The following is a 68,561-nucleotide window of genomic DNA, read 5'->3' as shown; positions in this document are numbered from 1 at the left end:
ACCACGGTTAGACCGACACTGATCAGTCGGTCAGACCGGCTAGCGGTTAGACCGCAGTTGAACCGGCGGTTAGACCGGTTGCCAGGCCCGGTCAGAGCGCAGGCACAACGGCGGTCAGACCGGCCTCGGGGTGATTTTGCACGAAATTCAAATCGGACTTTTGTGAAGCAAAAAGGTAAGTTTTCTGGTAAGTCTGATTCTGATTTTGTAAGTGCATATGTACCTACTGGTTCTAGTGGTCGTGTGACTCAGTGTTGGATTCCAAAATTTCTTATTTCTAACCCCAACACGGAGGCCTCGACATCTTCTCATTCGTAGGTATTTTGGCGGCATACTCCCCATGAGTGTTCAATTTTGAGATGACGATTGCGTTGCAAGGTAACATCACTTTATTTTTGGATTGACATAATTTTGATCTACTCTCTTGTTTATTAGCTTTTTCATGCTAGTATTTGAGGTTGTAGTTTTGGTTAATACTATTGGATGTATGTCAATTCTTGAGAATTTTGGTGATATCGTTGGTAATTGGATGTTTTTTTCAAAATCTTTGATTTCTTCTTGATTTTTTCGGGGAGAATTGGAGGTTATTTTGAGTTAGTGCTTTTTATGAATTCCTTTTGGCATGATTTGAGGGGGAGTTTGTACCTCATGGTTTTATCAAGCAACGATGTGACAATGAAAAAATTAATAAAAGAGAGCTTTGTTTATACATATGATATTTTCTTATGCATGCTAGCAATACTTTGAAGGTTTATTTGTCTTTTCATGAGATTTAGATTTTGCTTTTAAAGGAGATGATGCATGATACTTAAATTCTATACTTGAATTAAGTAAATATGCAATGTTGATGCTAGCATATGGTTTGATTTATAAATGCTCTATATATATGCTTTATTGAATTGTTATTCCTCAAATAGCTTTAATTGCTCATTGTGAAAAGAGAATAAAAATATGAAAAAAATGAATACCGAATCCTTGGAAACAGTCTTGACGACAAGGACGTATTCGATGTGAGCAAAATAATGGGTGCCGAATCCCTAGAAACCGTCTTGACGACAAGGACGTACCCGGAATAAAAGAGAAAAATATAAGTAAAAAGTCTCGAGAAAAAAAAAGGTTAAAAAATTCTCTTGTTTTGTGCTAAAGCTAATTTGAGAAAGAGTGATAAATGCAATAGGTATATGTGTTTAGTGTTTATTTTTCAACCTATGTGCTTGTTAAGATGTTGCATTATAAATCATATGAAATCATGAATTTTGATTGTTGATTCAAGCTTAATTGTAAAATCTTTGGTTCATGGTTATACTTTAATGCATGCTTGTTATATTATAGATGGATTCATCTTCTTTTTATTGCAACACATGACATGATATGCTATATGTATGTTAAGCTCTTATACTTTAATAAACATAATTCCTATGCTTGATGAAATCATTGTCAAAAGGGGGAGAAGAGATGAGTTTTGGAGGAAAGAGATGAGTTTTGGGGGAGAACATATGAGTTTTGGGAGAAGAGAAGAGTTTTTAAGACGAGCATGTTTTTGGTTCAATTGGAAATTTCTTTCTTTTAAAAAGGGGGAGAAGTTTTCTTTTGGATTTTTGAACTTTTTTTTATTTTTCCAAAAACCAAAACATTTTTAATGGGTTTGCCAATGTGTTCATCAAGGGGGAGATTGTAAGATCAACGTGTGTTTTGATTCTTATTATGTGATGAACAATTGACATTTGTGATTATTGGTTTTGATATTTAGAGATTATCGTCGAAGTGGTTTTGGAGATAATCAATTTTCAGGAGATGAACAGGGTTTGCTGTTTTGTCGGGACCGGTTAGACCGGGCGGTGGTTGCCGGTCAGACCGGCTCATGTGTAGCGGTCAGACCGGCTGGCCTATGGTCTGACCGGCCGACGCTGTGTCGATTTCAGTTTCGGGTTGTTTGTTTAGATATCCGTGATTGTTTCATGGTTATGGCTTCTAGATGGATATTATACGTATGTAATACTGTTGTTTGCTAACAATGAGTCAAGTTGGAGATAGCTTGGTCTCGGAATATGATTTCTTTGATTGTTTCATGTGTAGGTGACTCGATGCCCCGGGAGAGTATTTGCGATGGGCCGGGAGTCGGCTTGGTGGTAAGACGATGTCCGTGGTGGTCAGATATCATGCGGGATACTAAGGCTAGAGTTGATGCACATGGTTGATGGAGATTCCATATGGCATACGATGGAAGTATTGTGTGCGTATGAGATGCGTAGTCGAATTTAGAAGGAGTCCAAATTTGGTACGATTGGTTATGTAAAGTTTTTTTTTTGTACTAGAGGGTTTCCTAAGGTGTTTAGGACTCTTAGTATGAGTTTGGTTCGTGGCTTTAAGCTGCCTACCTCATGTATAAATAGAGGGGGAGCGTGAGGATTCCCGGTATCGCTTTTGTATTGCTTTGAGAGCAATTGAGTTGCTAGTTTAGCTAGGGTTTCAAGTTTAGTCGAGATTTTTATAAGAAGTGCTGTTGGTGCACTTTGTAAAGACAAAAAGAAGCAATAAAGTTGTCATATACTTTGAGAGTTCTTCAATTTGTGTTTCACCGGTTTCGGCGGTCTAACCGGCATCTCACCGGCGGTCAGACTGGCGGCATCGCGGCGGTCCGACCGGCGGTATTAGGGCGGTCAGACCGGCGGCGGCGACAGGAGCTGGTGATTGATCTCGGCGGTTCGACCGGTGTTACAACCTCGGTCAGACCGACGATATCCAGGCGGTCAGACTGGCGCTACTACTTCGGTCAGACCGCGATCCATGGATTTCGAGGGTAACTTTTATTTCCGCTAAAAGATTTTGGTTTTTGGGTATACCAAGCGTTCACCCCTCTCTAGTTGGCTTAGTTTCTGTGATTCGATCTTACATTTTAATGCACAGAACAGTACCGTTACAGTGATGATTTACTGTATATACAGGGATGAAAGTACTGTGTGCCACTGTATTGGTTTTACTGTAGCGAACGATCTGATTCGTCCGTCCTTAATCGGACGGCCCACAATACTCCTAATGCCTGGTACTGTAGCAACCTCTGAATTTTCTCCTCCACAGCAGAGGATCGGAATTCCTTAATTTAGGTATTCAGAGGAGCATTTATAAAAGTATATGCAATGCCAACTGGGCATGCCATTTTGCCCTGCCTCGGTCAGTGCAAATTTTAAAACATGCTTCGAGTTGGTTAAACAAAAAGAAACTATACCAAACTAGATAATGATCTGTCGAGAATGCTGGAAGAGATTGAATCACATGAACGTAAATGAATGTATTGGCAGAAAATGGCGTTCGTAAACACGGCAATTTCTATGTGATAATCTCATGTTCTTAAAATATCCCAAGTCCCCCTAAATCATAGCAATCTATATTTGAGAGCTCAGGTTGATGTGTTGGCTAGAAAATATATATAGCCGGACACTAACAAATAAACGCTATAATATATTTGAAAAATATTTCTATTTATTTATATGACCACATCTGGAGGAAAATAAAGAAAATTCAATGTTTCCTTGCTACAAATGCTAATATTACTTAAAAACATTTATACAAAAAAAAAACAGCCTAAAATGCACTACACGCACCAAAAAAAAATTCAGAGTGAAAACTAACAAAGCAATATACAACATCAAATATAATGTAAAGAACTAATATTAGTAGAAAATATAAATTACATAAGCATTTAAATTTCTATATTGTTTCTAAAATACAATCCTCAGTGGTGTAAACTTTTAATTCAAAAAAAAGTTTATAATATGTAAATTTATAAAAATACAAATTATATAACTGAATTTTGCTATAAAGGTGTTGAAATAATTTCATAGGAATATTTTAAGTGAAATCCCTTAAAGGTGTATTCTGGAATAAAGGGTTGCATAAAAGTTTCATAAAAGCGAGATTTTGTTTGCTTTGATAAAGCCAAGTAAGTGGAGGATACTATTTGGTTGTAATTTTGGATACTTCTCTTTTAGATATCTTTGCATTCCCATTCATTATTAGAAAGTCCAGAATGTTGATTGGGGGTTGAAGATAGATTTGAGAAGAAACTGCATACATGGAAGGGCAAAAACATGTCATATGGTGGGAGACTAGTCCTTCTAAACTCGGTTCTTTCAAGCATTCCCCTGTTTATGTTATCCTTCATTGAAATTCCACGAGGTATGCTTGAAAGATTGGATTATTTTAGGTCACTTTTTTTTATATAATGATGACCGAAAAAGAAAATATAGACTAACTAAGTGCAAAGACATATGCCGATCAAAATATCAAGGTGGACTAAGTGTCCATAACTTTGATATCAAAAATAGATGCCCGTTAAGAAAATGCCTCTTTCGGTTGGTTAATGGTGAAGGTGCATAGCAAGACCTTTTGCGAAATAAATAGGGTGAATAGCCAGTTCAGTCCTTCAACTTTTGCTCAGGGGTCGAATTAGTCCTTGATGTTTTATAATGTCCAAACAAGACCCTAAAGATTATCATGCGGCTTAATATAGTCCTTAGACCTACTTAAAACGCCATGTGGACATGCCAAGTCATTCGTGCATGTAAGATAACATTTAAATGTCCATTTTAACCTTCATTTTTTATCAAATAAAGAAAAGAAAAACAAGAAGAAGAAATCATAAAACAAAGGAAAATGCCAATTTTTTTAGCTATCAATGCTACATATTTTTGCCAATGGCCAAAACCTTTTTTTTTGTTTTTTCTCAATAGTTTTTCTTTATTTACTATAAAAACGTAAGGGTGGAATGGACATTTAAATATTGAATTTGCATGCATAGATGATGTGGCATGTACACATGGCATATGTTTAGAGGGTCCAAGGACTATATTGAATCACACAATAAACTTAAGGTACTTGTTTGGACAATACGAAATGTCAGGGACTAAATTGATCCTTAAGCGAAAGTTCAAGGATCATGTCGGGTATTCACCCAAATAAATACTTAAAGGGTAAATCTCTATGGTATGTCCAACAAGACATGTATTTCTCAGTTCTAGGCAGGTGTAATGAAGGTGAAAGACCATTTTCTTAGGTTTGGGTATTTTAGATATGGCAATAGGACTGACATAAAATTTTGGGAAGACACATGGTTTGGATCGTGTGCTCTCAAATATCAATACCCTACTTATACCTATGTGGCTTGAAAGAAGCTATCTACCGTAGCAGAGGATATGAGCACAAAGCCATTGAATATTCCTTTCAGAAGAGCCATTGTTAGCCAAAATCTAATCGAGTGGAAAAATTTGATCATCAGGTTAGCTAATATAACTCTGTCAAATGAAAAGGACTGTTTTGTATGGTCACTTCATAAGAATGGCTAACTTTCGGTCAACTCTATGTATAACATGATCATGAACTCCAATATTAGGATCCAAAATAGGATTATATGAGACTTAAAGGTTCCACGAAAGATCTAGGTTTTATGTGGTTTCTTCACAAGAAAGTAATTCTAACGAAGGATAACCTGGTTAAAAGAAAATGAGGGATACAAACATTGTTCTTTCTACTACGCACAGGAGAAAATCCAACATCTTTTCTTTGAGTTTCATGTTGCTCGATTTGTTTGGAGATGTGTGTGTGTGTGTGTGTGTGTGTTTTCTTTTAATTAATATCCTTCCACCCCATAATGCTAAAATATTTTTGGGATTTGGCTTAGAGGGGTATCTAGGTCCATAAAAAATGATTTTAATTGGAGCTAATGGTCAATTTGGCGTTGCCATAATGATAGTTTTTCATGGTAAATAATTATCTAACCCTATCCATGTTATCTTCATGTCTTCGTATTGGCTGCACTTTTGATCTACGATGCTATCACAGGGAGAGTAGGATACTATGCGCAATGGTGTTACACTCTTGGAATCAGTAGCCAAGGGTCTCTTATTTCACTATGGGTGGCGTAGTTCCATTAGAATTGCTAGCTAAAAAGACTATGTGGTTTAACGCTAGTCAATATTAAAGGGGAGTTGAGGATATATTTATCTCATCACCTTATGTCTTATTTTTATTTTTTTATCTTTACCTTTTTTTAACAAACTTATGGTTATATGTCTTATGACAGAAGTCAGAGATGCAATCCATTTTCATTATCTTAGAAAAATTAGCAAGATTTCATGTCCAGATGTAAAAAGAATAAGACCATACTATATGTCTACACCCCTCAAACTATTGCCTAAAAACACCCTCAACTAGTTTACACCCCTCAGCTATCAGTACTGGTTAATATACCCCTTGCTGACAATATAACCCAATTTTAATTGATCCCCCCTTATTTTTAACATCCAAATATATGTTCTTGTACTTGTTGACATTTATCAGTAACTTGGTGTCATACAAGTAAAAAAAAATGCTATTTTTATATTAAAATCATAAAAATCATAATTTATATGCTGTTTTTAAGCCTGTTTTGACAGTTGAGGTGTGCAATAATCTAGACTTATTCCTATTAAAAAATTGTTTTACAGAAATATAAAATAATGTTAAATATTCTAAGTAATTTACATGACTTGGAATCTTCTTTGCTCAGGTCTTCTTATATTTTTCTTTATTAAGCTACAAGGACCTCATGGTAGTAATTTACAAGTTAAGTCCTTCCTATAATATAGCCTTGACATGTTTGACCAAACCTTTTCCCAAGAGGTGGCAACTGCAAACACATCGGGTAAAGAAAAAAAATGAAGAAAGAAGCAACTGCAAACAGATAGGGTGAAATTAAGAGTACATTAATCTGCACTGATCTGACACGTAGTATAGTAAAGACATATGAAATAAAAAAATTATACAGTGTAGAAGTTTGCTATCTCATTCTCATTTCAAGTGCTTCTATTTATAAAGTCTCAAGCTTTCCTGCCTACCTCATTCCATCCTCCTGCGCTCTCAAGCTTTCCTTCCTAGATTCTGCATTCCGATTTCCATTTCACACATTCAACGTCAAGGTATTATAGCTAGTTACTTTAGCCTTTCTTAAGAAGAACAACTCACAAGTAAGTGCCATTCATCACACCGTCGTACACTATGTTTGGTTTTGTTTGAAGGGCATTTTGCTCCTCATGGTCTTCAAACTTAAGTGCCAACACTTCTGATATTACCTTAGAAGAATATAGAAAAATCAGCTTGTCTATTAGGTGTTCTCCAAGAGACCCAAAAAAAGGATCTCCTCTTGCATGTTACACCTTTTACCTTTGTTTTACCTTGAAATTCATACATTTTCAATTGCAATAGCCCAAAAGATGTTCTTTTAAGCCAATTAAAAGAAAGAAAAAACTGCCACACTTCAGTGTTTCCAGAGTTTCTCTTGGGATAGGTGGATTACTCTCTCTCTTTTCAAAAAGGAGCTGTACTTTCAGTTTTGCACAATTTTCTCTTCGAAAAAGACCCTGCTTCAATAGTTTTGGGGCGTTATTTTACCAATTTGCAGCCTGAGGTTCAATGATAATTTCAGAACAAGTTTTGCAGATAAAAGAAGATAGATTATTACTAGTCCTCTTCATTTGAAAAACAGAGAAAGGAGAACTTTTTGCCATAAATGGCTCAGGAGTACCAGACAATGCCTTCTTCTGCTCACGACAAGAGGTACTCAGGACTGTCGAATGGTGGTGACAAAGAACAATTGCCATCTCAAGGTATTTCAGTTCCCCTTATGGATCTAACTAGTGTTTTGTTTGTTCAGGTGTTTGTGTCACTCTTTCATGTTTAACGGTTGGAAGTGAGTTATTATACTTGTTTTCCAATGTACTTCCTTTGTTTGACTTGTATAGAATCAGAAGTTCCTTTGACTACTAGATTTGATGGGAATGCAATGCAAGTAGATGGACTCCTAAAAAATGTTTCTCCCACAACTAAGATTGTGGTGAAACCAAATGAGGAGTTGAAGTCACCGTTCTTGGTAAAGCGCCACCTATTTCTTAAGAGGCCTGATCCTATTATACTAGACGAATTGTACAGCTTGACTACAAAAGTAACCGATGAAGAGTCCAGACAGTAAGTGTAATTTGCGTCCTTTAAACATCTACTACATCTGTTTCAAATTACTTGTCGTTTTAGCTTTGTCATAAGTCAATCAGTTTTGTTACTGCAGTCATGACCAGCCTTATTATTGATTGAATTGCAGGTCTGTTTGGGTATCAGGCAACCTGCCGATCAATTTAAAGCTTGTAGATATCCAGGAAACAATAAAACCTGAAGGAGTCATGGGTATAAATTGCATGGACTTGGCTGTTAGAATTATGTCAAGACAGGATGCTGAAATTTTTAAAAACACAAAATGTCTAGGTTGGAGGCATTATGTTGATTCAAATTGGAAGGTAAGTTTGCGTGAGTGCGCCTTGGGATGTTGTTGGCGGCATATAATTCCTAGTTCTACTCTTCTCCTAGTGTCATAATAACAACTATTTTTGTTCCTTGTTCCACAGCAATATATCAATGATCCCAACAATCTGAGGAACGAGTATTCCCGTTTGTCTACTATGTATGATCCTTCAGGTTCACATCTGGTATGATCCTTTTCTATTTCTATCCAAATTGGGTAGAACTGAAAAAACTCTCGCTAATCTCTTGTCATCCAATTGGTCTGTCGATCAAATTTAAGTTACAAAATGCAACCAGGAAATTACCAAATTGAATCTGAACATTGTTTTTTTTTGCTGAAATGTGTGTATATATATATAGGTATTAATCCCTGTATCATCTGATGGCCACTGGACTCTATATGCTTTCAACATGCATGATAAGAAGCTCTGCATTCTGGATTCTCGACGAGATACCAGTGAAGGCGGTGATCAGGATCCAGTGAAGCGTCATGAGAAAATCCGAAAAGAAGTCTGCCATGCTCTTAACGAAACCATGGATGTTGATTTCAATTTTCTCTCTTGGAAGCATGAGTTTCCCAAAGTGCCTAGGCAACAGAACAGGTGTGACTCTTAACACCCAGCTTTGCTTAATCTTCTTCCCGTCTTTATTATGGGTATATGTTTTACTGCATGATAAGTGATCAACTCATTTTTCCCTATGATTTATTTCTAGTTGTGACTGTGGATTCTTTGTATTCAATTTTATGCGATTATGGGATGGTCATCGACTGATTCGGTGGTTTTCAACTGTAAGAAATAATTCCTGGAGAGTTAATTTTGATTGGAATACATATTCAATATATTATCGTCATTAATTTTGTATATGCATCATCTTGTTAGGAAACAAAGGAGTTGCGGAAGAACTTTCTAGCATACATACTCTCCAGTTTGGATGATCATTCAGTCCTGCCTACTAATGTCTCTGAGTTGATCAAAAAGCTCCCTGGTTAGACACATCAGAGTTTGCATTTTCTTTTGTGTTTTGTTATAGGACACATGAACTTTTAAATACATAGTTTTCCGACTATATATGCCAATAAGACCTTGTTTGGGATATGATTGGCCCAGCTCTAATGATATAGTTTTCGTCTTGCCTAAACAGAAACTTAATTATCTGATTGATCTTGTTGGTGTTTCTTTGTTTAGGGGAAACAATGATGAATGTTGAGCTATTAGAAGCTGCACGGGCAGGCAACGCAAATGCATTTTGTGAACTTGTTATAGATCCTGCAAGAAGTATTAATCATGAGCCCTTCAGATCTGCCTCCTGTTCTTGTCTTCTTTTTCGGAGCACATCATCTGGCAGCTATTGTCTCTGTTTTGAGTGCACATCCTCACGCAATTCCGATCAAGAAAAGAGTCCAAACAAGCATAATGCATTAACACGATCAGATGCACCATCAACATTTACGAGAGATACAAGGGACATGCTACATGCTATTCAGGGTGTAACGGTTGAAGGTGACGGGGTGCTCCACATCGCTGCAAGCTTTGGTGTTTTGGAACCTGTGAAAACCGTCTTGGAAGCGCAGAATGGAGCTTTCGCAACGGCGCTTCTGCAAGCAGAGAACAACAAAGGAGACAGGCCCCTGCACTGCGCAGCCACCACAGGTAGACTGTAACTATATTGTTTCCGCAAACTAATAATAATAATAATAGTAATGACTTTTACCGTTTTGGTTTCTAAAATTTAGTTTTTCTAAATTTTATTAGCATCGCATTAAAGTTAACACTAAATAGTTAAATTCATAAATATGAAAATTTTCTGACAGATTATAATTGTTTCCGTAAAAATAATGATAACTTTTCCAACCATCTCCGACCGTTTTCATCCAGGGAGTATAGTTACTGTCAAACTCATCGTTGATGAAGCTGAGAAAATTATGCGGGCCCAATCCGATACCTTTGCCTGGTTTCTGCGTGCGAAAAATCTCGATGGCCAGACGTGCTTGCACGAGGCTGTGCGCCACGGTCACGAAGATGTTGTGAAATATTTGGTTTCGAAAGATGCAGATTTGGGGGATGTCCCGTTGCCGCTGGTGCAGATAGTGGACAACGAGGGCACTTCTCCGCTCTACTTGGCGACCACATTACGCAGAGACAGCATTGTTAAGGTGCTCACAGAAGCAGCGCCATCAGGCATGCCTAGAGCCGCGTCCTATTCTGGGCCTGCAGGGAAAACAGCTTTACATGCTGCTGTTCTCTTCAGTGAAGGTACAAACTCAGTCTTATGTTCGTTGCCAAGTTCTGCAAGGTTTATTACATGACATCTCTCCACGTTTAGTAGGCTAATATATCTTACATTTTCTGCAAATCATGCACAATTTGCTCCTACGGAGTTTCCTCCTTCATGAACAATTTATCCCTTAGTTTTTAAATATATGACATTATTAACTTTACATTGGACCATTTATCTCATTCAAAAAATAAGTACAGATATAAAAAAATATAAGTCATATTTAAAGTATCTTCAATGATGAAACAAATCATAACAAAACAAATGATACTTACATAGTTTTTCTAATAATACAAATGGTCAAATGCAATTAATTGCACTAGTATCGAAGACAAGACTTAATTAATTGTACTAGTATGAAAGAAAAAAACCTTTACTAAAATAGACTAAATAAACATGCGATTTGGTAATGTATAAATGCTACTGGCCATTCAAGAGCGCATCATTTCTTCGGAATCTATGATTCTTCTATAGAATGAAATGAGTGCCCAGCTTTGTATGCCTTCTTTTTTCTTTCCCAACTGCCCTTGTTTAATCTCTTTTTATTTCTTGTTATGACTTTTACAGTTTTTTTCACTTCTAGTACAATCATGCATTTGACATAGCAAGAGACATATGCAACGGAAAGACAGTTAACTAATATTGCAAATCTCAATTGCAGAACTGAGTAGAACACTGGTGAATTGGAACCATAGTCTCATTAAGATCCGGGATGAATCTGGGAGCACCCCGCTTCACTATTTGGCAGACGGGAAGTATACTACTGAACCCAGTTGCATTTCTGTTACTGAACTTCTCCTTAAGAAGGATCCATCGTCAGGCTACTGTGAAGATTCAGAGGGCTCATTGCCCATTCACATTGCTGCTGCAAATGGCACGCTTGGCATCATTGATCAGCTGATAAAATTGTGTCCTGGCTGTGAGTCATCATGCAATGCTTCTGGCCAGACAATCCTCCACATCGCTGTCCAAACGGAAAGCCATGATGTGGTGCGATTTGTTTGTTCGAATGAAATGTTCAAAATGGTTCTGAATATGAAGGATTACGATGGGAATACAGCACTCCATTTGGCTGTACAGAAGGGACATAACAAGACCTTTGGCATTTTGATGGGATGCAAGAATGTCTCTTTAAGTATCAGAAACAGAAATGGGTATACGCCTCTTGATCATGCCGTACTGAACAAAACAAGCGGACTGACGTATGCCACATATTGGCCAGTATGTCCTATTAGCACCCTCCCTTTCTCTTATTTTGCATTTTTACTCGTATTCTTTTTCTGAAATGAGATTTGTTTTTAAACATATTCCATTTCTGCAAAGTTCACTACAAATTATGTACCTTGGGCAACTAGAACAACGAAAAATTGTTGTAGAATTTCCCTAATTTGGTTGGTGTTTCACATATTCTCTACAAAGTAATTCAAAGGTACTTCCTCTTGGCATTAATATTTGATGTATAGAATAAAATTCAGTCAATCTTTAAACTCTTAAACCATGATCAATTGCTCAAATGCTTAGTTTACAAAAGTAGCATCTGTAAATTTACCTCTCAAAGTACACTATGTTGTAAACTTATTAGATTTTATAAACATATTCTACTAATGTAAGAATGTATGGTTAAAGTTTCAAAAGTATGATTGAATCTTGTCATGAATGTCAAATATGTAAGACCAGAAGTAATCTTAGGTGTGATGACATGGATATGTATGTTAACAACTAATTACACCATATGGTAGGAATTACTATTATTTTTCCCGTAATTATATCGAAGATGCACACGCATCACACCGCTATGCATGTACATCATATCGTCTATGAATTATGAAATATATCTAGAAGCAGGGTAATGTGAAAAATATAGATTAATTCATTAATAGGGGGGAACATGGATTTTCATGTCTTATGAAGTTACTTTCCATGACATTTCTGAAGGGTCACCAGCGATGGGTATGCAATAGTTTGCTCGCTGCTGGAGCTGATTTTGGTACTTTCCGTGCGGACCATTTGTCCAGCAAGATCCCAGAACAAGCCAAGGCTGACAGGGAAGCATTCTCCGACACACTGAGCAAATCTGCCGCGGTCATGGCCACATGCGCGGCTCTGCTTTTCAATGCGGCGCTTAACATCTTTCTGAATGTGCAAGCCATCTACCACAACAATAACACCAGCACCAACAACAACAATGCAACTCAAGGAAGCGATCAGCTCAAGCAAATTCAGAAAGTTAAGAAACTCAGTGGAGACTCACTGAGCATCTCTGCATGTGCCATCCTTTTATTTGCGATTGCTGGATTTCCCATCTTGCCCGGTGTCATAGGACGCACCTTTGCTCTTATCTTGGGACTAGGGGTGCTCATTGGGTCGTCCATGATTAGCCTGCAGGCGTTAGCAGCACGGCTTGATCTAGCCAAGGTTTATGGCACAGGAATCGGTGCCTTCTGCGTTATATTTTCGCTGTTGTGCGTAACGCTGTGCACCAACCTTTTGCGGAAGATAGTGCAGCACGCGCGTCCGCTGTGGGATAGGTGTGGTGCCCGTGGATTCTTCCGTAGCATTCTGAATGTGCGCAGAGCTCAAAACTACTCTGCCATCCCGTTGTTGCAGGTTTGTGCCTTCATCGAGGTCTTACTGCTGACGTGTCTTGTTATGAGCTCCAGTATTGAAATTGTAACAAAAAATTTTCCAATATCGCTACAACTAGTTAGGAGGTGACATGGACAGTAAAACATAGCTTGGAAGTGTCACATTGTGTTTTCCTACTAGAGGCGTGTGTTGGCGGTATGTGCATGTACATGTGATATGTCAAAACTATATATGTACTCGTATAATATGAAATAAATGTGACATGTTCTAATTCCATTTGTGTTCTTGTGTCCTTGTCAATTAACAAATAACAGCATATACTAGCATTCAATGAGAATTATATAGCCTTCAATCCGTTGCACTGCCTTTGCATGTTACTAGCCCCGCCATAGGCATGGCCTCGATCTGATATCTCGCACGTTCACTCACTATCTACTAGGACAACACAATAGTCTTTCAAAGTCATTGCAGCAGTGCCTTTAACATAGAAAGAATTTAAAAATGCTCGAAGATTTTAATGTGCAATCTTGTTGAACTCATTTCACCTTTTAGTTCAGAGATAAAATCAACAAAAAAATTCTGAAAAGAAATTGATGATATATCAAGGAACTCGTCATCTATGATGACTCATAACCCACATCCGTAGTGGGTTTAGCCTCATCACAGATCATTGGCCAGTAATGAGAATACCTCATTTGTGATGGGTTAAAACCCGCTAGTGATGACAGACATCTATGACGAGTGGTTCTGTAAAATGCCCCTAAAACTTTCAGGGCCAAAAAAGGTAACTAATGATAGTTTCTAGCTATTTCTGTTAAGATCTCTAGTGTGGCCTATTATTTGGCAAAACAATAACATATATTGAATAATAATCCACGGTTTTGCACTTTTAACTTCAGTATTAAAAGTACGAGGTGTCATAGGTACCACCCATCATAAGTAAGTGTAGCATCCGTAAGAGATAGTCATATGTGACTGGTTGTCACTACCAACTGTACTTCTGTTGGAGTCTTAATTAGTATTTACAATTGGGAAAATCCAGAACAAACAAGTACCAAGAGAACGGTAAACCTGTGATGCACATTTTTATTATTGATATGCCGTAGAGACAATCATAAAGATGATTGTATCACGTACTATGTTTATGACTTTATAAAGTGTTTCTTGAAATGGATAACTTATTATTAATCAATGAGTATGTGACTTATTTATGGAACTCTTTATGTAAAACAAATATGGCTATTAGATCAACACATGTATTGATTGATGACCATGTCTCATAAATCATGATATAGAGATACCTAATCAATAATCTGAATACGTGTTAGGGAACATGTTGTTAAATAGATCCAACTGAGACACTGCAAGTATTATAATGTGCCATCAGTTGGTCTTAAGTAGTGCTGGTATAGAATTCTTTTACCTAAGATTATCATGATTCCCAACTGAAAGTTCAAGTGCCATTAATTTAGTTTTGGTAATTAATGACAAATCTAATTATGTGAGACTAATGCTTTTATAAGCATTTCTTTGCCTAGTCTCATATGGATATGAAAGTGGAGTGTGTGAGAGGTGATTCCTGGACTTCATATGAGTTGAGATAGAAACGTTCATTGAAGATGGATCTAGAATCACTAGGATGAAATGCATAGAGATCAAGCTATATGTATCACTCTTTCTTTCCGTGCAGATATTGATATATTCATATATAATATTTTCATGTGATTACATAAGCATGTGAGACTAATGTTTTGTTTGAGCGATATCTTGTTTAGTCTTTTTACATTGAGAACATGGAGATGATGAATGTATGCTTTTATTTTAATGTCTATATTGATAAATGCCTTCTATTCTTGTATAGGATAAGCTCTCAATTTTTCATATTTTGTTATGTATACTCTTGCTTCACACAAATTTTTCGTATGCATACATTTAGGGGGAGCAAATCCTATATATTAGTTATGCATGTATTTGATCCAAGTTATTCACTTTCATTTAACTAGAAAGGTAGCCCGCGCATTCGCGTGGGCTTATATCGTATGTTCCGTTTGAGACACTTGCAGGAGAGGAATATTAACCGGATAACATGTGCCATACTTCAGAAGTATGATTGCTTCAAAAATATTCTTGTTGGCGTTGCTAAGATAAGTTTTCTAACCTATTAGTGTTGTTCTAATTATCCAAGGCAATTGTTTTGCATTGGTCAATGCAATAGTTATTTCAAAGTCTATAGCACTTCACAAATGGTGAAAGATCATTTTCCTTGCTCGGATTATTTGAGCACATTACTTTTAAAAAGCTCATGAAGCAATCAGATTGTTTTATCTATCTGGTATTTTATGTAGCAGCTTGGACTATTCAAATAAGTCAGCTCTTTTTGTTTATATAGTGTATATCTAATTTAGTTATTGATGTTTGCAAAACAATGTATAATGTTGTGATTGGTGTTCTCAAACTATTTCATATTTTTTATAGCAATTCAGACAACATGTAACGTGGCAGTGTTGTTTCTCCCTCTAAATATTATTATGTAGTGGCTTGGACTATTCTTATTCGAGGTATTTATTTCTTAGGTACTATACATCCAATTTAGTTATTCACATTTGAGAAATAATATATGATGGTGCAACAGGTGTAGTTGAAATATTTTGTAGCTTTTTATGGCAATTTGGACAACATGTAAAATGGCAGGTGTTGTCCATAGATAAAAATAGGGTATTCTTTCATACTTGATTTTATAGTTTTCGTTTCGACACCATTAATTTTGCTTTAGCTTTGTATATTTATGAAATAATATATAGAATGGCGTAATATATATTGATAGTTTTTATCGTATTACTTTGCTATTTGGATGACATGTAAAATGCATGGATTGACTATTTCCGAGTGATATATTTCTAATATAGAAAAGTATAGGCATATGGACCTTAAATTATACATTTAATTATAAATAGAAAAACAGTTATAATAGAAAATAGACATGTACCCTAAAATTTATTGTCATTTTAAAATGTACAACTGTTGATTGTTTCTCTTCTAGTTTGATAGCTAAATAATTGAAAGGGGGAGAGGAAATAGATCCGTCGATAATGGTTGAAAAAATAGATGTAATTTACATGGAAACTGATGGTATGTTGTTTCACTTTTTCTTTTCTTTGAATCTTTTCTAATTTTGAGAACATGGCATGCCATGATTTAACAGTGTTTTATGGGACATTTAACATATCTTTATTATTATGTACAATGATTTAAGATGATATAATACATATTGTTTTTTCTTAATATTTGATTGTAATTTGGTTATAATGCTGATAGTGGGTCTATGTTGTATTTTAATTTTGACATGTGGTGATTTAGAGTGCTTTTGAGGATATTTAATGAACAATTAATGGATTTTTATTACGTAGAATAATTTAATATGATATAATACATATTGTCAATTTTTTTAATATTTTATTCAGATGTAGTTACTATGCAAAGGGTAGGATGGCGGTATCTATGACGTATTTCAATTTTTACAAAGTAACATATATGTAATATAGATCTTGACTTATTTATTTAATTATAAATATAGTAACAATTGAAATAAATAGAAAAATAGATATAACTGATCATTTAGTTATGTAACTATTATTTTTTTTAATATATTAGGTTGTTAATTTGAAAACAGTAGAGGAGATAACTGAATGGGAGTTGAGAGGAGGGAAGGGAAATGGCAGTACACGCATATGGCGGGATGAGGTAGTGCATCAGTTTGTTTTTTTTTCAAATGTATTATTGGGTCCACTGGCAGAGGAAGTGGGGGGAAATATTTGTAAATGAATAGGGTGTTTTTTGCGAGTTATTCAAACCTAATAAAGGGAGTAATTGTTAGCACTATTTGACCGAGAAAGGCATAAAAAACTATAGGCATTCTTTGTTTAGGCTTAGGCTTATTGCTTTAGACTTTTAAGTCAGTTTATTGGCTTATATGATTTATAAGCCTGTGGATTGAATGTCCTAAGTTTAGTGATGGAGTCATACATCTACCTTATATAAGAAAAAAAGTCTCCAACTTAGCTATTAAATTTTGGTTTATTAGTGTTAAAGTGGCTTATGGCTTAAAAAAACCAAACAAAAAGCTAATTGTTTGTTTAGGCTCAGAAATGTTTTGTTTATAAGCCTAAACAAAGAGAGCCATAATATGGTTGATGTTATAATTTTTAAACTAAAATATAAATGTGATGTAATATTTTTTTTTAATAAATAAAATAGATGTGTCATGTTTTATACAGTCATATATAGAGATCGAACTGAAAGATATAAAAGACTGTAATATGAGTTTATATGATAATTTTTAAATTAAAATATAATTAATATGTTAATATTAGAGATAAGATGGATATGCCACATTTTAAATAGTCATCTATAAGGATAAGGATAAGGATAAGGATAAGGATAGATAGTTTGCTTTTCTATATCGTATTCGTATGTACCTATGTACATACCTATATTTTCTGTCAAATAGTGTATGTGTTTTTTTTCCTTTTTCTGGGGTACGTACGCATATATGCATTTTTTTTCTTTTTTCTTGCAGCCTTTTTTTTTCCTTAATGGAGAAGTGGAAGGAAAGCGTATGTACACAAATGGTCTGATGGGTGGGGAGCAGTGGGGATCTAGTAGGTTGATGGGCTTTCTAGGCCCGTAATTTTTTTTAATTTTAATTATTATATGGGGATAAAAAGAAGGTGGAAAAAAAAGAAACGGTGGTCAGATGTACGTACGCTGCTGTGGAGGGATCATGCCTACCTTGGATGGTGGGAGATTTTGTTTCCCCTGTAAAGATATATCTAACGATTAAAATTAATAGGTTCACCAAATTTAATAAAAATTGACGGTCAGATTTCTCTATTTTATTAGAGTGACATGTGGCGACTCGAGAGCGTTTATAGGATGACACATGGAAGCTTAGGAGCGTTTGTAGAAAGTTTAATGGACTTTTAGTATATAATAATAGATAGATAGATTGGGATCTCTACATTTGAGTATATATTCGAGTATATGGCACTTGTGGTGTTGGTTATACTCATCATTTATTCATATCCTTTTATATACGCGATCGTTTGTTCAACATGTAGAGGTTGACAATTGGATCATTGGGACTAATAATTGTATTGAGTTGAATGATTGAAATAGGTCCTAAGGATTGCAAAGGTATTGATGCTCAAGTGATATCACTACACCTAAAGATACCAAGGATGACAAAGTGAAGAAATTGAAGATGTGGGATACGAAGTGGCTATTATGAGAAGACGGTGAAGGGCAAGCGATGCTCGGTCATGATGGACCATACGGCGGTGAAGGGCAAGCAAGGGGCTTGGCACCGAAGAATCAAATCCGGTGGTGAAGGGCGAGTGACGGCTTTGCCATGATGAACTGTGCGAGACCATTTGAAGCTACAAGTAACCGCATCAATCATTTGAAGAATATATGGTGAAACGGTTTCGACATGGGCGTCCCTTAAGAAAATAAAAGAAAGATGGAAATAAGACATTCCTATTAGTATAATTCTCTTCCTATTTATATTTGAGTTTAGGAATGCCGTACTATTAAGAGGGATCAACGCCGAGGTGTTTGTGTAAGTCTTGGTGCTCAAAGTGACCTATCATAGTGCTACCTTGAGAGAAACCCAAACTTTAACCAATCCTTTGATTGGTTTAGACCTTGTTTTTGGTTGAATTGGGTAGTCCTCTGAGTGAGCTTTCCATAGAGTCCAAGATCATAAAAATGGGACTCCCGAGCGAAAAGTTGTGATCGTTTTACTATGTGCTTTTTGGAAATTCCGAAAAAATATCGGAAACTCCGAAAAGATTTTGGAAACTCCAAAAATGGCTGCGAAACTGAGATTTGCTTCTGTAAATTTTCGGACTTGTCTGAAAATACATTTTGGAAATTCTGAAAATTACAGTGTTGGCCTCTATCGGCTAGCACGACTTGATCTAGCCAAGGTTTATGGCACAGGAATTGGTGCCTTCTGCGTTATATTTTCACTGTTGTGCGTAACGTTGTGCACCAACCTATTGCGGAAGATAGTGCAGCACGCGCGTCCACTGTGGGCTAGGTGTGGTGCCCATGGATTCTTCTGTAGCATTCTGAATGTGCGCAGAGCTCAGAACTACTCTGCCATCCCGTTGTTGCAGGTTTGTGCCTTGATGGAAGTCTTACTGCTGACGTGTCTTGTTATGAGCTCCAGTATTGAAATTGTAACAAAAATTTTTTTCCTATATCACTACAACTAGTCAGGAGGTGACATGGACAGTAAACACACAACTTGGAAGTGTGATGTTGTGTTTTCCTGTAAGAGGCGTGTGTTGGCGGTATGTGCATAAACATGTGATATGTCAAAACTAAACTATATATGCACTCATATAATGAAATAAATTCGAACTGTTCTAATTCCATTTGTGAAATCATTGTCATGATTAATATTTGTGATGAACAATTGGCTATGCAAATGATATAATCAAAGAATTGGTTTGAGAGTATCTGTGAATGTTGGTGTGAGTGCGTGTGACTAATGTGGGTCAGGTTGTGATATCTGTGCCCAGAAACGGTTGTTTTGTCTTATTGTGTGCAGATGGCTTGAGGTCAGCCTTGGTTAATGGTGAGGACCGGGACTATGCTCAGAGAGGAGTAGAGGTCTAGTGCGGTCGGGATACCATGTGAGAAGGTGATTAGAGTCAGGATTCTTGGAGGTCAACTTCGGTTAACGGTGGGGATCGGGACTAAACTCAGGGAGGAGTTGAGGTCCAGACTGTCAAGGATACCGGGTGACGAAGTTGGATACGAGATGGCATACTGTGGATAGACATCGTATGGGAGAGATCTTCGTAACGGGCTTCACGAGGTGTGCGTGCAAGCGTCGGTGTTCACGAAGGAATTGGAGAAGAGTATATGGTGCTATAGTACGGCATGGTACTGTAGCATGCATATGTTGGTATATTGATTGATGCATGCAAGTGTACTGTAGTGGTTGGCAGTACATGTAAGCATGCATGCATATACGGAGTACATGTGTGTTGGCTCGGTGAGTCCAAGGCAGGAGTGGCGCCATGGCAGGAGACCGAGGCCGACCGGGACTTCGTATGAGACGGACATGTGTCCATGTCGGGTTGGCTAGGACACGGATTGGCTGTAGCCGGCTGTGAGGCAGCAGGCTTTAGGAGATTGTAATTTGGATAGAGTCCTAGTGTGACTAGGAGTGGTACTTCTACTTTGAGTAGGAGGATTTTTATGTATAAATAGAGAGGAAGCATGAAGCCTCCTCCCTATATCGGTTCTAGAGTAAGCTAAGTTTGAGAGAATAGATAGGGTTTCGGAAGAAACTTGTAAAGGGTGCTGTGGCTGCACCATGTGAACAATATACTTGAGCAATAAAGATCATATTCAATCATCAAGACATTGACGATCTATTCTGATTTCATAAGTTTTATGTTTATATTTGGTTTTGGCATTAACTTGTGATAGTTCGTTTTGATGTGATTTTGTTCAAGTTAATCCATCCAAAACCTTTCTAATACTTCATAGATCAGATCTAGAAAGTTTCGTTGATTGGTTCTTGCTAGTTTCGAATTTTCTTAAGTTTTAGGTTTTGTTCGGATTTGCTGAAATTCTGAGACAGCTGAATTGTGAGGGTGTTTTCTCTTAAACCGTTTATTAGTTTTAAAATCCCTTCGGTGGAGTTGTTTCTTGGTTTGTCTAGTTTATTCTGCAACTCGAGCCAACGGTTGGCTTAAGAGAAATCGTGTTTTTACCGAAGCGCTGTCATGCTATTTTCAAGCTGACGGTCAGACCGCGAGAGGACCTGCGGTCAGACTGGTTAGAGTTCGGTCAGACCGATCCTAGTAGGTCGGATAGACCACCAAACATGTGTTCCATTGGCTTTTGAGGTTGGGGTGTGTTTTGATATAGTAAGATTCGATTATTTGACTTCCGCTGACGTAATCTACCATTCACCCCCCTCTGGTAGGCTTGGTTAATTATGTTCGATCCTACACCATTTGTATTATTGAGTCACAAGAACAAATAACTCCATCAATTAACAAAGAGAAAATCCAAGAAATACCATTGACAAGCGCCCAATTCCAAGAAATGCTATTGAGAAGTGTGAGTTTCATGAAATGCCATCGCATAAGCGACTTTGTCCGCAAAAATGCTATCACGGTTAGGGTTCTGTTAGCAACCCTCCATTATGTGCTATAGGATGAACATTATATTTAATAGCGCAGGATGGAAAGAACCCTAACGGCGATGGCATTTTTGGGATAAAATCGCTTGTACGATGGTATTTCATGGAACTCGCACTTATCGATGACATTTCTTGAGATTGGGTGCTTGTTAATGGCATTTCTTGGATTTTCTCTATCCCTTTTTATTTCTTGAAATGTATTAACTTTTCCATATCTATAATTAACTCAAGAATTAAAACGAGTATTGACATGATCAACTAGAGTAGAGTTTATGACTTACATGTTAAAATGACTTACATACTTTTTATTGATTTATTCCTTGCATACACCTGCTGCTTGTGAATCATATTTATAGGACCATTGTTATCTAAGTTATTGATTAATAAGAGATGACCCGATGATATGAATCTTACTCTTGATGATGAACCCTTGGGAATTTTACAAAAAAAGAAGAAAATAAATAGTTTTACATTCTCCTCATTGATGTTCCCTTCCTACCAATGCCATATGTTGATCTTAATGATAAAATTTTATACATATACTGCTTGTTATCATTTTGAGTTTTGTCAAATATTTGTTACTAGTGTCGAAAGACAACTGCGTCATGTCGAAGGACGTGGTTCACTCGATGAGTTGATGGAATAGTAAAAGCAATGTATTAATTGGTAAGAAAATTTTTGGGATCTCCCCATTGCATGGCCCTAGGGATTAGTTACTACAGGGGAATTTATAGGGATACCCTTATGATAGAGACATTAGTGTGGGTACTGGGTACACAGTGTCTTTTGTATTTATGTACCATCTGGTGATTTCCTTGGACCGGCCCATTAATGCAGAAAGGCCCCCATGGGCCGCAGGGCCTCCCAAGCCCTTAGTCAAAGGCACCTCCTACTCAGGAGAAGGCCTCCTGCTCCACTTCATGGCCTTCGCCCATAGTGATTGTTAGTATTTCTTACGACCACAGATAAATCCACAAGCGCACAGAATACCGCTATAGCACTTCACCTTCGGGTGACCCTAAAAGGATATTGAACTTAGAGAACGTGTGTAATCAACCTAAGGCTAAGGCGATCCAAGGACAACAACTATAGGTAGGCTGGCTAGGCTAGAGTGGACTTTTATGTGTTTTAGTTATCTGTGCTAAGCAAAGGGAATTTCCTATCTATTGCTTTGGGCACCGACCCCTGCTGGTCTGCCAGCGTGGTTTCGGCTATAGCTCTATGATGTATCCGAACGTGGAGGATTACTAGGACGGAATTCAGGGCTGTCACCACCTGCCATCTATCTCTGACAAATCCCTGGGATACACAACAAACAAAGGTAATCTCTAACCTAGACACGACGTCTAAGTTGTTAATTACTACTCTAATACTTGCGCAGAAACATCCTTCTTTATCCAGAGTACTAGTAGAGCACTTAGTATGAATACTAAACAGTGAACCCGCAAACAAGGAAATATATCTTACTCATACTAAGTAATTAAATAACAAAAGAAAGGATCTCGAGTGCTTACTTTATAAAAGAAGTTTCTCCGAACCTAGAGCAGAGTTTACCGACAGCTCCGGTACTCCTCCAGAATTCCTCCTAGAAAGCTACACTCGTCGAGGTAGAAGTCGGATGAGCGCCAAACTTCTGGGCACTCCTCCAGAGCTTCCCCTCACTCTCTACCTATTTATAATGTACAAAAGATACAATAAAGCCTCTTGTAATTTAGCTCAAAGTTGTGTGTCGTGAAGTGTAAAGGAGACCTCCTTTTATAGGCTCCAAATGACGGTTACAAGTATGGGAAATGACCATTGTGCCCTCCAACCGTCATTTGGACGAAACCAGGAGCGTACACGTGGAAGATGGCGATGAACGGACACCAAACCGGTTCAGCCGAACTGGTGGTTCGGCTGAACCAGAAAAAACGTCCTCCCGGCCTCTCCTCTGGCCGGTAAGTAGCTTAATGGGCCCCCAACATCATGTACTATACCAAAGCCCAATTCTAAGTAGTTTTTATTGACTTATGGGGCCTCCAATCCGTGTAAACGCGTCCTGATCGTGCGTAAGTGCCTTTTGTCGCGTGACGAATGTATTTTCTCCTTAAAATACCTGCATACACATATTTCATCAATACTAGTGGAAATGATTAGTAATAAACCCTACCACTAAGTTGGATACCATATTTATTTCATTATATGCAGGTATTGATGGTTAGATATTATGATTTAAGGACCGTCAACAGTGATGACTTGGCCGGATAGTGAGCTTGGTGGTGAACCCTTCGGTCTTCATTGTTCAGCTTCGCTCAGGAGGTTCGCCCTATGGCTTCGCCCCAGGCGCACCCCTAGGACTCAGTGGCCTTCGCCCATAGTGATGACGTGGTCGGATAGTGAGCTTGGTGGCAAACCCGTCGGGCTCCATCATTCGGCTTCACCCTAGGTGCACCCCTAGGACTCAGTCAATGCCTATTGGAAACTGTTAAGTGCTCATTTTATACCGCCAACATCTGCATAAAACCCAGATAATAAAACATCCAACATAGTGATAGGTGTTAATTCTAACATATTCCACAAGTGTTGGTGTTTAATTGATGCAGGTTATAAGCCACCAAAGTTGGGAGGAAAATCAGACTAAGCGAAGAAGGAACATATCCATACCAGAAAGGGGCTTTAGACTTCATTAAAATATCAGAGAACCTGCTCAAAACTTGAAGAAATGGATAAGGTAGGACAGGAGGAGTCCATAGGCCAAAATTGAGGGCTAGATGGGCCAGCCAAGGTTCGGCCGAACCCTGATCTCCAAGGGTTTGGCGGGACGCTCCAGATGCTCTCCTGATGATGGTTGCGGGGCAATTCAGATAATTCGCATCATTCCAACCATCATACCTGCCCTATAAAAGGAACTTTACTCCTTCACTTCTTCACACACTTCCAAGTTTGAGCTGAATTATAAGAGGCTCTATTGTACTATTTTGTATATTAGAATTAGGAAGAGAGTAGAGTAGAAGAAGTCGGAGGACTTCCAGAGTTGTCGGTAATTCTTTCCTGTTTCTTTTATTCTGTTAATTACTTTGTTTTCAATTGAAATATTATTCTGCGTAATTTAGATTTTACTTGTGAGAATGACCTCTTGATTAGTTTCTAATCAGCGTACGGGATTATTGTTCACTATAACCAACTAAAAGATGGTGATTACTTTAGTGAGTTATAAACATTAAAGTAGATATTAATTGCTTAGACGTGGTGTTTAGGTAATTATTATCCAGTTATTGTTACATATCCCACAGTATGTTTAAGGTGGATGTAGAGGTGGTGACAGCCCTCAAAAGCACTTAAGTCCTCCCTGTCCGGGTATGTAGTAGAGCGACATCTGGGAACAACGGGTTGCCAGTGACTGAAGTATCTTAGGATTAAAATTAAGATTTCCCTAGACGCTGTTTCTCACCAGGAAATCTTCTCTGTCCTTTGCCCACCTTAGCTTAGTGTCCTTGAGTGAACCTGACAAGGAAGCAATTATCCGTTCCCTGTGGAAATCGATACCTAAGAATACTTCCGGGTGAAGTGCTACATTAGTATTTTCCGTGTGCTTGCAGATTCTATCTGTGACGTTAAGAAATACTAACAAGCATTTCTGGCGCCGTTGCCGGGGAACGGTTGCTGATTATTTCCGAATCTTGTTCATCCTCGTATTCTTTTTACCTTTTTCTATTCTACCTCTACCCCTGCTATCCCAGAGAAGTATTCCTATTCAATTCTTCTCGACCATGGAGCAACCTCTCTTCGAGCTCTCTGCCCCTAGGTGCGAATTCTATGAGTCACCTCCTTCATCGGAGCCGATTTTTACAGCTTGCTATGAAATTCGCCCCGAACTAATCAGTATGATTAGGGAAAAACCTTTTTCTGGTCTCGATCTGGAAAATTCCTACCATCATCAGCGGAACTTCGAGTAAATTTGCTCATGGCATGAAGCAAGAAACTATACGGTGGAAGTTGTTTCTATTCTCTCTTCAAGAGAGAGCGAAGCAATGGTACACATCTATCGTAGGATGCGTAAACGATAGTTGGGAAAAGTTGCAAGACAGGTTTTGTCTCGCCTTCTTCCCAGTTACTCGTATTACCACCCTTCGAGTAGAAATACTTAGTTTCCAGCAGATCAATAACGAATCAATCGGTTCAGCTTGGTCCAGATTCACTAATGTAGTGTGGTCTGAACCAAGCTTGTCTATACCCGAGTATGTGCCGAAGGATCATTCATGCACAAAACTCCGTCAGAAGAAAAAGTAATTCTAGATCGACTTCTAGAAAATACTTCCTTCATGACACAATGCGATAAAACCCCTCCAGAGGCATTGGCGTCTAAGATAGAGGAACCATCAATAGTTGAATCGCAACCTGAACCTTCCACTTCGACTGATTTGACTGATGAAGCAGTTCCTGAGCCATCATCCGTTGAGAATGAAGAAATTCAGACTCTGGATAATGCTCCAGTTCTATTCAGGGATGGCTTTGATGAAGATTACGACAACACCCTGAGTTATTTTAGCAAAAAGAAACCACTTGTTCCTTTGCCACCTCCCGATCCTATGGAACTTGGATTCCTAAGGGAAACTGTTTGGGAGCTGACATATATAATGATTGACGAATGGTTAAGGGAGGCAGAGCTTTCATCCGAAGTAATTCGGATAAATACCGCCCCCCGAGTCATTCCATGTCATTTAGAAGGAGACAATGTCGGTATTCTTTACAGTCCAACTGTCAGGGCTAATCTCAAAGGGCAATGAATTTGGAAGAAAAAGTTCAAATAAGCAAGGGTAGAAGTGATATTTTAAGCTTTTGTTAACACCGTTAAATGTCCTGAACATAAGAGGGTTAGAGTGTAGCTTCGTTTTTTAAAGGGATGGTCAAATGAGCAAAGTGACGAGAACAGGGTGTAGTTAGACCTCTAAATAGGGTCAAATGTGCAATTGCCCCAAAAATATTAGATCGCATCTTCTTTCTTCTTCTCCCATCAGTTCGTTCTTGATCTAAGGTTTGAACTGGTTAACCAAAAAGAAACAGAGGGAGAAGCACCCGCATGGTTGAGGGTTGAAAATGAGACGAGATCGGCTGTTAACCACTAGGAGAAGCTGTCGCGACCGGGAAAATTTCATTTTCCCAAACGCTAGTGTATTAATCCCCGTCCCAGGAAAAGCCGGGGTACACCATACAACCATGATATAAAAGACACATCTTTATTATATATTACAAAGGCACTTAAGGCCTGACAATCAAAAATAAACAGCAGCGGACTAGCGGGCCTACGGCTCCATCTTCACAGGCGCTCAACTGGGGTATAAGCCAAGACTCCACCTAAGACTTCTTCTCCAAAGCTTCTCTTACTGAAGGGGGAGAAAGATAGAGCAAGAATGAGTACAACCACAGTACTCAGCAAGCCACACCGGAGATGCGTAATTAATGCAAGGGAGTACAAGGGGATAATAATATAGGGGTTAAGTTTTGCAGTAAACAGCATTTAAAAGTCACTTAGTTGCCCAAAGCCATTTTATAAAGACGATCCTAGAGCTACACAGTATTATTAATCAAGGCCGTGAACCCTCACGAACCTGCCTTAACCCAAGGCCTACGATGATTCAGACCGAACTGGCAACCCGACCCTGGGTCCCAGCTCGTCCCAAGCCAACCCAGGCCAACCATTCCACATTTTAGTTGTTAAGCAGGTTTTAAGAATTAAAACACTAACTTGGGTACATTGCTCGGCTTGCCCATAACCGAGGGCGCGGCTATTCGAATAGATTATACTCTGATCAGAGGTGTACATCTTTACCCACAAGACACATCTTCCTCACGTGTAACCACGTGCCACATACCACCACGGTATACGGACGGAAGACGTGACATAGTTCCCAACCCATCCTAGCCATAAACAAGAGTACCGACCCAACCCCACCTACGGCCGGAACCCCCGGGACAGGTAGGCAGGACTGAGCCCCCAGCAGCAGGACACCGGCCCTGTGCCATGACATCTCGACAACCGGGCCGCAGCTCGTGTAGCCTTCATTTGTCCTAGAGATGTCCATCGACCCCCGACTTCGTCCATCTCCATCCGTGTACTTTTGTTTATAACCAGACTGAGCCACAAACTAAGCCTTACCCACTAGACATGTGGAAGTACGGTAGTGCTTTGCAACAGAGGCCCGAGCTTAAACCTTATAGTACCCGAGGTACGACTAACCAAACCCAACCACGCACCTCGAGCCCAGCCTAAAACCATTTTGGGGGTTTTGAATAGAGGGGGAGATGTGGGTCCAATTCCAACATAAGCCAACCATTCCATACTGTCCAGATGATATGAGAATTCCCAAAGTCTAAAGTTATAAAACCACCTAATATTGCCTAATTAATCAGCGAAGCATCTACCTAAATTCATACTAGTGGAACCATGAATAGAGTACCCACTAGTTGGGGTTTTGTTTAACCTAGGGTGAACAAGGTAATAATAACAATAGCAATAATAATAAGGTCATAACAAAGGTAAATAGGCATGGCTAAATAAAACATTGATAACGCGGGAATTTAAATAGAGCGATAACGCAATAATTTAAATCAGAATAATTTTATAAACTGGGATTCAATATGTTCAAGGATGATGTGACTTGCCTTGCTCAGAGAGAACGGACTTCCGAACCTTCGGCGACGACCACGAACCACGCTTCGGGAACCTCCAGAACGACGAAGACTACGCGAAGCACACAAGCAAAGCTACAAGCCTATAAAGAAGCAATAACAATACATAAAAAGAAAGCACAGGGTTCTTTAGGTTATAACAAACATTAAGAGACTTGAACGGGTCGATTCGGAGCTCGTATGACCAAGACATGGTCATCCGAAGTTTAATGCTGTCATATGGAGATTTGCGGATTATTATAATTAAGCTTTGCAACTATAAAACATGTGTAAGCGCTAGCCTGGAAAAGACAGGAAGGCTGCGCCGTTGACATGCGGACCCCACATGTCAACAAAAAGGACCGCGGTAGACCGAGTACACAGAGACGGTCCACGGGTCGATGGAAGCGGATCCCGGGTGTCAACCGAGGCGAGTGGCCGACAAACAGAGTCCACTAGACACCACACGGGCTGCACACGTGGAAACCACGCGGCTACCGAGCGGGCACACTAACACGGTCACCACGCGCACAAGCGAACGACTACCGACACCGGTACACGGGTACCGGGGTCGACAACCGCACAACGAGCACGGGCGACAACGAAAGGACGAGGACGGGGCAGCAAGAGGGGAGACCTTACCACCACGCGACGAGGCGTGGGAACGACAACGACGAACGGGCGCGGCGGAGACAGACGGCGAGGGAACGACTTCGGCGGCGATCCTTGGACGAAGGTGAGACGCGGCCGGCACGAGGCTTGACGACGCGGAGGCGAGGACGAAGACGACGATGGGGCTGCAGCGGCACACTTGACGGACGCGGACGACGGACAAGAACGGCTTGACGGAGGGACGAACGCCACAACGAGCGAAACCGGGAACGACGAGAGGACGACGACGACGACGACCGGAGCCGGCGAGGAGGCGACGAGGGCAGCCGGCAGCGGCTGCACGGAGACGAGGACGGCGTGTTCCACGCCGCTGCAATGCCGACGACGGAGGCGGCGCCGCGAGATGACGAGCCGGCGAGGAGGAACGATGACGACGATGACGAACACCGGCGGGGTTCGATCGAAGGGGAGGCGAGGCCGAGGGCGGCGTCGCGGCTGTGATGCCGAAGGTGGTGGAGGTGCGGCCGACCGGTGCACGGGTGAGGAGGGACGGGCGGCCGAACAACTCCGGCGAGGCGGATGGAGAGGTTCGCGGCGATGTGCGGCAGCTTCCGGGCGAAACCGAGGGGTGGACGAGGTGGAGGGCTACGTCACCGTGCCGAGGGAGGGGACGGCAGCGCCGGCTGACGCACGGGCATGGCGAAAGGGGTTGCCGGAGGAGACGTCGACGAGGAGGAAGGTGAGGCCGGCGCGGGCGACGGTGTTCCGGCGAAATTCGGGCGAGGAGGAGGTGATGCCGGGGATGAGAGCGGCGTCGCGGAGCCGAGGGAGGTGGTGGCGACGTCGACCGGTGCTCAGGCAGGGAGACAGAGGCGGCTGGAGGCGGCCGGCGCGGAGGAAAGGGAAGGGCGACGGCGGGAACGCAGCTCCGGGGGTCTCCGCGGGAAACGGAGGGCAAGCCGGGGAAGGGGAGGCCACTGCGATGCTGGAGGAGGCGACGGCGCGACCGGACGGCGCTCCGGCGAGGAGGGAGAGGCGGCTGGAGGCGGCCGGCGGCACGGGAGAGAGAGGAGGACGGCGGGGAGAGGGCTAGGGACCACGGGAGATCGCGGGAGGGGGCTAAAACGATAGAACGGAGCGAGGGGGTTGCATTTTATAGCGGAGGGAAGCGAGCCGAGCACTGGAGAGGGCGGAACGGCGACGGGAATGGCGGCCGGCGGCCATGGAAAGCGGCCGGAGAAAACGCGGGCGTTCCCGGCGATTGGGGGCACGATCCAAGGGGGAAATTGGGGGGAATTGAAGAGGAATCAATGGGATTTAAAACCCCCCAATTAATTTTGGAATCCATGGTTTGATTTGCGCGGATTTGGAGGAGGAACGGCTCTAGGTTTTCCCGGAGAGGGAGAGGAGGCTGAGCGGGAGGAGGAAGAAGACGACGGCCGGCCTGGCGCGTGGGCCCCACGCGGGCGCGCGGCGTCAGCGCGCGTGCGGCGCGCGTGCGCACGCGGCTGGCTCAGGCAGGGGGGGCGCCGCTCGGGTTGGGCCCGGAGGTGGCCCAGGTGGGAGGGGGCGGAACGGCTTGGGCCGAGAGGCGGCCCAGGAGGAGAGGAGGGCGAGGGAGCCCGGGAGAGAGAGGGAGGAGGGAGTGGGCCGGGAGGGGAGGAGGCCCAAGAGGAGGAGGGAGAGAAGGAGAGGGAGAGAAAGAGAGGGAGGAGAGGGAGACTTTGGGCTGGGCTTGGCCCAAAGGAGGAAGAGGATTTATTTTTAGGTTTTTCTTTTTAATAAACTTTGATAATTGTTTTTGTTGCTTAATAATTATTTCCGGTGCTCTGAAAATTCAAGTAAAATTTGAGGGCTCCTTTTTGACCAAGGAGAATTTAACAAAAATTCTCCGGGCCACATTCGAATTTTTCTTGTACGTATTTTAGTGTTTGCCAATTTCTTTCCGAATTTTAATTAATTCTATTATTCCTTTTAGAAAATGATTTTTATTTCGGGATGAATTTATCAGGACGTGATAGAAGCTCATTAGGTAAGATCTTATTTACATAGTTGATTAATTATTAGTTACTAAGTTCACAAATACCATTGAGAAAAGGAATGGAATGATATCTCATTATCTCCTCTGTTCTTATTCTAGGATTTGAACCGCTGCGCTCACAACGTGTTCTAAGAACTTTTATGCCAATAATGTATTCTAATAACACATCATAAATCTAGAGAAAACCACAAAAAGAGAACATCAAAGAACACATCATGAATCTAGAGAAAACTATGCAAATGAGAATCTGTAATGCTAGTAGCGAGCAAATGTGTTATTAGTTACTAAGTTCACAAATACCATTGAGAAAAGGAATGGAATGGTATCACCTCTGTTCTTATTCTAGGATTTGAACCGCTGCGCTCACAACGTGTTCTAAGAACTTTTATGCCAGTAATGCATTCTAATAACACATCATAAATCTAGAAAAAACCACGAAAAGAGAACATCAAAGAATACAACATAAATCTAGAGAAAACTATGCAAATGAGGATCTGCAATGCTAGTACCGAGCAAATGTCTTATTAACTCGTATGATCGTACCTACGTTGTACTGATTAAATTGGGGACAATTCTGCCCTTTTAACTCTATTTTGTACATGGTATCTGTGATTGAGGAGTGTTGGAGTTTTACCTTTTTGAATGAAAAGTCATAAAAGTTCTCTAAGGACAGTCCCAACCCATAGTGTCCATAAGCAGTGTCTATGGTGCCATGTCAATAAGACATCACAATAGAAACTACACTCTACAACTCATGGTTTCTTAAAGTGGACCATTAATAAATACATCATCTTTCTTCTCTACCAATCATATTTATTCTTCATCTATTATGAAGACACTATTATCTCCCAATACAAAACTTGATAGTGTCTAGTGTATAGGTTCTCGTGTTGAAGCTGTGTCTTGCATGAGACTCAGTTTCTTCTTCTCTTTACTCTCTCTCTTAATTAATATAGTGCCACATAAGTTAAAAGTCCTACATGACAATATAGTTAATGCCATAGACATCATCCTAGGTGGAGGGTTGGGACTGCCCTAATACTAATTACCTACTGAATTACTAGTAGCTTCTTAAGTAAAACTGATAATGCATGAACAATGGACTCCCCATAAAGTATGAGCGTCCATTTATATATCCAAAGGCCACGGTATCCTAATTAATTAACATGCATGTCAGATCTGTGACAAGTCCACTGGCTAATTGCTGACTAACGTGCCATATATACTCCGTTAGTATTTGGTAAGATTCCCTATGCCACTAGTCACAATTATACGACTAAAGTTTATTCAGAGGAGCATTTAGAAACATATATATGCAATGCAACTGGGAATGCATGGATGCCTTTTGGCCTCGAACTATATATATTATTCACTTTCTCAAATTAATCAAGCCAGTTGCCTTTAGGGTGCTATGGTTGATCAAGAGGTTGCTCTGCAGGGTAGACTTCCATCACACAAACGACTTGAGTGCTATGATTGAGTTCCCAAGAAGCTCGAACTTGGGAATAACCAAATCCAATTTGACCTAATCCAAATTATTGTTCAGTGCATGTGCAAAGCAAACATCGAAGTCTCTAGTCCAAATCTCCCAAATGAAAGCAATTTATATAGCTATGTTAATCGAATTTTAATATAGCTATGATTGAGTGGGCAATTTTTTCTTGAAATGAAGACCCAAAGGGTGGTTCCTTCCATGTAAAAGCCACCCTATGGCTCTTGCTCTCATTGCCCTAAACTATGCTGCACTTGCTCGCCCTTGGATTCCTCTCTCTCTCTCCCTCTCTCTATCTCTCTCAAAGTTTATGTTGTGTCAAGTTTGAACAAAAAGAGTTGCACTTTTTCATCCTTTGCATTTCAAGTGAACATTATGTATTGAGCTGCAAGAACGTGTTGCCACTACCTCGCAAGAAGAACGATTGTTGTGGCGAAGTCTCGCCTACAAGAATAATTTTGTGGAGTGTTATCACCCACAAGGACGATTTTAACTTGCATTTGCTAACATAACCCATTTACGAGGGTTCTTGTGTGTTTTTGCTCTTCGTGTAGGATGAAGAAAAGCACAAAATGATTCTTTAGCGCGATGAAGAGAGCTACCAGTTTTAGCTCCCGACACAACACACATAGCTTGAGCACATGTCCATTCACTCAGTACGCTCTGAGTGAAGTGTAAGTGGAATCCTATGGCCATGTGCCCATGGAGGAAGATCAAGGCGAGAACCCTGATACAGACCCCGACGTGGAAAATGATCATGAGAAGCAAACCTATGTCAACCTCAAGGATTGGGTGTTCACTCAAACGCGAGCATACGACCCAGACCAGCTCATCAAAACTGGTATGGATGTTGATTTCAATGTATGGCAAGCTATAGGATCAGAAGTTCTTATGCCTGTAGATGAGCAAGGCCCATGTTTTCTTAGCATACAATTTCTTTACACCTTGCGAGATGCGGGCAATGGTATTATGTTTTGATTTTTCATAACACAATACCATCTCAAATGGAAGAGCCTATGCATTTATCTGGGATTCAACAAAAGGTGTTCTGTGGACTTGGAGTCAACAACTTCGGATTTCAACAGGAACGAGTTTTGGCATCACATTGTGGGTGAAGTTGTCTGTGGGAAACCACGAACCAATGACATCCACAACCCAACCTTACGCTTGATACACAAATGGCTGGCTTTACTCTATTCCCTCGGGAAGATATGAGGCCAATATGCAAAGATAAGTTGAGAATCCTATATACCATGGTTAAAAAGACTAAAATCTCTCCTATTAAAGCTATGATCAAACAATGGTTAGGAAACATTAAGATGATAGGACCAGTTGAATGCACATGCTTAATTACTCTTATAACCGTGAAAGTTGGAGCGTTGGAGGATGGTCCAATCATAGACATCCCGAGGGCCCCCACGTAAGGTAACTTGTCTCTTCATTTCATTTCATTGCATCTAAAAAAAGAAAATTGATAAAATTTTGGAAAAGATAAATAGAATACCAAAAATATTTACTTTCCCTGCGAGGTAAGAATGTTTTTTAGTTCTCAAGGTTGAAATGATGAACAATTGCTCTACTTTATTTCCCTCTAGTTCCTAGTTTACAGCTTAGTGTTCACATAAGTTTTGAGTTTGTTGGATAAAAATCCTTGCCTTGAAATTGAAACTTATGGTTGCATATCCATGATCTAATTCTAAGTTGTAGTGAGATATGAGATAGTGAAGTAGAGTTGCTTTAATCTTTCTTCAAGTTATACTTGACATTCATAGTTTTTTTTTTCCAAAAGAATGAAAATATATAAGTTTCTCAATAATGGTAAATTCCTACCAAAGTCATATGATGATTACATTGCAAAGCTTTCACACATATACTACTTATCATTACATTGAGCTTTTGAAATTGTTGTGACCCTTGTGAGAATCTCTTCATGCTTCCCTGATCAAGATCACACGCCACTAAATATGTTTGACCTCTACACTAGAGGTCAGCAAAAACCTGCCAATCAACCCATGATATTTGCTTTACCTCTGCATTGGGGGTTAGCAATCCATCCGCCAAATAAAGTACTCCATCTTGTCGACCAAAATGTATCTGGTAGTAGTTTGCAAAAAGAAATGGTTGCGATTGAAAAAAAAAGAAGAAAGAAGTAGAAAATATTCTCAAGTATTATGTGAAGAAAAAAAGAGAAAAAAAGGAGAAAAGGAGTGTATGCCCAAAAATAATCTTGAGCATCATGCAAAAAAATATAGTCTATGACAAGGTGTAGCACCAAACAACTACCACCATATAGCCTCACACTTGCACTTGCACATCTTGATCATATTGTATGATTTATTTTCTTCTTGGGTCCTCTTTGTGATTTTACAATACTTGTGATGTAAGTAATGCCTCATTTATTTTCCCTACATTGAGCTCCCCATATAAACATTTTAGAGGTAGGCTTGGAGAGAAATTGTAGACATTGAGCGATCTAAGAGTATTACTTGAGAAACTTTGATTTTATTTACAGATTTCTTGAAATATTTTGGGATCTAAACAATACCTAAGGCTTTTCAAACTGCTAAACAATGTGTGTTTTGCAAAAATTTTCTATAAAAAAAGTTGTTTTAAAAAAATCATATTAATCTATTTTTAAAGTTTTTTTAAGATAACAATTAATTAATCATGTATTAATTCATTGCTCCGTTTTCCGTGTCGGAGGTGATGGTTATTAGCAACCCTCACCTAAGGCTATGTTTAGATCCAAAGTTTAAATCCAAACTTCAGTCCTTTTCCATCACATCAACCTGTCATACACACATAACTTTTTAGTCACATCATCTCCACTTTCAACCAAAATTCAAACTTTGCGCTGAACTAAACATATCATAAAGATAGTTGAGGACTATTAAATCCAATAGCAGTTAACAGACTGTACCAGACTAGCTGTCAACTTGTCAGCGTAAAAAAAAGTCAAGCTCCCACCAACCCAGCCCAGTTGTTTCACTCTATATAAGGCTCCTTGTCTCATGCGAAATTTCTCGCCTCACCCCCACATTCAAGTCATAGTCCTTCATTTCCAGGTGTGCTCTTAAGCCTTATTTCCTAGTTATCTCCAGTTCAGCTTCCGATTCCAAGTAATTCTTTCTAGTTTTTCTAGCCTTTCCAAAAAAAAAAAAGCAAAAATTACTATTGCACTATCTCCGTTGTTTGAACTTAATTTCAGTCAGAGTACAGGCACATTCAACATACACCACACTCTTTATTTAACGGTATATCCAGAGGCCGTTTTTTTTCCTCATGATCTTCAAACCTTAACGTGAACATTTATCAGTTCATTTTTGGAAAGGAAGACAGTAAAGAAGCTCAGCTTCTAGACCTGTCAGGTGTTCCCCAAGGAAAAAAAAAAGCCCTTTTAGGGTGTGTTTAGTTCCACGCCAAAATTAGAAGTTCGACTAAAATTGAAAGTTTGAATAAAAAAGTTAGAAGTTTATGTGTGTAGAAAAGTTTTGATGTGATGGAAAGTTGGAAGTTTGAATAAAAAAGTTGGGAACTAAACAAGGGCTTACTCTTCTCTTTTATACCATCATTTTGCCTCGAAATTCACACATTTCCTTGTTGTTTGTACAGTAACCAAAAACAAAGTTCTTTTTAACCTAATTGAAAAAAAAAATGTTACGACGCTTCAGCCATTCTTATTGTTGTCCCTCAGGAAAGATGTTTTTTTAAGCAAATGAGTACTTTTGGTTTCACCGCCTTTTCATATCAGGGAGAAAATATATTCGGATTTGATAGTCTTGAGCTCACCCGTTAAAGGCTAACCCCTCTTCATTTGAAAAACAGAGAAGGCAAAACGTTTAACTATTGCCTGCAATGTCTTCTAGCCATGAGCCCTCGGGACTGCTAAACAGTGATGACATACCTTCCGAAGGTATTAGAGTTCCCTTCATAGAGTAAGCTAGTGTTGCGTTTTTTTTTTCTTTTTTGTGTTTTATTGCAGGCATATGTCACTGTAAAATATTTCAGAGTTGTGTGCGTCTGCTCAAAGGCAGATGCAGCTTGAGGTCAGGGGGCTCGCTGCCTTCTTCCTCCATGGAGATCCAGTGGGTAGGAGGTGCTGAAGACCCCCAGACCTCAGGCTGGATCTGCCACCTCGTCTGCGAGGTGTAATTATTTGTTTCTTAGTTGCATAACTTGGGTTCATTGTGAGTTACAACTTTTTAAATTTTGCATTCTCCATGTGACATGTACAGGATCAGAAGTAGCGCCACCGTCTGTTAGCACTGGTGGGAATACAGAGCTAGTAGAACAAGGAAATGATAGGGTGCCTGCAATGACTAAGATTGTGGTAGAACCAAACGCTGAGCTACAGTCACCATTCGTGGTAAAACACCATCTATTACTCAAGAGACCCGATCCTAGCATACTAGATGAATTGTACAGCTTGACTATGGCTTTTACCGATTCAGAGTCAAAACAGTAAGTTTGACTTTGTCTTTGAAACATCGACCTGTTAGGCTGTGATGTTTATTTACTGCATCCATGACCTGCCTTATTGATAATTGCGATAACGATACAGGACCGATTGGGTATCAATCAAGCACCCATCGTTCCCCATCAGATTAAAGCTTGAAGATATCCAGGAAACAGTAAAACCTGGAGGATTGATGGATACCGATTGCCTCAACTTAGCTGTGAGAAATTTGGCAACAGAGGATGCTGAAAATTTTAAGAACACTGAGTGTTTGGGTTGGAGGCATTACGTTAAATCAGATTGGACGGTAAGTTGGTTGCGCAAGAGTTGGGGGGGGGGGGATATACAGTCTTTTTTTTTTCACTTATGCTTATACTCATCAGCCAAAATTTAAATTTTAAACCTTAAATTTAAAGTTGATTTTGGGTTTTTTTCATCGTAATTTATTTTTCAGTCTTTACTTTTATATTGCTAAAATATGCATAAAAAGGTTTATTTACAACTTATTTTCTATTTGCAAATATGCCATTTTGTTTATGCTTAAAATCAGCCAAACGATGGGGCCGATAATTCCGAGTCAACTCTTCTAGTAGTGTCACAAATGACACCTATTTTTTGTTTGTTTTTTCCTCCACAGCAACTGGTCGCTAGTCCCACGAATCTGAGGATTGCATATTCGTGTGACTCTACTCTGTATGATGCTTCAGGATCACATCTGGTATGATCGATCTTAATTATTATATCCTAATTTTGTAGGGCTGAAAAATACTTGCTAATATCTTGTCACCAAATCGGTCCATTGATGAAATATGACTTCTTACATACGACTTAAATTACAGAATGCATGCATTCTGTTAATTAAGTAAAATTTGAACATTATATTGTTTTTTAATATGTGTAGGTATTCATCCCCGTATTACATTGCGACCACTGGACACGAATTTTTTTTATTTATAATTTTTTTTATTAAAAGTTTTACAAAAATAATTTTCCATTTTGAAAATTGACGGAAGGAGTCGCCTACCGCCCTCTGGGAGGGCGGCGAAAATGACGTGGCAGACGGCCGTTCGCTCTCGGGCGACGGCCGTCAACGAAATTTGCAGGCGGCCCCCTTGCCGCCCTCCGCTAGGGCGATTTTATACTGTGCGGGGGGCCGCCTGCAAATTGGCGGCGAGGGGGGCATGGAATTTTGCAGGCGGCCCCCTTGCCGCCCTCAGCTAGGGCGATTTTGTACTGTGGGGGGGGGGGGGCCGCCTGCAAATGGGCGGCGAGGGGGCATGGAATTTTGCAGGCGGCCCCCTTGCCGCCCTGGGGGAGGGCGATTTTTGCCTCTCCCCCTATAAAGCCCAGTCCCTCCTCTGTGAAATTTCATTATATTCACTAAAAATCCAAAAAAAACAAAAGAGAGAGAGGGGAGGGCAGCAGAAGGGGAGCGGCGAAGCCCTGCTGGTTCGCTCAATTCATCACAGGTATGCTCCCATACATCTTTTGTGCATTTGTACTAATATGTTATGTTTGAGTATATATGTTGCGTTTTAGTTTTAGTTCCATATATTTTAGCACATCTGTAGCACACAGCACATATGTGTAGATCCAGAGCATAGAATATAATAGTATGAATTGAGACATAGACAGTAGTGTTAATTGTAAGATGTAGTTTAGTTTGATCTGGAGAATGTAACGTAATTTTAGAAATTTAGAGAACAATATTGTAGAGAATGTAACTTAGGGCGTAGTACAGAAATGCGAGGTTAACGCAGTTATTGTTTTCATCAGGCACAATGTCAAGTAAGGTCACATTTCAGATAGTTCACGGTGAAGGAAATATTAGATTTGGTCCAGATGGTGTTGATCTGTCAGATTTTGTAATGACATCTAAGGGCATCGATAGGCCTGCGGAGAGAACATTTCAGTCAATTTATAGTTGGTTGTTGAGAGGATTTAGAATAGACCAAGAAGTCTACACAATGTCAGTGTCAGTTGTAGTGAGTCGTGCAACAGAAGGTTATTTTTGGGAACTAATGCCGATGGACAGCACTGATGCTTGGAGACGGTATGTGGAAATGGCTTTTGAACGGTCATGGCCCCTCGTTATATTTGTGTCGGTACAAGAGAAAGATATAAATGTTTCAATGCAAACCGAAGATGTAGAGGGTCCTATCAATGCAGGGGATGTTGTTGGACCATCGATGCAAAATGAGGAAAATCAACCAAGGGAGGAGCAGGCTATGGGCATGGCGGATGAGGGGGAGAGAGTCGGTATAATTGTTGATGAAATGGAGAGGGAAGATTCGGATAATGAGGAAGTGGACGACGACGCATCATCCGATGAGGAAGGTGATGTAATGGCCACTGATTGGGCAAATGAGGACTTCTCTGGACTTGTTATATCAGAGGGTGATCATGTACCCTGGGAGTATAAGGAGAACGAGGTAATTGAGGGTGCAAGATATGCTCATAAGGATGAGATGAAGGAGGCGGTGAAGCATTGGGCAGTTTCCTTGCAGAGAGAGTTTAGGGTGGTCAAGTCAACAAATTATGTGTATGAAGTGAGGTGCATGAAGGAAGATTGTCCGTGGCGTGTCCATGCATATAAGGGTAAATGGAATGATTATTGGAAAGTTAGCATTGTGACCGAGCACAAGTGCTACTTACAAGGGGTGGAGAAGTATCACCGAAACATCACTTCAGCTTTTGTGGCAAGTGAGATGTACAGCAGTGTTGTTGGTAACATTGGCTTTGAACCAAAATCAATTATTAGGCACATCGAGAACAAATTCAAGTACACCATAAGCTATGCAAAGGCCTGGAGAGCCAAACAAAAGATCATTGAGATGAGGTATGGCACATTTGAAGCTTCTTATGATAATTTGCCTCGTTTGTTAGCCACCATTGCCCAGAGGAATAATAATACGTACTATGACCTACATACATTTACATCGGTTGATGATCGAACAAAGAGTGTGCTGCAAAGAGCCTTTTTCTCATTGGGTGCTTGCATCAATGCTTTTGTGCATTGTCGACCTGTTCTATGCATAGATGGAACTTTTATGACAGGTAAATACCGAGGTCAGATATTGACAGCAATTGGGTGTGATGGGAACAACCAGGTTCTACCTATGGCTTTTGCATTTGTAGAGAGTGAGAACACTGAAAGCTGGTACTGGTTCCTAGAGAGAGTGCACATTGCAGTGGTGCGTATGAGGCCCAACGTTTGCCTTATACATGATCGTCATGCGGGTATGTTGCGGGCTATTGACTACTTGCAGAACGGTTGGGATGAGAAGGGACTTCCAGCTAAGTGGCCTGATGTTCGGAGTCGGTGGTGCATGCGTCACATGGGTGCAAATTTCTACAAGCAATTCAAGAACAAGCATCTTATGGAGCTCTTTAAGAGGCTCTGTGCACAGAACCAAGAGAAGAAATTTAATGAGTTGTGGGACAAGTTGGATGAGTTGACAACGAAGCAAACAGATGAGCAATCTCGCAGTCCACTAGTTGAAGGTGACGAGCCTCCCATACCTCTTGGTGCATTACATGATGACCCACCAACAATGAGAAGGAGGTCAGGGTCGTCCATCAGAAATTTCACTCAGTGGATTGAGAATGAGCCTAAGGAGAAGTTGTCTCTATTGTTCGACACCGATGGATCTCGGTATGGCATAATGACAACCAATTTGGCAGAGGTGTACAACTGGGTAATGCGAGGAGTTCGGGTACTTCCATTGGTTGCTATTGTTGAATTCATCCTTCACGGCACGCAAGCGTACTTTAGGGATCGATACAAGAAAATTGGTCCGTCCATGGCCGATGACAACATAGTGTTTGGCAACGTAGTGACAAAGTACATGGAAGATAAAATCAAAAAGGCACGGAGACATCGAGTTGTTGCTCAAGGCACACAAGTGCATCGGTATGAAATAATGTGTGTTGATAGGAGCAGGCGTGGTATCTATCGCAAGCAAGCCGTGCAGGAATGTGTCTTGAAGGCGGATGGTGGATGTACCTGCAGTTGTATGAAGCCGAAGCTTCATCACCTTCCTTGCTCACACGTTCTTGCTGCTGCCGGTGATTGTGGCATATCTCCCAATGTGTACGTCTCAAATTATTTCAGGAAAGAAGCAATCTTTCATACATGGAGTGAGGAGATATATGGGTTCGGGATCTCAGGATCTTACACAACGCTGAGTGCCCAAGTTTTTTATATTCCAGATCCATCTAAGTTAAGGGTGAAAAAGGGTCGACGCCAAACTAGACGCATCAGAAATGATATGGATGAGTCAGAAGCAGGTGGGAGGACTTTACGCTGCAGCAATTGTGATCTGCGCGGCCATACTTACAAGAAATGCCCGAAGAATGCAGAAGTTCCAAGCGGCGCAGATGCTAGTCCATCTGGACAGGCAAGTGATGGTAGGCGACCACCTGGTGAAGGAACAACAAGCAGGCGCGCAAGGCCAAGGCGTCGTCGCGCAGCAGGCGATTCCATGGTGTAACAATGCTTTCGATTTAGGAAATAAAATGCTGTTGTGATGTAATGAGTGTTCGGACTAAATACTTCTATCGTGTAATTTCAATTCAATGTTGTTGTAATGAGTACCTCCGACTATTGTTGTACTAGTAGTATTGCGAATTATTCGGTGTTGTATCATAATGTTATCGTGATGAGTGTTCGGAGTAAACACTTTTGTTTGTTTGTACTCTTGTTTAATATGTGTTAGTAATTCGCTTAGTTCAACATTTATTACTTATGTTGAACTAATTATTTATATGTTTCTGATCAACCTATTTGATGCAGGTATGGCGTACGACACACCGGCGCTGTTGAACCGTGGGATTGACAGGAACCACCGCTCGTTCCTGTCAGCAGTCGAGGGTGCACAGCTCGGCACCTTCCGTCCACGCACGTCGCGCGAGTGGTTGCGTGTCGACCCCCGTCACGTTCCTTGGTACGCGTATGTTCACATTTCAACTCAACTTTGCTTTGTGTTGTACTTATGTTTGAAGTTTGCTCTATACAGGTTGCGTGCGGCAGGCCTTCTACCACTTTGTAGGCTTGTTGAGGCGGCGGCGGACGACCGTGACCTAGCGAAGCGGTGGGATGCAGATCGGTCACTCCTTGCCGCTCTTGTAGACCGCTGGAGACCTGAGACGCACACGTTCCACCTTCCCTGTGGGGAGATGGCTCCGACACTGCAGGACGTGTCGTACCTGCTCGGGCTACCGCTGGCGGGAGCAGCAGTTGGTCCCGTGGACGGTGTTTTTGGGTGGAAGGAGGATATCACTGCGCGCTTCGAGCAGGTGATGCGCCTTCCACACCTAGGACCGACCACCACCCTTCCTCCGTACTCTACAGTCGGGCCTAGCAAGGCTTGGTTGCTCCAGTTCACTGTAAGTAAATAAGTTGTTATTATCATACGTGCTTATTTGCGACCGAATGAGTGTTTTGTACTAACATTTCATTCTTAATTGTAGGCGGACCTTCTACACCCTGACGCTGATGATTACTCGGTCCGACGCTCCCTTGAGGCGTACCTGTTGTGGTTGTTCGGGTGGGTGATGTTCACTAGCACCCACGGGCACGCTGTGGACTTCCGGCTGGTCCACTACGCACGGTCCATCGCGGATGCTCAGCCACAGGACGTGCCGCAGTGGAGCTGGGGTTCTGCCGTGCTAGCAGCCACGTACCGTGCCCTCTGTGAGGCGTGCACGAAGACTGACGCGGGAGCGATCATCGCTGGCTGCCCTATGTTGCTTCAGCTTTGGGCAGCCGAGAGGTTTGCCATAGGTCGACCAGTGGTGGACAGCGCACCCTATGGGGTTGGTCGCAGCGCGCAGTGGCCAGAGGACGGTCCCACGATGGGGACTTACTGGTGTCGACGTGGGGTTAGTGCAACTTCGCTGCGTTATAAGTTTATCAGTCATCTTTTTTTTTTCTTCACATAACATGTCTAATTCCGATCATGTTTATTGCAGCGTCGTTACGCTCACGTCCAGGTGAGACGTGGTTACCCGGACTTCGTGTTCGAGTTTGACCGTCTCCAGCCGAGCGACGTCATCTGGGAGCCATACACAGAAGAGGTCGTCGCTGCGAGAGCACCGCTAGGACTTTCGTCCTTGTGCACACGCGACCAGGCTTACTGGCTCACCATCCTGCCGATGGTGTTCGACATTTTCGTTGAGCCTCACTGCCCGCAGCGTGTGATGAGACAGTTCGGACTTAGGCAGGTGTTTCCGGGCAACGTGCAGCCGACCGTCCTCCCTGCCGACCACTCGTGAGTTCGGATTGTTCATTTCTAAATTTTTATGATAATTACTTCATCGAGCCATATAATTTACCTCTCTTCACAGGTTGACTCGACGGGGACAGCTAGCAGGCGCACTTTGGGCTCCACGTGTACAGCAGTACGTTGACGACTGGGTGTTAGCTACAGAGGAGGTGATCAACGAGCTCTTCTCACACACGGAGGAGAACTACCGTGACTACCTTCGTTGGTACCTTCCTCGCACTCGTGCGCGTGTGACCTTCACTCCAGACGCCCCAGAGCCGCACGTTGCCGCTGTCACGGACGCGTATCCCACGCACCGTGACCGAGACTACTTCGTGGCGGTACATCCAATTTGTATTACTTCTTACAATTATTTCATTTATCTTGCATAATATAGGACAACTACTGAATTTGTTATTTCCATCTTGCATAGGCTGATGCCGCACGGGATATCAGTGCCGATATCACCGCAGTCCAAGTGAGGTTGAACAGAGGTTTGCACTTGACTGACGTTGAGCAGAGGGTGACCTTCGACCGGATGCAGGAGAAGATGCGTGCGGTCATGCGCGTCTTCTCCTGTCGCAGCGCCGTGGACGTCGTACCTCCAGCTGGTCCGGTACAACCACGGCCTCGCGCGCCTACCGTCGGAGCAGGACCTCGACCTACGGCACCTATTTCGCACGGTACTGCTCAGCCCAGAGGTTTCTTAAGTTTTGTTTCTGTTTTTGTACGAAAACATCACCCCGTCGTAACTTGATGATCCATCCTCGCAGGACCTCGTTTGCCTTCGAGCGCCCCTAGCTTCGGATTAGTGCGACCTACAGCACCGGTTTCGCACGGTACAGTTCAGCCCAGATATTAGTTCATTTTTGTTTCAGCTTTTGCACGATTATGTCACCATGTTTTAACTGCACGTTTCCTCATCGCAGGACCTCGTCTGCCTTCGAGCGCGTTCGCAGGCACGACCGGCGCTTCCACGAGCTCCGCAGGGGCGTTCGCCACCTCTTCGGGCGCGTTCGCCAGCTCTTCCTCTCACGGAGCGTCGATCCCTCGCCCACACGGTACTTTACTTTTTATTAATACTGTTAAATACCTGTACGAAACTGATGGTCCTTGTCCAGCAGGATTTGCAGCCGGGATCTTCGGTACTGGGGCCTCTTCGTCTCACGCCGGTAGGACTGGTCCTACTAGCCAGTTCTACGACGACGACTTGCACGGTGCAGACCACCACGACGTACTAGGCTCCTCTCAGCTTGGAGGAGCTCCAGAGGCACACACTCAGGAGCAGCCAGAGGTCACACCTGTACAGGCAGGACGGGTTGGCCGTGCCGTACCCCCGGACCGACTCACGTACTCCCACGGGCACATTAGGGCGCAGGGTAGGAGGGACAGGGGTAAGAGGCCTCGTCAGTAGTGTTCTACCTCTTCAGTCCTTATGTGACCGTTTCTTTTGGCTTACAAACTTGTAAAGCAGTACTACTTTTGCTATTACTACTGCAGTACTACTTGTGTTTGTCTCGTCTACATAGTTCTTTTCATTCATATGGTGCTAGAACAACTTATGCTCACGACAACACACTTTCGGCGCTGCACGGTAGTGTCAGATCCAGTAGCGCGCACAGTCCACAACAGCACACATGAAAAGCGGCAGCTCGAGTTATCACTATCAACTTTCGGCGCTGCCTGTTTACATAAAGTGAATCACGCCCACGCGTGATCGTCTTGTCACATCTAATGAATAATGTATCTCATTGAGTTCACATATATTGCAGTGAAAACGACGCTATATAATTGACAATCTGAAGGCAATCTCTTCATATCTTCTTTCCCACTAGCACACAACACACGAAAATGGAAGCCTATTCATTGGTAATACGTAATCTAGATTTGAGATTATGTAGAACATTCTTCACTACAATTTTACATTTTGGCAGCAAACCAAATATGATCAAATGCAATTTTACCTTACCAAATATTTGGTCGTGAAGAAAAATTTGGCACTAACAATCCAAATATGCCCTAAAAATTAATAAAATATTTGTACGGTAACAAAATATTTGTACGGTAACAATCCAAATATGCCCTAAAAAATAATAAAATTGTATTTTACCAGTCTTGGAGATTTTAATCTTGTATAGTTTTCAATATAAAAAGATTTGATAACTATTGATATTTATACAAAAATATAGAGCACAGTACAAAATCGCCCTTGCGGTGGGCGGCAAGGGGGCCGCCTGCAAAATTCCATGCCCCCTCGCCGCCCATTTGCAGGCGGCCCCCCGCACAGTACAAAATCGCCCTCGCCGAGGGCGGCAAGGGGGCCGCCTGCAAAATTCCATGCCCCCCCTCGCCGCCCATTTGCAGGCGGCCCCCCGCACAGTACAAAATCGCCCTCGCGGAGGGCGGCAAGGGGGCCGCCTGCAAATTTCGTTGACGGCCGTCGCCCGAGAGCGAACGGCCGTCTGCCACGTCATTTTCGCCGCCCTCTGGGAGGCGATTTTTAAAAATCGCCTTCCCAGAGGGCGGTAGGCGACTACTTCCGTCAATTTTCAAAATAGAAAATTATTTTTGTAAAACTTTTAATAAAAAAAATTAAAAATAAAAAAAATTCCACTGGACACTATATGCTTTCAACATGTGTGATAAGAAGCTCAGTATTCTGGACTCTCTACCAGATGCCAGTGAAGGTGGTCAGGATAGTCTGAAGCGTCATGAGGAAATCAGAAAAATTGTATGTGGTGCTCTTAACAAAACCATGGATGTTGCGTTCTGTTTTTTCTCTTGGGAGTACGAGTTTCCAAAAGTGCCTAGGCAACAGAACAGGTGTGACCTGTAACACAATGTTTCTTACTAGAATCATCTTGTTGTCTGATATATGTTTTACTAAGTGTCAAGTGATTAACTCATTTCTTCCTATGATTTATTTATTTAGTTATGACGGTGGGTTCTTTGTATTCAATTTTATGCGATTATGGGATGGCCATCGACTGATTCGCTGGTTTTCAACTGTAAGTAATAATTCCTAGAGATTTAATTTTGATTGGAATGCATATTCAGAATACTATTATCATACATTTAATTTGTACACATTGTCTTGTTAGGAAACGATGGACATGCGGAAGAGCTTTCTAGCATGCATACTCTCCAGCAAAAATAATGATGCCACCATGCCTACTAATGTTTCTGAGTTGATCAAAACGCTCCCAGGTTAGACATAGAGAGGTTTTCTATATGTTTGTGACAGCACAAATAATATCTTGAGGATATACTATCACAAATGAAATTAATTGAAATGAAGAAAGAAAAACATTAGAAACATTAATGTATAATTACGAGCATTAATTACATTCAAGAAAGAAAAATAATAAAAACATTTGGAGCCCCTAAATACCGGAAAGGAAAAAAATTATATACATGAGTACGTGAAATCAATAAAAAAATAAAAAAGAACAGAACTTTACGAGGACATGCATCTTTGAGTCGTAAATATAGGTTTAGTGGCATTTAACAACTCACGCTTGAATCTAATGGCATGAGAGCAATTAGGCGAAATTGACTGCAATTTGACAATTAGATCATGCACCAACATAATGTACAATTGTTTTATTAGGTCATTCCCAACATAATGACTTGAATGGTGTCCATAACACTAAATAAACTGACACTTAGAATGAAAAACGATGTAGCAAGTGAATAAATGAGGAAAGAGAAGGAAATCATGTCTTGCATGAGACATGGCGTCTACATAACATCCAAGACATCATGTGAGATAAATAGCATTAAATTAAAGTATGAAATAGTGGTGTTTGCATTGGAAGAGTAGTGTATAATACTAGTTTCTTAATGATGTGAAATTTATGAAAACTATGTGTAGTGTCTTGGGTTGGGAATGACCTTATACAACGACTAATGCCATTAATATTTCTAATTTTAGGGGAGGCCATGATGACTCCTGAATTGGTACAGGCTACGAGACAGGGCAATACAAATGCATTTAGGGAACTTAGATGTCCTGCACGAAGGGAGGGTTCATATGGAGGCCATACCTCAATAAGTATTAATAGAGCCGCTTGCTGTTCTTGTGTTTTTTTTGAGAGCACATCATCCCGCCGTTCTTGTTTCCGTTTAGATTGCAAGTCCTCATGCCGTTCTGATGAGCAAGAGAATCAGATTATGCGGAGTCCATTGCGCTTAGATGCAACATCAACAGTTACTAGTGATAGAGGTCCACCTGAGCCATACTCTATCCGGGGTGTGACGGTTGACGGGGACGGGGTGCTCCACATTGCTGCAAGCTTTTGCCATTTCGAGCTTGCCAAATCCATCTTGGAAGGGCAGGAGGACAAAGCCCTCATAGTTATGCTACTACAACAAGAGAACAAGAGAGGAGATAGGCCCCTGCACTGTGCAGCTGCCACGGAGAGTAAAGAAATGGTTCAACTCATTGTGGAAAGAGCGAAATGTATCACAGAGCCGTCCAATTTTACTACCAATCTGCTGCGTGCGAGAAATTTGGAGGGCCAAACATGCTTGCATAAGGCCATTCTACTCGGTCACACGGAGATCGTCAAGTATTTGGTTTCGCAAGATGAAGGATTGGCGCAAATAGTAGACAACGAGGATATTTCTCCCCTCTATTTGGCCATCGCATTACGAAGAGGTGACATTGTCCAAGAACTGACAATAAAAGCATCGTGTGGGCCTGCAGGTGCCGTGTCGTATTGTGGGCCCGCAGGGAAAACAGTTTTACATGCTGCTGTTCTCTTCAGTGAAGGTACAGACGCAATCTCAAGTTTTGTTGTCAAGTTTTGAAAGATTTACTAGTACTTGATATCTCGCCGTTTGATTTAGATTAAATTTGCTCCGAACGATGACTAACTCACTAACATTTTACAGAACTACAATTCTAAAGAAAGTCTGCTGCATGCACAATTTTCTTAAAATCTGTCTTTTCTTAAAATTAAAAAACAATATAGATTTGTATTAAAAAAACTTCAGTTAAGTTTCTATTGCTCCAAATGCAGCCAATATATTTATAATTTGGGAATTGCTAGATTTTAGTTATATGAAAATCCTTAAAAATCTCAATCGAATTAAATTTGCCTATTATACTATCCATGCAAGACAATAGGTGAACCTCTCTATTTAAGAGATATTCTAATACATATTCCGACTTTACTTCTTTCCTTATACTTATAACTCTAAGTCCTAAATCATAAACAACTACGTACACATATTTAACATAAACTCTAATATCCTCGGGGTGACGATGGGGACAATTCAGAGGGGCTCTTTAGGCTTTTGCGGGATAAACTGGGAGGCAACAGACCATGGTAGGGTTGGTGGTGGGGGATGGAATTTAGACACTGCGTCCTATAAAAAACCAACCTAGTGCTAGATATAACACATTCTAATATAATGAATCTGGACATGTGTCACATCTAGTTTTAGATTTATTTTTTCTGGTAGTGAGGGAGTATGGTGGTTAGGACTAGGAGGCAGGGGTGACGGTGACAGCTGGAGCTACCAATGACGAGGAAAGCTAGTAGGGTGAGGCACCTCACTGTCGTTTGACTTTAGGAAAATAAGTGACCTGACTTCTGGGCCTGCCGTTCTCAGTGAAGCTACTTGGTGGTGCACGGGTGAGACCGTGGAAGGTGGCCATGAAAATTTCAAGTTGAGTAAATTTCATAAAACTATAGGTATTTTGATCAAATTATTATAAAACTACAGATTTAAAGAGTTGTATCACAAAATTACATATTTAACACCAAATTTATCATAAAACTACAGATTTTAGGTTAAACTAGGAAGATGGCCCACGCATTCGCACGGGCATGCATATTATTTTGTTTCGGAAATAGTTCTAACAAAATAAGTTAAAATTAAAGTAAGGTATTTTTCATTCTTAATCGAATTCTCATTGTTTACTTTTTCCTCAAGAAGTCTCGAGAAAGTTTTCATTGCTGGTAAGTTTTTTTACTATCCTGCTAGCCCTCCTTTTAATTGATCAAATATATATCTTATATAGCGCTTCTTTTTAATATGTGAGACCGTACGGTATTTTAAATATTTTAAAGAAAAGAACTAGTCAACATGAATCTTAAAATAATAATTTATTATGAAAAATATAACTTTTAATCATATTATTATAAGAAAGGCTACTTATTTTGTATTGCCACCTTAGAGGTTTATACATGCAGATTGTGGAGAAACCCATGGAGCTACTTTAATGTTTAATATGACTTGTATGAAGAGAAATATAAAAATTTTGAAAGAATAAAACATCATTATGATGTAAAATGAGCTATGTTTTTCTATAACGAAAGGAGTAGATTGATTCAATACTATCTTACGGGTTAAGCGCTCCACTACAATAGTTTTATGTGTAAAAGCTTCAACAATATATTGTGGTTTAAGCACTTCACTAAAAATGTTCCGTGTAAAAGGATTGCAAAAATTATTTTCAAAGATGACCCATGAGTTTGATTCAAGAGGCTCACTAGATAGGAGGCTGCACATTTGAGCCACATGTGAAAAGATGCTCGCAAAAATCATTTGTATAGTTGTGATGAAAATAATTATTCATACAATTCAAAAGTTGGAAATCCTTGTGTGAAAATAATGGTACTTATGCCCATATTATTGTTTGCCAACAATCGATAGAACTTGATAGTTCTTTTTGGTATCTAGTAAAATTGGCTAGATATTTTACAAAGATGCACCTGCTAATTTTTTTCTATATGTTGCATTTTTAATGGGTACCTTTGTGCATGTGACACTATATATGTTCCAAATAAAAATGTCTAGTGTAGTTCAAATTGTTTTCGGACTGTGGGAAACAACTCATTGTTTCGTGCAAAGTGTATGAGACCTCACATAGCCTACAAATAAAATTTCATAGCTAAACATAACTCCGCAGGCGCGATTTACTAAAGTGTGGACTTTTCATGAGTGTCGTCATGATTTAAATATTTTTACTCTAAAATTTATAATTAAGCATTAGGAATTTATATACTTCAAACAATCACTCTTTGTAACTTTTTTTAGCTAACGTGCATTAGGCATTTAGCATTACACTTTTATGTAAAGTGTTACTCTTAAATTCATCATATTTTAATTGTAACAAAAATAACAAAAATTCTGACGGCCTTAAGAGTATAAATGTCTTTTTCTTGCCCTCATGTGTGTGTGTATTAGTTGGTTTACACGGTGTGTTCACGTAGCTTTTGCATAATCTTCAATGCGAAAGCCTGCAATACCTACCCTATTTTATTTTCTTTGTTTGAAAGAATTAGGAATTTAAACTATCATGGTAGTTTATATGTCTATTGCTATAAGATGGCCTACATGCATTTATAGAGGTATACTGAAAATAAAAGTTTTACTCATAATGACGTGGATAAATCTCAAACTTTTATTTTTATATCATATGATAATTTTTAGAGTTGCAATATATGTGGTTTCTACTACATATTTTTCCTCCTGATTAAACCTATGTTTATATGCATCGCGCCGCCATCGGTCCTAGCGGTGCACATGTAAAATCGGTTTACTTGAACTTGCTGGAAAATAAATTCACCCTAAGTTGTTTGTTGCTTATATATGGTATTATATGTCTGGCATGTTTTACAACTATGCTCCAGTATATATCAATTGTTGGTTTGTTCTAGGCAATGAACAATTTTGCACAGTACAATATGAATGGGACATATATCCATCTTCATAAAGTTAAAGTTGTGTTGTATACAAATTTAGAAACTTTACACGGTGATAGCGATCTCCTGCAACCGCCGCAGGTCCATTGTAGATTTTTTTTCTTTTTATTTTAATTTTGAGGCTCTGATTAATTACATCAATCTAATCTATTAGAGCATCATGTGATGTCTTAGGAGTGTATGTAGGATGCCACGTGATGGTTTAGAAGCGTTTGTAGGAAAAGTTTAATGGGCGTTTATATAAAGTTGTGTGTTTGTGCAACTATATTTTCTCACAATAATAATGAACAACGTACAAATATGTTTGTAGAACATTTTTGCACTGTGGATATAACATTATCACATTAAACTTTTTTTTGTAATTAACGAAATAATTTGTTATGACATCACAGGGGTGCGGAGTGAGGTTTGAATGTTTTTTTAAAGAAAAAAATAGATCTAACAACCTAAAACTGATTTATGTAGAAATCGATGATCGAATTTTATTTTTTTTTTGGATTTTCTCTAATTCAAGAGTGCTAGGTAGTTATGTAGAAATATTTGTATGATGTTTAGTGTACTATAAAGAGAGTACAAAGAAAGAGCTTGCTCGATCCAGAAGGTTAATATCTATCTATGGATATTTTTAGGCCCATAAAGAAAAAATAATAATTTTAGTTATTATGGAAATAAAAAAAGAGAAAGGAACGGACGAAGGGTAGGTTAGATACATGCGTGAGAACACAGCACAAAGGCATGGACAGAGGGAGATTTTTCTTAAGATAGATCTCACGATTTAAAATAATGGGTTCATTGATATAAATGAAAATCGATGGTCAAATTTCTCCGTTTTATTATAATACCACGTGACGACTCGAAAGTGTTTATAGGGTGCCATGTGTCGGGTTAGGAGTATTTCTATGAAGTTTATTGGTCTATAATTATGATCATCAAGGTATCTATAAGCAATACGTATTTACATGCGTAAATATTGCTAAGATAAATGTAATAGTAGAAAATAATTGATCAACCATATTTAAGTGGAAATTGATGTTTTTTGTTTTTCCTTCATAATTTATATGATTTTCTCTAATTTATTGGAGTGTTACTTGGTGACTTAGAAGCTTATTTAGTTGTCAGTTATTAAAACACAAAGGAAGTAATTATTAAGACTATAGTTCCACATGACAACATTTTTAATTAAAATATAGGTAATATGGATGTTATATTTTTTATAGATAAGATACATCGTATATTTTATAAAATTTTAAATAGTGAACAACCAAAGAAAAATAAAGAGCGCTTCTTTTCCCACCGTGGGTGCAAACGTGCATACATAATTTCTTTTTTTATTTTTTCCGATGTATAATTTTTTATTTGTTTTCCTTTAGCAAACAGTGTGTACATAGTTTCCTTACGTACGTTCGTACATACGTACGGGGATGCTTGGATGTGGGCCCGTGGGAGATAGGAGATAGGAGATGGAGGTGGAAAAATAAATCTAATATACTAATTAAAAATAGTGGGTCTAGTTGCTTATTAAAGTGACACGTGGCATTTTAGGAGTGTTTTTAGACTCCCATGTGGTGGCTTAGGAGTGTTTGTAGGAAGTTTCATGGACTTTTAGTATATAATAAATAGATATCACAAAAATACATATTTAATATTGAACTTATCACAAAACTACAACTTTTGGAGTTTAAATCCTTAGCACCATTGTTATGGTGGAGCTATAAACATTATTACTTTGTGATTAAATTGGTTCTAAACCTGTAGTTTTGTGATAATTTAGTTACTAGACTTGTAGTTTTGTGGCACTTCATCTTAAATGTGTAGTTTTGTGATAAATTTGGTGTTAAATGTGTAGTTTTGTGATACACCGAGTTAAATATGTAGTTTTGTGATAATTTGGTCATAGTATCTGCCGTTTTGTGAAATCTACTCTTTTAAGTTTGAGTGTAAAGTTTTAGAAAAATTTGGTTGGAATTTTTTTAAATTTGAACTAAAAGTTTCAAATTAGATTGAAAGTTTGTTTGGTGCTTCATGGTGTCCGGGCTCCATGATTGAAATTGAGTATATACCCAATTCAAATGAGAGTGTGTGTCTATATATATACACACACATACATACATACATTTATATATATATATATATATATATATATATATATATATATATATATATATATATATATATATATATATATATATATATATATATATATATATATATATATATATATATATATATATATATATATTGTGACGCCTATATATTTTAATATGATCTTCGATGATATACTTTGACTATTAATTTATTCCAGGTTATGTTCTCAACAAATATGAAATAAGGATCACATAAAAGTACTTTAAAATACAAATATAGTGATATAACATGCATAATACTTAGCATATATATGATTAGTATGATTATTAGTCAAAATTTATTGAGTTTGATTTTTCTAAAAAAGAGGGCATCCTGTAATTTGGGACGGAGAGAGTAGCACCTTTGAGGTAGCGGTGCATGTGTTCTCCCGATCTAGTAGAGCGCCTGATGTGCACATCTGGTGGAGATGAGGAAGGGACAGGGAAAAATTACGGATATACTTTTTTTTTCAATGATTTATGTTTATATACATATATGAGAAAGATTTGCAAAAATATACCCGTCCGGCGGGGTGGATACGTGGGACCGCGACGGTCCAGCATTTTGGAGCTGTGGGACCATCACGGTGCCGTAGGACCGTCGGTCACAAGTTTTGGAGCTGCGGGACCGTCATGATCCCGTGTTTTCATCCTGCGGGACGGGTATATTTTTTGCAAATACTTCTCATACATGCATATAAACGTAAATTATAAAAAAAATAAGTATATTCGCAAAATTTTTTTCAAGGACGGATAAGGTTCTTTTTACTGTAGCTGCAGATCATAGCGCCATGCAAATGTAATTTAAATTTGTGGGATATTTGCGTGACTGAAGAATAGAGACAGTCCATTAAATTTTAAAACCAACTGGGCGGTGAATGTGAAATTTTGTGGGATTTTTGCTCTTTTGATCAACTGCTCTTGTTTCTCTTATATTTCTTTATATCGTTTTACAGTTTTTCTTCTACGTTACTCGTGCATGCATGGTTACTTCACATAGGAACAATCAAATGTATGACGGTTGATTAATAATGTAAATGTCATTTGCAGAACTGACCACCATACTGGTGAATTGGGAATGTAGTCTCATAAAAATCCCAGATGAATCTGGCAGGACCCCACTTCACTATTTGGCCGTTGGATGCTTTGGCAGATCATCACACCTGCTCCTCGACTATTTGTTAGTCGAATGCGTTGGCATATTATCACACCTGATGGTCCGGCTCCTCGACTATATTTCAGTCGACAACCCCATTATCGCTGGGCCCTTTTTCAGTATTACTGCCACTAAAACTCTCCTTGCGAAAGATCCATCGTCAGGCTATTGTGCAGATTTAGAGGGATCATTGCCCATTCACATTGCTGCGTTGAATGGAAAAGTTGGTGTCATCCATAAGTTGATACAAATGAGTCCTGGCTGTGAATTATCATGCAATACGTCCGGCCAGACTATCCTACATGTTGCTGTCCGAATGGGAAGACGTAATGTTGTGCGCTATATTTGTTTGAACCCAAACTTGTCAAAAATGATTCTGAATACAAAGGACAAGGATGGAAACACGGCGCTTCATTTGGCTGTACAGAAAGGATGCAGCTGGACTTTCGGCATATTAGTGGGACGCAGCGACGTCTATTTAAGCTTCAGAAACAAAAATGGGCACACGCCTCTTGATCTTGCGGTACTGGGCAGCACAAGCCGACTGAAATTTTGGCCAGTATGTTCTATTAACCCCTTGCTCCTCTCCTCCCACACCCTCTGCACTTTCAAACACTATCTAATATATTCCTATTATATCATATACTTTCACACAATATATGATATTGTTGACTTTTTAACATATGACCATTCATTTTATTTTAAAAAAGAAAAAAAAGTTCATTTTACTCTCCCGAACTATTTCACAAGAACACTTAATCCCCTAAACTATTTTTTTTTACTCATATTTATCCCCCCCTCCCCCGTCCCCCAACTATTGAAAATGGTTAAATTTACTCCTTATAATAGCATTTCTTTTATATGTTACGCTTTATACAAGTTGTTTTCTCAGCTGAATTTTATTAGAGCCATAGATGACACAATTATCTAATTTGAAAAATATGTTCAATTTTTTTCATAACTGTTTGCTTGAACATTAAAATCATGATGTTTGAATCAGTTTTAACTATTTCCAACCTATGTAAACAGTGAGAAAAAAAATCTTTAAAAAATACTGAGAAGTGAGTTATAACACATCTATTATTCTTCTAAAATTTCGGTGCAAAATATAACTCATACAAAGAAAAAACGAAAAAGAGAAATGGCGTAAAGAAGTAAAGTGAACTATTTTAAGTAGTTCAGGGTGCAAAATAGGCCAAAATATAGTTTAGTGGGTTAAGTTCTCCAGTGAAATTGTCCATGGGAGTAAATTGGACTTATCAAAAAAATATATAAATACCATTTATTTTGTTTGGGATTTTTTTCATTGTTAAATGTACTTAAAGCATGACTTACAATTTGTACACACTTGAAAAAAAACTGAATAAGATAAAGTATTTAAAAAGTTAACGCCACATATTGAAAACAAAGGCACTACTGTATAATCAAACTAGATGGGTACCCACGTGTTGCTGCGAGAAAATTATGTGATAAAATGGTAGATATGCGTTATAAAATTTTCTTTCTTACTTACTACACGATTTTATTTGACGTGCTTATATTTTTTGTACCTTGATTAATTATCTAAAGATTATAAATGATTGGGTTGTATTATGTTGATTTTAGGGGGGAAGAGTTCAATTTACACCCTTAGTGGGGTTGAACTTTATAGATACTACTCCCTCCCTTCCATATATTGATCATCATATAAGTGTTTTGTACCAAGACTAAGAAAGACTTAATTAACATGCATTTTATATAATACGGGTATGTGGTGAGAAAGAATCAAGAAATATACAGACTTTAACTCCTCATATGCACAAGAAACGAGCACTTACCTACCCCGAAATGCCTGCATGCATACTCAATTTGCATACATAGATGCAAAATGTTGCACGTCAAATGAAGGGTCAAGGATTATATGATTATATGATGATCAATTTAGAATTTCTATCTTTGGTTTTGATGATCAATATGGAATTAATGGAGGTAGTAGTTGGCACCCCATAAGAATGGAGGGAGTAGTTGGCATCCCACACCTTGCTACGGGATTTGTTAGTTTTATTGTCAAACAAATCAAAGTTTTAGATAATTAGGTGCAACTCTATGTATATAAAAAAAGTTGATAATGTGGTTTCATATATAACCTTTGTTATTACAATACTATCCATGCTTTATTTTTGAAAGCATGATTGTGTATTGTTAGGATATATGAATGTTATTTTCATGCACATTGCAATTAGATAGTTTGCACTCTCTGATTCATCTCAGGATTATTCTTCTGAAAATGAGTTTTGTTTAATGATGTGAAAAAATTATATGAAATCAAATTGTTCATAATAAAATAAAGCTTAGTTAAGTAATAATTTAAGTTGTATTCGGGAAAAAAAACTTAAGTTAGCATTAGCTCTGATGACTCGGGAGGAAAAATATGGTAATTATCTGTAGAATGGATAACAGAGCCATGAGGTGGAGTAAAGGGAGGTCAATGGATGACTAATCAATGATGGAATGAGATGAATAGGGAGCTTCTTGATTCAACGGTTTTTATCTTCATACTGATCTGCTGATTTAGAATTATTGATGATGTGGCTTTTTACATAGCTTGATTTATAGGAGTAAATGTCCCTTAGTAGATATCAATTATATAGGAAGATAGGATATAAGATATGTAGTTTATGTACGTCTAGATCACAAGTGCAGTCAGCTCTTTCTTTGCAGTCCTGAATGTATCGATTCAGGGCTGGCTTGTCAAATTTGGGGGCCCTGTACAAAGTCGTAAAGAAGGATAAAAACTTAGTTGATGATATAATATGACAATAATTTATACTCCATAATATATATTCATAGCAAATGTAAAATGGTCTAAAATGATGTACATGTGCATAATATTCACTAGAAAAGTGAAATGATATACCTGCTATGACAACCGCAAGCAGAATAGAAAGCTCTAGGATTTATATCCAAAAGTTTCTTTTGTACCCCTTGATGTTTTCCTTTCATATTTGACCCATTGTCATAGCCTTGTCCTCTCACATCATCAATATCTAGATCAAGATCCTTTAGTTCTTTCTCTAGCACATAAAAAAATTCCATGCCCGATTGTATCATTTATATCCAAAAAAACCTAGGAAAGATTCCTCAATGGAAACATTACCTTAAGATAAATAACCATATCTTATAATTAAAGACATTTGTTCTTGGTCGCTTGTATCAGGAGTACAATCAAGTATGACCGAGAAATATTTTGCTCTCTTTATTTTCTTCATAATTTCAGCCTTAACATCACAAGCAAGCAAATGTATCAACTCATTTTGAATCCTAGGTATGAGATAATGAACATGGGTTTCTTCATTTGTAATACGCCGAATATGTTCTTGAATAACCGGGTCAAACTTAGCCAACGTTTCTACCATGCCCAAGAAATTTCCATTGCTATCTTCATACAGTTTGCTATTAGAACCACGGAATGCTAAAAGATTATGCTTAGCTAGGAATTTTACAATGGCAAGAATTCTGAACAAAACCTTTCTCCAATGATCCTTCTCTTTCTTAAGTTGTCGTTGGGCAGATTTATCAATAGTTTGATCCTTCTGCAATCTGTTACGCAATTCGTACCAATTGGTCATATTTAAAACATGATCTGGACTTGTTTCATGTTCTCTAAGTCTAGAACTCAAATGCAACCAATCATTGAACCCCTCATTTGTTAACTGACCTTTGCGATAGCGATACTCTCTTCCTTTTGTAAATGATTTGCAATAGAAGCATAATACGCTATCAAGTTCCTTGGAATAAACAAGCCAATCTCTATCATACTCATCTCCGTTTGATAGGTTTCTAGTGTAGAATAATGCAGAAAACCCTCTAGACAATCTATCTTTAGGACCTTTCTGAATTGATAAGTCCCTTTTAGGACCTAATTGAGCAAGAATGTCATTAGGTTCAACAACAGTGGTTTCTATCTCTGTTTCACTATCATTAGGTTCATTGGCAACATCACTATCAAGTGTCTGATCACCGGATGGACCTTGTGATTCTTTTGTAATATACCTAAACATAGCCCCTCTCTGAGATTGAGTTAGATCTTCTATTATTTTTTCTTCTTATGTTTCATAACCGGAGTCATATTTTCTATTCCGATTTGTTGAAGACATATCTTCAAAATTAAAATACAGGATGTAAGGACAAAAATTGATTTAGCGTATATAGTAGATGAACCAAAAACTTAATAATCCATATACTACAATTAGGGAATAGGGATTACATTAACATTACCTGATTAGGACAGGCGACTAGCCGACTAGACTAGGCGTAGGGGACAAGGGCGCCGGGGCTCAGGCGCTGTAGCCTGCAGCCGGCAGGGACTCAGGTAGGCAGGTAGGCTGGGCGACGGCGTTAGGACTCAGCGACAGTGCGGTACAGTGGCAAAGCGCCAGACGCCAACAGAGGGATAGGCGAGACATCGTTTTCTTTCTGATTGGCGCGATGCCGCGATCCAGAGTGCCAACGTGCAATCCCGCTATCGAAGGTGAAACGACAAATAACTGATTTTCAGGGTTAATTGGGCTATCAGTTTACTTATTTTATATATATATATATATGTATGTGTATATATATATATATATATATATATGTATATATATATATATATATGTATGTATATATATACATACATATATATATATATACATATATATATATTTCAATCACCATGTAAAGTTTGGACAAATTAAAACACATCAATTGAGCCCTACCTAAATTTTTTGTAACTTCTGGCTTCTCTCCATTGATTAGAACCGAGAGAATAAGTGCAGAGATGTAAACTGTACATTTGTTCATTGGAGAACCTTATGGAAATCATTCCATGCCTAATGTAGTTATTTTCCATGACATCTTTGAAGGGTGACCATGAGTGGATGCGCAATAGCTTGCTCGACGTTGGAGCTGAACTTGGTACTTTTGTTTGGGATCACCTCTCCCGCGAGATCGCCAAACCTTACAAAGCCGAAGACGAAGCACTGTCCGAACAACTGGACAAATCTGCCGCAGTGATGGCTGCAATCGCGGCGCTTATTTTTAGTACGGCACTTAACATCTTTTTCAACGTGGAATCAGTCTACCACAACGCTGCAAATATTGCAATTCAGGAGAACCATCAGGCAAATGTGGTAAAAACACTCACTGGGTTCTCGCTCGTTGGATCTGCAGCTGCCATCGTTTTATGTGGACTAGCTGGATTTCCCATCTTACATGCCAGACTCCGAATGCCTGGTCTTATTCTGGGATTATTTATTCTCATTATATCATCCGTGTGTACACTGATGGCATTAGCGGCACGGCTGCACCTGGCGAGTACTCCTCTTGCATCGGCCTTTACATGGTCTTTAGTTTATATTTCAGGTTTATGTGTAGTATACTGCTACATGAAAGCCAGTAACCTATTTTCGAGGTTCGACGTTCATGTACGTGCACGATATAACAGGCTTGGTTTCGTCGCATTCTGCCGTAGCTTATTTAAGCACAGCTCTCTACATTCTACCGTTCCGATGATCCAAGTCGGAGTCTACGTGGAACTCACCATTTTGATAGCTGCTATTGTTTCCTTGTGGACGTTGGTCGGCATCAATGTTACTCCCTACGTTTTCCATTGATTGTCAGAGTTAGCTTCTGGTTATACTTTGAGCTGTAATATCTTTCATGTGATTAATTTTTAATAAGAGATCAGCGGATGATTGCTCCCAATAGCTTCAGGTTATACTTTGAGCAGTAATACATTTTAAGTGGGTAATACCAACAGCAAAGTGTGAAAAATCATCACCCATCATTAGTTCCAGCAACACCCGCGTCGCTCCGCGTTAGGGGCGACATAGGCGGTGAACACCCTGTCACGACTGGAAATAACCCAACAGATTCTCCATTCGTGCGTGTATTATTTCTCGTCCCAGGAGACGATGTACATAGAAGTTGATACAATATCTATCTATTATATACTAAAAGTCCATTAAACTTTCTATAAACGCTATTAAACCGTCAAGTGGCGCTCCTGCAAACACTCCTAGATCGCCACATGGCACTGTTTAATCTCACCGTCGATTTTTACTTAAATTGGTGGACCCAATATTTTAGACTATTAGATTAGATGTATTATTTTAAAAAGTAATACTTTCCTCCTATGTGGTCCGGAAAAAGAAACAGAAGTATTCAATATGTACGACGTACATCTGAAAGAAAATCGATTAACCTTACCTACTGCTCACTGGATGAGAGAGGAAAGACCATGTACAGCTTATATATATGATGAAAGGTTATTTTCAACCGTTATATTAGATCTATTTAAAAAAAAAACTCACTTCTTCTAATCTCCCGTTCACTACTGCTCGTAAAAAAAGCCCAAAATACCAAGTACATACATAACGTACTATAATAAAAGTAGATTACAGAAAAAACATAAAAACACAAATTATATACATCAATTTAAAAAATACAACCGCTTCTCTCTCCTTCCCACCTTTTTCCATGTATATGTGAGAACATAATTATATTACTGATAATAAATTTAAAATAATTATAATTTTACAAACATAGACTATATATATATCATCATAAAGTAACTCTTTACAAATAAGTATAACTGAAAATTAACTCTACAATGTTTAAAGGAGAAGTTTATAAAATTAGATTTTTAACCCATTAAATTAATAATATAAGATAATATTTTACTTAAACCGGTGGACTCATTATTTCCAAATAACACATTGTCTGAAGTTTACACCATTATCTTTTATATCTATTAAATTAACAATTTATAATTTATGTCAACTAATTTATACTTAACAAACAAGTGGACCCATTATTTGAGACTATTTTTTAGTTAAAATATTTGACCATCAATTTTCATTTAAAGTGATGGATAATAAACCATATATATATATATATATATATATATATATATATATATATATATATATATATATATATATATATATATATATATATATATATATATATATTGACGGAGCGTGGGGCTCCTCACCGGGAGACCGCGCAGGCCCCCCCTTTACCGGTTCGACCGGGGGCGCTGAGTGAGGTTCTTCACCCTCGATATGTGGAACGTTCGCGAGAGAGCAAATGCACAAGACACGGGCGATGTATACAGGTTCGGGCCGCTGAGAAGCGTAATACCCTACTCCTGTGTTCTGGTGGATCTGTGTATGAAGAAGTTACAGAGCAAATGGAGAGCCAGAGAGTTCAAGCTCTAGAACCCCTCTTTTTCCTTCTCTTCTGGTTCTCTTTCCCTCCTCCCCTTAGGTGGGCAAGGTCCTCCTTTTATATCTCAAGGGGATACCACATGCACTACTTTCTATCTACCCTTCTTTTGAGTGGGGACCAACCCTATCTTCACCAAATCTTCGACTCGCGCCTTCGCCTGGAAGCTAAATCACCGCTTGCCCTTGAGTGATGCCCAGCGCCGTCACTCGTCGGACACAGGGGATCACTCTGTCATTTCTTCATTAATAGGAGGAGATCTACAATGGCCGCTGTCTGAATGACCCTCCGATGGGATGGGTCATACCTACCTCCACTCCGCCGGAAGCAGATGCAACGTGGGAGCACGGTTGTCTGCCGATGACGTGACCGGCGTCAGTCCAGTCACAGACCGGTCATTCTTCTCCACCACGTGTCAGTTTAGCATGCCGCACATCTGCCCTTCTTCATACAGTGACTTCCTTGCAATGGTTGCGATGAAGCCTGGCATGAATCGAGTCGGGACTGACGTGCTAACTCCAGGAGTTACCACGCCGGCTCCAGCTAGGGACGAGTGCCAAGAGGCTCTCATCATTCCGACGGGACGGGGCGAGGCGTGTGACAGGCCGCCTGCTGCCACCTAACCCGCGATCAGACCGATCTGTGACCGGTCACACACTGCGACCGGTAACGGACCGGATATGTGTGCGCCGTGCTGCATTAAATGCGGCGTGGCGCGCTTGTCCATTCTGCAATAAATGTGGTTTGGTGAGCGCCGCTGTGCCCACCTAACCCACACACGTGGCGCCAATACCACAGGGGGTCGTGGCGCCCCAGCCCTCGGGGCCGAAACAGGAGCGGCTCGACCCCCCGAGGGGGTCAGGCCACGTGGGTGACTGCGGCTGCCCAAGCCTCTAGTCATGATACTCCCGGTCCCATGTCACCGACATATATATATATATATATATATATATATATATATATATATATATATATATATATATATATATATATATATATATATATATATATATATATAAAGCCTCCAAAAACCCCTCTCTCTCATCCTCTACACAACACACGCGTGCGCTTGCCTTCTACACGCACGATAATGCGATGCACCAGATCGAGGCAACTAAGGTGATTTCATAAGGTGATTACGATCACCACAACGCTACCAGTTTGTCAAGGTGGGGACACATCAAATTATCGATGGATAATGATTGTTTTGTTAATAAAGTGAAAACAAATTAAACGTGTGTTGCAGAAGGAAATTAATTAAGTCCAGTGGGTTAAGTTTTTGCAGCATGCAACTCTATGTAAGCTAAAACAAAGGGTTGATTACCCAATTGTAGTTATAATACAGTGGAGTCTTCCTGTTTTTCCTTTCAATCTAGATTTTGGATTTTCATTTGCACGTTTCCCAAGTTTCTAAATGATGCGTTTCGGGAAAACAAATTCTATATATTTTGTTCTTAAAGCGCTTTTTCTATAACAGGGTGAAACTAGAACGTAAATTACCCTATGTCCCGCACGTATATAATATGTAGTTAATGTTCTAGCCACATGTACGGTTAATGAAGAACATGCTTTGGGCAAATCATTTTGTACTCTACGACCATGGATGAGAAAGGAGCATTGTGGTGTTGCCCTTTATGTTAACTAAACAAATAGACAAATATTGTCTATATGACTTTCACGAGATGATTGGTAAGTGGAGGACACTACTGAGCAATGAGTGGACATAGAGTAACGATAAATAGCGTATAGCTATATATAAGCTATGGCATGATGTGTCACTTTTTCTTTGATTCCGAGTAATAACAAAGGCACCAGTAAGTAAGGAGAAAAAAACAAAATAAGCAAACCATTGTTTTTAAGTAATCATATTTTTTAACTAAGTTTTGTTAATTATGATGATAAATCATACTGGACTTATTGATTATAATTTACATGATAAAACTATAGTCTTTGATATAATTGGATTACATGACAAGAGCACACTTTACTACAGAAAACTTCAAAATTTATAAGTACACTACACATACTAATCAATTTATACAATTTTTGATATTTTGCATTACCAAACCAAGCAATTGTGTGGGTGATATGTATCCTAACATACCTTTAAAGTTCTTCAAAACTGTGGAAGAAAAATGAAACTGTTGTACTTCGACAGAGTAAAAAATATACAACATTTAATCTATCCTTAATTTGGTTGTCACTATATCATGTGCCTTCATGAGATGATTCAATCCAAAGAACTTTGATTTCCTTGGTCTCACAAGTTTTGCTTATAGCCATATTACACATTATGTGTACGGATGGTACAAATGATAATTAGCTATGTCAGTTTATTATTAAGTCAATTCAAAAGTCATGCCACCTTAATACATCAACTATTCAAATGTCGATGAATGGTTTTTAAGATGCGTGTGACCTTGAGTTGCCCTTAATTTATACGACATATATCCTATCTTACTATAAAATTATCCCCCACTAACTCCTTAAGCTTAACATGCAAAGATGCCACATCATCATCCACTAACAAGATACCACATCATCATTCACTAATTAACAAGATGCCACATCATCATCCACTAACAACCATCACATTTAAACATCATACAAACATGCTATATCTTTATAGTTTTTAATTTAATTTAAGAACTTTTCAAATACAAACATGTTAAATTATCATCCAACATAATTCACATAATATTTCAATGTATATCTTTATTATGTTTTATGATATCCTATATACTTATATAGTTCATCCTCACTTAGTTAGTGCTTAAATGATTAATCTATGGTCCAAATTATCTTTCTCCTTTTTTTTTCTCTAATTAAGTCATATCACATCAATTGTTTTTAGCCTTTAGATGATTAATCTACGGTCCAAACTATCTCCCTACTTTTCTTCTTCCATAAAGTCATACCACCTTACTTTTTATGTTTGAATCACCATTCTACATACTATTTAAATTTAAGTTATCATAAACCATATTAATTTACTTAATCTGATATTATCTAGCTATTTTACACGTTATTTTTTTATTGTTATCATACTAAATTCCCGCAGCAATGCGCGGGGTTTCACCTAGTTATAAACAAAATATAATCTTACATTTAAACAATATTGATGCCCGTGCATACACGCGGGCCACCTTGCTAGTTAGTTTAACAAAGCAGAAGCGTAAATAATATTTTTATTATATGAGCGAGAGAAGGCCCAACACACTAGGGCGAAGAACATAGGCATGAGCGGACTTCAACTAGTAATTAAATAATACTTAGTGTTCTGCTCTGACCGATTCCAGTTAAGCCAATCAACACCTAATCCCATTCGGCTAGTTTTTTTGGAAGGGCGGGTGATCGTGGTGCGCAATCGGTCCACGCCCGAAGCGCACACGACTCCCGCCATAGCTCCGTCCCCTCCGATAGTGCAACTTATAACAAATACTTCCTCCATCCCATAATATAGTAACCTAGGACTATATGGGACATTTCATAGGACAATGAATCTAGACATCCTTCTATCCAGATTCGTTGTACTATGAAAAGTCTTATCCAGTACAAGATTGCTATATTATAGGGCAGATGGAGTATATTTTAGATTAATTTTAAAAAAATGTTTAAAACAAAAAAAAAATCAAATGCGCTAAAAATATACATGGGTATAGACTTTATACATCGAAATTTATACATTGTAAACTTTGCAAGTACAAACCTTTTTAATAATAAAAATATTTAAATTCATATATGAATTTGAACTGGACATATAAACTTTTGACTGTAAACTTTAAGTGTGTAAACTTTTGGAATATAAAGTTTGGATGTGGCTTCCCTGTTCCTCTTTCCTGTTCCTTGCCAGATGACTATCACTTATTGGTTTGTATTTTCTAGTAGCCTCCACACCCTTGCGCCTCCTTCTCAGCCACGTATAGATAGCCAAAAGGCCCGAGGCCCGACGGCCCGGCCCATGGCACGTCATTTTGGCCCGGCCCAAGCACAGCACGGCCCGACGGAGGTCGAGCCCGCGCCGGCCTGGCCCGACCACCGGGCCGTGCCTAGACCCCTCTACCGACACGTTGGGCTGGCCCGGCACGGCACGATAGGCTGGCAGCCAGACCCGATACACAACAAAATAGGGGAGTAAAAATAGACATATTATATGCCATGGACGAAAGAATAGGGATGTGTGTATATATATATATATATATATATATATATATATATATATATATATATATATATATATATATATATATGTCAGCCCAAAGAGGAGGGAGGAAAAATAGACTTATTTTAAAAAAGGCCCAATGTTCCACCCGTGCCTTCGGGCCGGTACGGCACGGCCCGACAGCTGGTGGGCCGTGTCTGGGCGGGAGGTGCATCCCATGGGCCGGCACGGCCCGATCGGCAGGCCCGGCACGAAGTGCCGATCGGGCCGTGCCGGCCCGATGGATGGTGGGTCGTGCCTAGCCGTGCCTAGGCCGGGCCATGCTAGGCGTGCCTTTTGGCCATCTATACAGCCACGGCGTTACGTCTCCGTTTCAGCCACGGAAACGTCTCCGTTTCCTCCGTCTCAGATACTAGAAATGAACAAAAAAAAACCCAGTTCTTCGATGCTTCCCTCATCCCATCAGCCATGGTCCTGAAGCTTCTTGATGGCGGTGGTGGCAGCGGCGGAGGATTTGGTCCCTTTGCTACTGAGCACAAGCGACATGAGCAGATCGGCAACCTCGCCGTCGAGCTCAAGCACCAGCGCCTTGCTTCTGAGCCATCAGCTATGGTACCGAGGTAAGCTAGCTTCATGGGACTCCCTTGCAGTCGAGCACAAGCGACGCGCGAGTAGATCTGCGACCTCGCCGGCGTGCTCGAGCACCACACAGTGCTTGTCTCTGATCTGCAAGAGCAGATCAGTGATTTGGTCTCTTGGAACTAGCAGGTACTTGTCTCTGATCCTGATCTTCTTTTGTGGTTTTGCTTTGAATCTGTTCTTTTGGTACAGTATCACAATGATATTTTGTAGCTTAACAACATTGCAAAATTATTTTATAGCTTGAAGAAGTGAAGATAATATTTGCAATGTCAGATCCCTAGAATGTATAGTTTAGTAACTTGCAAGTGTAAATTGTTTCTATACTTAATATATTAAATAAATCAATTGAACATATAGGGAAAATCAGTGTCATATTGCTGAATCGGCCTCCCTTGATGCAATCCTTGACTTTCTTGAGTCAGTAACAGAGGAGTATGAAATGAAGTATGTGTGGATGCATCCAGAACAGCGCTATACTCTGATACGTGTAAAAAAGCGTGGTTATTGGGAACCTCTAGATGATCCTAACCCAAGAAAAAGTAATGGAAAAAGATCAGCGACAATAATCAACGCAAGCAGTTTCTTTTAAGAAAAACGATTATGTGATGAGTATACCATTACTGTATTGTATGTACTGGTTGTGGTTGTGGTTGCGCTCGCATCTCTACAGGTTGAGTTGTGGTTGCGCTCGCATCTCTACAGGTTGAGGATGCGGTGATTGGGCTGAGACATCATTGATCTTCTTTCTTTTCCTCCGTGATGAAGCTCTGTCTAAGCCGCCAATAGGTCTTGCTGATCCACGAATTTCCTTTTTCTTAAGTTTAATACCTAATGGCTTCATAGGCTTCTGATTTTCTTTCGCACCTGCAAAGACAAATTACAACATGCATATTTCAAACAAAAAATATGTGTCGGGTCTCAAAACTAATAACTTGGATCCGACTGAGATTAATGTACCAATCCTTGGATCAGTAAATATTGATACATGTAATACAACTGAATTTTCATTGCATATGTTAAATTTTACAATACTATGGGTTTTACAAGAGTAGGTACTCACTTAACTATACTTAGACCTAATGTTATACAACGGAAACTTTAATATATTTTAACTAGGAATGAATAAACTCTAGGGATTTTCTAGGTTATCGGGGTCATCATAGTAATAGTTATAGGGGTCCTTCTCTTGACCCAAATCTGAAAAAAGGAGTAATAGGAGCAAGGGTGAGTATTTGCAATACTCAGCAAGTTATTGTGGAAACATGTCATGCATTGGTATAAGTATGGAGGGGTTCTTTTGCACAAAGCAATAGTAGACAATCTGGTCAATTAAAGCAAGAATTTATAAAATAAATTATTCAAGTTTCTAACCAAAGTACCATATGAGTCCCGATGCTCAAATCCGTGAGCACGGCTATTCAAATAGTTTCATAATCATTCTATTGCAGTAGATATACGCTTTACCCGCAATCCATGACTTGCCAATAAACATTAGCTTAGTTATGACCAAGTCATTAGGTTACTAACAACAGTGGCACCTATTCCATGAACTCTAGTCCCCATGTGCTTTGAACGTACGTTATCAGCAATGTGAAGAGTTCTGGTGTTTCCGGGGTCTTTAGAGAGGATTGATTGTATGACACTATGTCATCGCAATCAGGGTTTAAATAAAATTTTCCCTTGCTCGCATAGCGCGCAATATATTTACCCTTGCTCGATAAATATAACATTTTCCCTCCTCGGCATAAACTTGCCTCATGCTCGTGGACTTAAAAACAAGAACCACTATACAGAGGTACCACTTTGTTAATTAACATAATAGCTAGGTCTGTACCAATTCGAGAACTGCGGTCATACACGTTCGTTTGTCACAAGTACTTGGTAACATTTATGGCGACTGAGACAGTACTAGCCACCCGAAAATCAACCCATTCTTACGTACTGTCTCAATCTAAGTATAAAGCATTTTAATCAGATTGTAAGCAAAATAAGCAAAGCTAAATTATCTGGGTTTCTATGGTTGAGTTATGCATATATAAAAGAGAATATTTGAATAGAAGGGCTATAAATAAATAATTTATAAAATATAGGCTTAAATGAGCAAGAGGTGAACAATAACTTGCCTTGCTCGATGTCCTAAGATTGACTAATATTATCTAGTGTGTCAGAAAAATCCTCAAGACCTAGGGTTAAATATATAAAATTCAAATTCAAAAGGGATTCGAATGAAGTCCAAAAATAGGAAAAAATAAAATAAAATGAGAAAATAGTAAAAATAGCCTCAAAAGATAGAGAAAGATTTTAGAAGAATTTTGGTCCAAGTTTCACTAGAATTGGTTTTATATTTCAAAAGATATGGGCTTCTAAAGATTAGGATCTGAATTAAATCTAGAAATTGTGAAATAGTAGTGTGCTGGGGCCCACCTGTCAGTAACTTTCTTTCCCTTTTCTTTTTCTCTCCTTCTTTCCGGAAATGCTTATCATCATATGTCCGGGCAAGGAAAAAAAATCGGACACCCCAACAGAGTGGTAGGTGCATGCAGCCAGCATGCATGCAAGTCGGATAGATCTAAAATTTAAAA

At 39.5% G+C, this 68,561-nt stretch overlaps 5 protein-coding genes and 2 long non-coding RNA genes across 7 annotated transcripts in view; 5 read left to right on the top strand and 2 right to left on the bottom strand.

Annotated features, from left to right (window-relative positions):
- Nucleotides 1-9,520: 9,520 nt before the first annotated feature.
- On the top strand, nucleotides 9,521-13,454 carry LOC107278883 (protein ACCELERATED CELL DEATH 6). Its single transcript, XM_015755812.3, has 4 exons — nucleotides 9,521-9,977; nucleotides 10,203-10,580; nucleotides 11,264-11,823; nucleotides 12,538-13,454. Exons 1-4 carry the CDS (start codon nucleotides 9,521-9,523, stop codon nucleotides 13,315-13,317), a joined length of 2,175 nt encoding a protein of 724 aa, XP_015611298.2. The 3' UTR covers nucleotides 13,318-13,454.
- Nucleotides 13,455-35,233: 21,779 nt separating this feature from the next.
- LOC112936374 (uncharacterized) lies at nucleotides 35,234-37,407 on the top strand. Its single transcript, XM_026020207.2, has 5 exons — nucleotides 35,234-35,273; nucleotides 36,034-36,121; nucleotides 36,444-36,669; nucleotides 36,770-36,971; nucleotides 37,302-37,407. Exons 2-5 carry the CDS (start codon nucleotides 36,064-36,066, stop codon nucleotides 37,386-37,388), a joined length of 573 nt encoding a protein of 190 aa, XP_025875992.2. The 5' UTR covers nucleotides 35,234-35,273; nucleotides 36,034-36,063; the 3' UTR covers nucleotides 37,389-37,407.
- A 531-nt stretch (nucleotides 37,408-37,938) lies between these two features.
- LOC136351750 (uncharacterized) lies at nucleotides 37,939-41,348 on the top strand. Its single transcript, XM_066304043.1, has 2 exons — nucleotides 37,939-38,133; nucleotides 38,441-41,348. The coding sequence occupies exon 2, from the start codon at nucleotides 38,446-38,448 to the stop codon at nucleotides 41,155-41,157; it is 2,712 nt and encodes a 903-aa protein (XP_066160140.1). The 5' UTR covers nucleotides 37,939-38,133; nucleotides 38,441-38,445; the 3' UTR covers nucleotides 41,158-41,348.
- A 135-nt stretch (nucleotides 41,349-41,483) lies between these two features.
- LOC136351749 (serine/threonine-protein phosphatase 7 long form homolog) lies at nucleotides 41,484-44,448 on the top strand. The gene is made up of 9 exons (XM_066304042.1): nucleotides 41,484-41,610; nucleotides 41,683-42,052; nucleotides 42,137-42,547; nucleotides 42,638-42,936; nucleotides 43,013-43,271; nucleotides 43,364-43,613; nucleotides 43,704-43,769; nucleotides 43,860-43,991; nucleotides 44,055-44,448. Exons 2-9 carry the CDS (start codon nucleotides 41,843-41,845, stop codon nucleotides 44,342-44,344), a joined length of 1,917 nt encoding a protein of 638 aa, XP_066160139.1. The 5' UTR covers nucleotides 41,484-41,610; nucleotides 41,683-41,842; the 3' UTR covers nucleotides 44,345-44,448.
- Nucleotides 44,449-57,064: 12,616 nt separating this feature from the next.
- On the bottom strand, nucleotides 57,065-57,967 carry LOC136351681 (uncharacterized). The gene has a single exon (XM_066303943.1). The coding sequence runs from the start codon at nucleotides 57,965-57,967 to the stop codon at nucleotides 57,065-57,067; it is 903 nt and encodes a 300-aa protein (XP_066160040.1).
- Nucleotides 57,968-65,781: 7,814 nt separating this feature from the next.
- On the top strand, nucleotides 65,782-66,734 carry LOC112936337 (uncharacterized). The gene is made up of 2 exons (XR_003238449.2): nucleotides 65,782-66,105; nucleotides 66,337-66,734. It is a non-coding gene; the product is annotated as an uncharacterized lncRNA (long non-coding RNA).
- Nucleotides 66,235-68,561, bottom strand: part of LOC107278800 (uncharacterized) — a 3,732-nt gene continuing 1,405 nt past the window's right edge. Inside the window, exons 1-2 of the long non-coding RNA XR_010734843.1 lie at nucleotides 66,595-68,561; nucleotides 66,235-66,503 (exon numbers count right to left, since the gene is read on the bottom strand). The exon at nucleotides 66,595-68,561 is cut by the window's right edge and continues 1,405 nt beyond it. This is a non-coding gene — a long non-coding RNA (uncharacterized lncRNA). The remainder of the gene's footprint in view (nucleotides 66,504-66,594) is intronic.

This window comes from Oryza sativa, chromosome 9 (genome assembly GCF_034140825.1).
Source record: "Oryza sativa Japonica Group chromosome 9, ASM3414082v1".
Taxonomy (NCBI): domain Eukaryota; kingdom Viridiplantae; phylum Streptophyta; class Magnoliopsida; order Poales; family Poaceae; genus Oryza; species Oryza sativa.
The sequence above is the reverse complement of the archived record's forward strand: the minus strand, read 5'-3'. Positions and strand labels throughout refer to the sequence as shown.

Bases quoted from the DNA above. Each gene is read 5' to 3' on its own strand.
- LOC136351681 (XM_066303943.1), bottom strand. From the start codon at position 57,967: ATGTTTAGGTATATTACAAAAGAATCACAAGGTCCATCCGGTGATCAG.
- LOC112936374 (XM_026020207.2), top strand. From the start codon at position 36,064: ATGTCTTCTAGCCATGAGCCCTCGGGACTGCTAAACAGTGATGACATA. The intron at 36,122-36,443 runs GTATTAGAGTTC...TGACATGTACAG, and splicing joins TGATGACATACCTTCCGAAG to GATCAGAAGTAGCGCCACCG. The intron at 36,972-37,301 runs GTAAGTTGGTTG...TTTCCTCCACAG, and splicing joins ACGTTAAATCAGATTGGACG to CAACTGGTCGCTAGTCCCAC.
- LOC136351750 (XM_066304043.1), top strand. From the start codon at position 38,446: ATGTCAAGTAAGGTCACATTTCAGATAGTTCACGGTGAAGGAAATATT.
- LOC107278883 (XM_015755812.3), top strand. From the start codon at position 9,521: ATGATGAATGTTGAGCTATTAGAAGCTGCACGGGCAGGCAACGCAAAT. The intron at 9,978-10,202 runs GTAGACTGTAAC...GTTTTCATCCAG, and splicing joins GCACTGCGCAGCCACCACAG to GGAGTATAGTTACTGTCAAA. The intron at 11,824-12,537 runs GTATGTCCTATT...ACATTTCTGAAG, and splicing joins CGTATGCCACATATTGGCCA to GGTCACCAGCGATGGGTATG.
- LOC136351749 (XM_066304042.1), top strand. From the start codon at position 41,843: ATGGCTCCGACACTGCAGGACGTGTCGTACCTGCTCGGGCTACCGCTG. The intron at 43,272-43,363 runs GTACATCCAATT...CATCTTGCATAG, and splicing joins ACCGAGACTACTTCGTGGCG to GCTGATGCCGCACGGGATAT. The intron at 43,614-43,703 runs GTACTGCTCAGC...CCATCCTCGCAG, and splicing joins TACGGCACCTATTTCGCACG to GACCTCGTTTGCCTTCGAGC.